The sequence below is a fragment of the Salvelinus fontinalis genome, chromosome 33 (genome assembly GCF_029448725.1).
Source record: "Salvelinus fontinalis isolate EN_2023a chromosome 33, ASM2944872v1, whole genome shotgun sequence".
Classification (NCBI taxonomy): domain Eukaryota; kingdom Metazoa; phylum Chordata; class Actinopteri; order Salmoniformes; family Salmonidae; genus Salvelinus; species Salvelinus fontinalis.
Genome location: NC_074697.1, coordinates 31220509 through 31273037, shown reverse-complemented (window position 1 = coordinate 31273037; position 52529 = coordinate 31220509). Strand labels below are relative to the sequence as shown.

At 43.0% G+C, this 52529-nt stretch overlaps 1 protein-coding gene and 2 pseudogenes across 1 annotated transcript; all 3 read left to right on the top strand.

Annotated features, from left to right (window-relative positions):
* Positions 1-13864: 13864 nt before the first annotated feature.
* On the top strand, positions 13865-21743 carry LOC129831575 (odorant receptor 131-2-like; annotated as a pseudogene).
* Positions 21744-24663: 2920 nt separating this feature from the next.
* LOC129831574 (odorant receptor 131-2-like) lies at positions 24664-25611 on the top strand (annotated as a pseudogene).
* A 2220-nt stretch (positions 25612-27831) lies between these two features.
* LOC129832015 (prolyl 4-hydroxylase subunit alpha-3-like) lies at positions 27832-43427 on the top strand. Its single transcript, XM_055895726.1, has 13 exons — positions 27832-28220; positions 28680-28834; positions 28983-29212; positions 30193-30342; positions 30497-30548; positions 31028-31191; positions 31487-31663; positions 36347-36411; positions 36884-37043; positions 37995-38057; positions 38361-38429; positions 39219-39315; positions 41349-43427. The coding sequence occupies exons 1-13, from the start codon at positions 28030-28032 to the stop codon at positions 41417-41419; spliced, it is 1644 nt and encodes a 547-aa protein (XP_055751701.1). The 5' UTR covers positions 27832-28029; the 3' UTR covers positions 41420-43427.
* The last annotated feature ends 9102 nt before the right edge of the window (positions 43428-52529 follow it).

Below are 52529 nucleotides of genomic sequence, written 5' to 3'. Positions count from 1 at the left end.
CAAAAAGGCTTCATGACGAAAGCAAACCAAACGATTATGTTAGGTGAGTGCCTATTCACAGAATAACACAGCCATTTCTCCAGCCAAAGAGAGGATTCACAAAAAGCAGAAATATAGATAACATTTATCACTAACCTTTGATGATCTTCATCAGATGACACTCATTGGACTTCATGTTACACAATACATGTATGTTTTGTTCGGTAAAGTTCATATTTATATCCAAAAATCAGAGTTTACATTGGCACCTTACGTTCAGAAGTTCCAAAACATCCTTTGATTTTGCAGAGAGCCACGTCAATTTACAGAAATACTCATAATAAATATTTCTAAAAGATACAACTGTCATGCATGGAATTTTAGATGCACTTCTCCTTAATGCAACCGCTGTGTCAGATTTCAAAAAAGCTTTATGAAAAAAGCAAACCATGCAATAATCTGAGTCGGTGCTCAGAGCCCAATCAAGACACAAATATATCCGCCATATTATGCATTCAACAGAAGTCAGAAGTAACATTATAAACATTCACTTACCTTTGATGATCTTCATCAGAATGCACTCCCAGGAATCCCAGTTCCACAATAAATGTTTGTTTTGTTCGATAACGTCCATCATTTATGTTCAAATTCCTTCTTGTTGTTCTAGCGTTCAGTACACTTTCCAAACTCAAGACGCGCGGGCAGGTACAGCGGAAAGTACGTACGAAAAATTAAAAAAGTTATATTACAGTCCGTAAAAACATGACAAACTATGTATTGAATCAATCTTTAGGATGTTTGTAACATAAATCTTCAATAATGTTCCAACCGGAGTATTCCTTTGTCTTCAGAAGTGCGATGGAACAGAGCTCGCTCTCACGTGAATGCGCATGGTCAGGGCATGTTCAGGTCATGATAGACCTGACTCATTCCTCTCTCCTTCGGTCCCACTTCACAGTAGAAGCATCAGACAAGGTTCTAATGACTGTTGACATCTAGTGGAAGCCTTAGGAAGTGCAACATTACTAATATCCCACTGTATCGTCAATAGGAGCTGAGTTGAAAATCAACCAACCTCAGATTTCGCACTTCCTGGTTGGATATTTTCTCAGGTTTTTGCCTGCCATATGAGTTCTGTTATACTCACAGACATCATTCAAACAGTTTTAGAAACTTCATAGTGTTTGCTATCCAAATCTACTAATCATTTTCATATTCTAGCTTTTATGGCTTTGTAGCAGGCCGTTTACTCTGGGCATGCTTTTCATCCGGACGTGAAAATACTGCCACCTACCCCAAAGAAGTTAATGTCGCTTACGGCTCTGTTAGATATGCCCTCACTTGACGCTCTTGTCCCCTTATCTTTTGGGGGCTCTGTCTTCCTATCCCTTGACCTTTCTTTAGTACGATCTTTGTACAGGCAGGATGGATGCCTCCTCTGACACGTGTCACAGGTGTTCCTGTTATCACAATCTTTCGAACGATGCCCAGGCCTTAAACAGCCAAAGCACAATTTATTATCTTGAACAAACTTCTGTCGCTCTGTGGTGGGCTTATCCAAGAACTTCCAACATTTTGTGAAGACTGTGACCTGACCTCTCACAGAAGACACAACTAGTAACAGTATCTTTATCATCAGAGTTAGTTGCAAATACCCTTGCTCCGGGGCATTGAATCATTGGGGTCTTAGGTTTTCCATCTTCGCTTGGTTTCAAAGCCTGAAGGGATGTTAGAGGATTGCAAGCGATCTTGGCATCTCTCGTGAGAAACTTCACAAACTGACTGAAGCTTGGAAAGGTCTCAGCTTCTTCTAGGATGTCTATGACCTTTCTATTCTATCTTGAAGTTAGCCAATCTGGAAGTTTAGCGAAGATCTTTTGGTTTTCATTACAGTCATTAAGCACCTCCAGGCCCTTATTCTGAGACATAGCAGCCTCACAGCTGCGAAGAAAGTCTACAAGGTCTCTAAGTTCAAGACTGTCCTTGGACCCTATCTTAGGCCATGCATTGAGCTTATCTCTGAAGGACTTGGCGGTGAGGAATTTGTTTCCGTACCTTTCTTCAAGAATGATCCACGCAGCATGGTAGGCTGACTCTGTTCCTAACATAAAATAACTTTCAATGGCTTTCTTGGCAGTCCCACTGACATATTTTCTTAAGTAATATATCTTCTCAGTTGCTGGTATGTTCTTCCTGTCTATCAGAGTCTGAAAAGAGACCTTCCAGTCAGTGAACGAGAGTGGTTCTCCATTGAATGTTACTGGTTCTGGTATGGGGAGGCGGCTTTCACTGATTGATTCTGCTAGTAACCTGAACATGGTCTTGGTGCCATCTTCTTGTTGTGTGCTTGTCACAACATGTTGTGGATGTTGTTCGATGTTCGAGCTGTCTCCACCTTTCGTCGCGCAGTTCCCTGCCCTTTTCAGTTAACCCTCTCACCTTTTCGTGGCTCTTGTTTTGATGTCTCATTATCAGCCTCTGTATCATCATTCGCTGGCAGCCGTGACTCCACACCAGTCTGGGTCTCTTCCTGCTGCTCTGTTTGTTCTGATGAAGGCTTTGAAGTTTGCGAGGTGTTGCTGTGGCTGCTCAACTTGACCCACCCCATCTCTATCACCTTTAGTGAAACGACCTCTTTCTGACATTCCAAATCAAATCAATTCTAGGTAAGGTTTCGATAAGTGAGTAGGTAATTTATACTCCAATTCACTGTAATGTAAACCTTAGTAAGTGGTATATATATATATTTTTTTTTGTAAGTATCAAATCATATTTTTCTAGTAATTCTCATACCAGCGATACATTAAGATAGAAAGAGCAAATGCATAATACCAGCGTCTTGATGAAATACACAACTATCTCCAGTCCTTACGAATTGTAATCTTAAAGTCTCTTATTAGCTGTTCACAAGGCTAGGACTACCTTCAAACACCTTGACTTGTACTTGCTTGTCTGACTTTCCTGTTAGTCTTGACCTTATGTTGCCTCACGATGCTTCCTTATGTGGAGATTTTCTTCTTAGGTTGCAGGTAGGTGCAAAACTCTTATCTGGCAGATGACAGGGCCTACCAGGACTTGGGAATCTTGTAGACATTTTACAGCTGGATGAGATTCTTCTTTCTCTCTTGCTCATGAAGAGCATTGAGTTCTCACTGTAGCTCCCTCCAGTAACTACGAGCACGACCATTCCTTGATTTTAACTGGCGGCTTTATTCTGTAGATTTAGTCAGAATTATCACCTTCCATGAGAACTCTAAAGTAAATGAAAATACAGTTAAGCACACCCGTACAACCTTCTTGTCTTACAAGTGACTTATTAGCTTGGTATAACTCTGAAGTGCTTCCATACATAAACAGTGTAGCCGGAGCTATAACAGTATCAGATTAAACATATGAATAAAGAAAAAATACATCATTGGCTGCTTATTACAGAAGGGAGGAAATCAAAAACTTCACACTTATTATTCCTGGCATAAATTCACACTTCATTGTTAATTATTATAATGTTACCATCCTACCATACACACTTCAACCTTTACGAACTACACCTGAAGACATGAAAACTTAGCAAACACAGCGCGGGATTGTCTTCACTCCAAAGGTGTGTTGCTACGATAATGATCCCCGTTACAACAGTTATTAGCCACACAGTCCGCTTGTCTTATCATTCCCCGCATAGCGAACAAGTAAACAATTCAAACAAAGAAACAACGACATAGCCTTACAGGTTAATTGTCAGTTACATTATTCTCAATGGCTTACAATTACTCCTTTGTTCAATCCAGTTCTGGTGTCCTATGATATAATTAGCTATAATGAAGATCAATTTGAATCTGTTTATTCAGCTTAGGTATATTGACTATGTTATTTTTTATTCTTGCCCCTTGATTAAGGGATAAGGATTGTGTGGTGGTTATGAAATATTATGCCCTGTTTGGATATTTAAAAAAAAGTATTTATATGTAATATTGATTCTATAAAGGTGTACTGTACATTATCAGTAATGTATTGTTTCAAACCCTATCTCTGTTGTTTCAGAAGTTGATGTCAGTGGCCATTTTTTCATGATAGAGACCCAGGGAGAACACACTGATTGGACCTGGTCCCAGCTTTCTTTATTACTGATGCATGACTTTTGTCAAGAGCAGACCAAGCCCTGGTGTGCTACTCTCAATAGAGTCATCTTGTTTGCCAAACAAAATAAAACATACGGTTGCACAATTAGGCTCTACTCAGAGGCGCTCTGTTAATAATCAACCAGTCTGTTAATTACTAATCAGGGAACAGGGGACCCGCTCTCTCCCTAACTGTACTCTGGAGATATCTGGCAACACAGTGAACACGCCTCCCTATTCATCAAATGCAATCCATGCAAGTTCCCTCACAAACAACCCCATCCCAATGTTTCCTTTACGGTTTCATCATTCTCTCTGAAAACAATACCAAACGCTGGTTGACGGACATGCCTTTTACTCTAGGCCCTGGTCTGCATGCATTTCACCCAAGGTTGATAGAACACCCTTTAACTTCTCTAGGATATGTGGGACGCTAACGTCCTACTTGGCCAAAATCCAGAAAAAATGTAGCACTCCAAATTCAAGTATATTACTATGTCGTGTCTTTGACTATGCCAGATTAATTGCTATGACATGCTATTCTATAAAATAATTTCTCCGTAATTAATATTACCTGATTGAACTAATCATGTAAATATTAATTAACTAGAGAGGGACACCACGAAATAATATTTATAGAGCTGTTATCTTTCGAATAAACTCTTAAAGATTTAGTAATATTTTACTAAATAGCAGTCACATTAATCGTCATTATATTCAGTCTCATCTGAAAGTTGTAAGTCCTTGATTATCTGCAAGAATCCTGGCTAACAAGTTGAATCAGCAATACAAAATTGGGTTTAATTATTTATTTACTAAATACCTAACTAATCACACAAACACACATATACAATTAAATCATAACTTGATCACAAATTACGTCATACAGAAAACGTCCCTAGCGGGCGGAGTAGATATGGCAGCTTGTTACACAAAGAAAAGGGGCTGAGTCTTAGTGAAAGAGCGGGAGACTCGGAACAGGGCAAAAGCTGTGCTCTCGTAAATATAGTATCTTATGCATTCTAAATTACCGCCCATTTGAAGAAGAAAATGCAATACATATTTACTCTGAGCTGCGCTTCAGTAGGTTGGTGGTAGATGGAAGGCCGTATCGCCAACCCGAGTCCTCTGTCCTTTGGAGATGGTCTCTGGTAGTCACGGGAACACGTGTGTATTAGACGGGATACTTGGACTGTCCTTCCGAACCTGCGTTTAGCTGTTGCTAACTCCAAGGCTAGGAGATATCACTTCTGTAGTGAATACGAGTTCAAAGTTCATACCATTCACAATCAAAGTCCATGCTGATGTTGGCTTCATCTTTAGTGATTATCTGAACCATTCTGACCCTGGATCGTCATCCTAGAGTACCCGGAACAGGAAGTTATTTTCTGGGAAAATGGCTTTTATAGTGGAGGGAGAGGGGTGTGTCTGAAAGGTTTATAACCCATTCCTCTTCACAGGGGCGGACCACTGTGAGCAGAGAAACTTATGAAAGCACAGATCTCTCATTTGGAAGCTAAAATTACATTTCATCTCTTCACAAATAATGTCATATTCAAACATTTGAATTAAACAACAATTCCATGTGAATCCGATACCTCTGACGTTTAGACTTTTCACAGTAGCGTTTATGTCATTCTATCATTGATGAGAATGTGTCAGAGGGCAACCGAACTGACATAATATACCTTAAGTACCACCGCATATGTACAGTTGGTTGGATTACCAGAATATAGTTCATTTCCCCCAACTTCTGATGTTACCCAGAATCTCTATGTTAACCCATGGGTTTCCTTTTGTCACATCAGTTATAGTGGGGAGAGAGAAAAAGGGGGAAAGGGGTATTTATGACTGTCGTAAACCCAACGTCATGACAACTATAAAAATCAATCTTTCATGAAATCACACATGAAAGACATCAAATTAAAGCTACACATGTTGTGAATCCAGCCAACATGTCTGATTTCAAAAAGGATTTACGGGGAAAGCACACCAAACTATTATGTTAGCTCAGTACATAGCCACAGAAAAACACAGCAATTTTCCTAGAAAAATATAGTAGTAACAAAAAGCAGAAATAGAGATAAAATTAATCACTAACCTTTGAACATCTTCATCAGATGACACTCATATGACATCATGTTACACAATACATTTATGTTTTGTTCGATAATGTGCATATTTATATCCACAAATCTCGGTTTACATTGGCGCCATGTTCAGAAATGCCTCCAAAATATCCGGAGTAATTACAGAGAGCCACGTCAAATAACAGAAATACTCATCATAAACTTTGATGAAAGATACATGTTTTACATATAATTAAAGATACACTTGTTCAACCGCTGTGTCAGATTGAAAAAAAAATGTACGTAAAAAGCACACCATGCAATAATCTGAGACGCGCTCAGATTTAACAACATTTCTCCGCCATGTTGGAGTCAACAGAAATACGAAATTACATCATAAATATTCCCTTACCTTTGATTACCTTCATCAGAATGCAGTGCCAGGAATCCTAGTTCCACAAATCGTTGTTTTGTTCGATAATGTCCATTACTTATGTCCAATTAGCTAATTTTGCTAGCATGTGTAGTACACATGTCCAAACGCTCGCGCAGATGCAGGCAAACGTCGAACGAAAACTTAAAAAAGTTATATTACAAGTCGAATAAACTGGTAAAACTTAGTAGAGAATCAATCTTCAGGATGTTGTTATCATATATATCCAATAACGTTCCAACCGGAGCATTCTTTTCAGTCTCTATAAGTAATGGAACGCATGGTGATATCATGAGGAAAGTGCGTGACCAAGAACTGGCACTCTGCCAGACCACTGACTCAAACACCTCCCATCCGGTCCCACAACACAGCATAAGCTTCATTCCACGTTCTACTGACTGGTGACATCTAGTGGAAGGCGTAGGAAGTGCTAACAGATCCATATATTACAGGGAATTGAATAGGCGATGACTTTAACATCAACCACTCTCAGAATTCTCACTTCCTGTTTGGATTTTTTCTCAGGTTTTTGCCTGCCATATGAGTTCTGTTATACTCAATAGACATCATTCAAACAGTTTTAGAAACTTCAGGGTATTTTCTATCCAATAGTAATAATAATATGCATATATTAGCATCTGGGACAGAGTAGGAGGCAGTTCACTATGGGCACGCAATTCATCCAAAAGTGAAAATGCTGCCCCCTATATCAAAGAAGTTAAACATAGAACAAGGTTTTAGACATATAGTTGATACTTTATTACATATACTGATATCACAGTACTGAGGACAATAAACACATTTGAAGAAATGTTGATGCAAATTCATAAATAGCAGGCCTTCTTTTCAGCCTTAAGCACCCACACCAGTGGAAATCCACTTTTTCATGCTGAAAGAAGATGGCCAGAGCTTTCCCAATGTTTTGCACAGTGATTTAAGTCGTTGTTTTAGACAAAGTATGATATATTTGGCCTTGAAGTGACAAATCGGAAGTGCCCACTTCATGCAAATCCATGTGAATGTGGTGTATTTTCCTATGATATGACATGGATTGTGTATGTGTGCCATTCAGAGGGTGAGTAGGCAAGACAAAAGATTGAAATGCTTTTGAATGGGGTATAGTATAGTGGAGGCTCCTCAGAGGAGGAAAGGGAGGACCATCCTCCAGCGTAAATTTCCTAAAAATATAAATAGTGAAACATTGAAAAAGTTATCCTTTAGATAAAACTAGAGTAAATACAGTTGAAGTCAGAAGTTTACATACACCCAAATACATTTAAACTCATTTTTTACAATTCAAATTCACAATTTAATCCTAGTAAAATTCCCTGTTTTAGGTCAGTTAGGAACACCACTTTATTTTAAGAATGTGAAATGGTATAGAATAATAGTAGAGAGAATTATTTATTTCAGATTCTATTTCTTTCATCACATTCCCAGTGGGTCAGAAGTTTACATACACTCAATTAGTATTTGGTAGCATTGCCTTAAATTGTTTAACTTGGATCAAACGTTTCGGGTAGCCTTCCACAAGCTTCCCACAATACGTTTGGGATCAGTTCTGCCCACAAATTTTCGATAAGATTGAGTTCAGGGCTTTGTGATGGCCACTCCAATACCTTGACTTTGTTGTCCTTAAGCCATTTTGCCACAATTTTGGTAGTATGCTTGGGGTCATTGTCCATTTGGAAGACCCATTTGCGACCGAGCTTTAACTTTCTGACGGATGTCTTGAGATGTTGCTTCAATACATCCACATAATTTTCCCTCTTCATGATGCCATCTATTTTGTGAAGTGCACCAGACCCTCCTGCAGCAAAGCACCCCCACAACATGATGCTGCCACCACCGTGCTTCACGGTTGGGATGGTGTTCTTCGGTTTGCAAGCCTCCCCCTTTTTCCTCCACACATAACGATGGTCATTATGGCCAAACAGTTCTATTTTTGTTTCATCAGACCAGAGGACATTTTTCCAAGAAGTACGATCTTTCTCCTCATGTGCAGTTGCAAACCGTAGTCTGGCTTTTTTATAACGGTTTTGGAGCACTGGCTTCTTCCTTGCTGAGCGGCCTTTCAGGTTATGTCGATATAGGACTTGTTTTACTGTGGATATAGATACTTTTGTATCTGTTTCCTCCAGCATCTTCACAAGGTCCTTTGCTGTTGTTCTGGGATTGATTTGCACTTTTCGCACCAAAGTACATTCATCTCTAGGACACAGAACGTGTCTCCTTCCTGAGCACTATGACGCCTGCGTGGTCTCATGGTGTTTATACTTGCGTACTATTGTTTGTACAGATGAACGTGGTACCTTCAGCCATTTGGAAATTGCTCCCAAGGATGAACCAGACTTGTGGAGGTCTGCAATTTTTTTTCTGAGGTCTTAGCTGATTTCTTTTGATTTTCCCATGATGTCAAGCAAAAGGGGCACTGAGTTTGAAGGTAGGCCTTGAAATACATCCACAGGTACACCTCCAATTGAATCAAATGATGTCAATTAGCCTATCAAAAGCTTCTAAAGCCATGACATAATTTTCTGGAATTTTCCAAGCTGTTTAAAGGCACAGTCAACTTAGTGTATGTAAACTTCTGACCCACTGGAATTGTGATACAGTGAATTATAAGTGAAATAATCTGTCTGTAAACAATTGTTGGAAAAATGACTTGTGTCACAAAGTAGATGCCCTAACCGACTTGCCAAAACTATAGTTTGTTAACAAGAAATTTGTGGAGTGGTTGAAAAAGGAGTTTTAATGACTCCAACCTAAGTGTATGTAAACTTCCGACTTCAACTGTATTTCACGTCACCAAATAATTGTTTAAAACACACCGTTGCAATGAATGTCTATAGTAGCCTCAACAGCACTCCGTGGTGCCCCATGGTGTCGCCAGAGGACAGCTAGCTTCCGTACTCCTCTGGGTACATTGACTTCAATACAAAATCTAGGAGGCTCATGGTTCTCATCCCCTTCCATAGACTTACACAGCCTTCCGTTCTGCTAACTAACGTTCAATCGCTGGAAAATAAATGGGACATGGGGCGGGGGCCTATGCATATTTGTAAACAATAGCTGGTGCACGATATCTAAGGAAGTCTCAAGGTTTTGCTCGCCTGAGGTAGAGTATCTCATGATAAGCTGTAGACTACACGATCTACCTAGAGAGTTTTCATCTGTTTGTTTCGTAGCTGTCTACATACCACCACAGACCGAGGCTGGCACTTAAACTGCACTCAATGAGCTGTATTCCGCCATAAGCAAACAGGAAAATGCTCATCCAGAGGCAGCGCTCCTAGTGGCCGGGGACTTTAATGCAGGGAAACTTAAATCAGTTTTACCTAATTTCTATCAGCACTAAAATTTGCAACCAGAGGGGAATACATTATAGACAACCTTTACTCCACACACAGAGATGCGTACAAAGCTCTCCCTCACCATCCATTTGGCAAATCTGACCACAACTCTATCCTCCTGATTCCTGCTTACAAGCAAAAATTAAAGCAGGAAGCACCAGTGACTCGGTCTATAAAAAAAGTGGTCAGATGAAGCAGATGCTAAACTACAGGACTGTTTTGCAAGCACAGACTGGAATATGTTCCGGGATTTTTCTGATGGCATTGAGAAGTACATCACATCAGTCACTGGCTTTATCAATAAGTGCATCGAGGACATTGTCCCCAAGGTGATTGTACGTACATACCCCAATCAAAAGCTATGGATTTCAGGCAACATTCGCACTGAGTTAAAGGGTAGAGCTGCCGCTTTCAAGGAGAGGAACTCTATCTTGGAAGCTTGTAAGAAATCCTGCTATGCCCTCCGACGAACCATCAAACAGGCAAAGCGTCAATGTGATCACGCTCTCCACAGCCGATGTGAGTAAGACCGTTAAACAGGTCAACATTCACAAGGCCACTGGGCCAGACGGATTAGGACGTGTACTCCGAGCATGCGCTCACCAACTGGCAAGTGTCTTCACGGACATTTTCAATCTCTCTCTGTCTGAGTCTGTAATACCAACATGTTTAAAACAGACCACCATAGTCCCTGTGCCCAAGAACACTAAGGTAACCTGCCTAAATGACGACAGTCCTGTAGCTCTCACGTCTGTAGCAATGAAATGCTTTGAAAGGCTGGTCATGGCCCACATCAACACCATTATAGCAGAAACCCTACACCCACTCCCCCAGGTGGTAAGGGTAGGTAACAACACATCCACCACGCTGATCCTCAACATGGAGGCCCCTCAGGGTTGGTGTTCAGTCAACTCCTGTACTCCCTGTTGACTCATGACTGCACAGCCAGGCGCGACTCCAACACCATCATTAAGTTTGCTGATGACACAACAGTGGTAGGCTTGATCACCCACAATGATGAGACAGCCTATAGGGAGGAGGTCAGAGACCTGACCCTGTGGGTCAAGGACAAAAACCTCTCCCTCAACGTGATCAAGACAAAGGAGATAATTGTGGACCACAGGAAAATGAGGACTGAGGCTCTGACACTCGTCGGATGTGGCAGGGCTTGCAAATTATTACAGACTACAGCCCCCCATTCTCATCGACGGGGCTGTAGTGGAGCAGGTTGAGATCTTCAAGTTCCTTGGTGTCCACATCTCCAACAAACTAACATTGTCCAAGCACACCAAGACAAAACCTATTCCCCCTCAGGAGACTGAAAAGATTTGTCATGGGTCCTCAGATCCTCAAAAGGTTTTACAGCTGCACCATCAAGTGCATCCTGACGGATTTCATCACCGCCTGGTATGGCAACTGCTCTGCCTCTGACCACAGGCACTATAGAGGGTAGTGCGTACTGCCCATCACTGGGGCCAAGCTTCCTGCCATCCAGGACCTCTATACAAGGCGGTGTCAGAGGAAGGCCCTAAAAATTGTCAAAGACTCCAGCCACCCTAGTCATAGACTGTTATCTCTGCTACCGCATGGCAAGTGGTACCGGAGCGCCAAGTCTAGGTCCAAAAGGCTTCTAAACAGCTTATACCCCCAAGCCATTAGACTCCTGAACAGCTAATCAAATGGCTACCCAGGCTATTTGCATTCCCCCCCCCCCCCACGCTGCTGCTACTCTCTGTTATTATCTATGCATAGCCACTTTAATAACTCTACCTACATGTACATAATTACCTCAATTGCCTCGACACTGGTGCCCCCGCACATTGACACATTCACTCTGTAATGGTACCCCCTGTATATAGCCCGCTATTGTTATTTACTGCTGCTCTTTAATTATTTGTTATTCTTATCTCTTACTTTTTGGTATTTTCTTAAAACTGCATTGTTGGTTAAGGGCTTGTAAGTAAGCATTACACTGTAAGGTCTACACCTGTTGTATTTGTCGCGTTTGACAAATACAATTTGATTTGATTTGAAGAACTTCCGGAGGATGTCCTTTAACCTATCAGCGCTCTTGCAGCATGAACTGACATGTTGTCCACCCAATCAAAGGATCAGAGAATTAATCTTGTACCATAAACTACAGCTAGCTAGCACTGCAGTGCATAACATGTGGTAAGCTGATTCAAAGGATGAGAAAGACTATGGTTGAACAGTTTTGAACAAATACAATTCTTCAAAAATGAAGGAGAAGCAAGAGAGATATTTTGTCATTTTTTTCAATTTCTCTTTAATTTACTTAGCTAGTAAATACTGCTAACTAGTTTAGCCTGGCTCAAACACCTGGCTCAAACAGAGGGATGCTACATTAGCTAGCTGGCTATGACTATCCAACACTGGAACTGTCACGTTCCTGACCTGTTTTCTGTTGTTTTGTATGTGTTTAGTTGGTCAGGACGTGAGCTGGGTGGGAATTCTATGTTGTGTGTCTAGTTTGTCTGTTTCTATGTCAGCCTAGTGTGGGTTCTCAATCAGAGACAGATGGTAGTCGTTGTCTCTGATTGAGACTCATATATAGGAGGCTTGTTTTGTGTTGGGATTTTGTGGGTGTTTGTTACCTGTCTCTGTGTTTGTGTTCTGCACCAGATAGGTCTGTATCGGTTTTGCACATTTGTTATTTTGTAGGTTGTTTGTAGTGTTTCACTTGTGTTTGTATTAAACATGTTTAACACTAGCCGCGCTGCACTTTGGTCCTCTCCTTCACCCCTGGAAGAAAACCTTTACACACAAGAGAACACCAAATGTTATGTCCCTTTTAAAAACACACCTTGTCATTAAAACTGATATCCCCACTTGGTGCCTGAGGGGGTACATGAAGGGAAATGTCCTGCACTGCTCACACAGACACAGGGTCAGGATCAGCCCCAGAGCCCCGGCCACCAAGCCCAGGGTCAAATGAACTGGTACACAAGCAGAGCCACTGGTCAAATCAATGACTTTATTTGTGTCACGATCGTTGTAAGAACATTCGGACCAAAGCGCAGCGTGATATGGGTTCCACATATTTATTGAAGTGAAAGTGGCCTGGGAACTGTCGCTGGAAGCTCTGGCCTGGGGACCGTCGCCGGAAGCTCTAGACTGTGAATGCGCACTGGAGGCCGAGTGCGTGGAGCCAGTACAGGTGGCACCGGACTGATGACACACACCTCAGGGCGAGTGCGGGAGCAGGCACAGGACGTACCGAACTGGGAAGGTGCACTGGAGGCCTAGTGCGTGGCGCCGGCACAGGTGGTACCGGACTGGTGACACACACTTCAGGGCGAGTGCGAGGAGCAGGCACAGGACGTACCGGACTGGGAAGGCGCACTAGAGGCCTAGTGTGTGGAGCCGGCACAGGTGGTACCGGACTGGTGACACACACTTCAGGGCGAGTGCGAGGAACAGGCACAGGACGTACCGGACTGGGAAGGCGCACTGGAGGCCTAGTGTGTGGATTCGGCACAGGTGATACCGGACTGGTGACACACACTTCAGGGCGAGTGCGAGGAGCTGAAACAGGACGTACAGGGCTGGGGAGGCGTACTGGAGACCTGGTGCGTGGAGCCGGCACAGATTTTACCAGACTGATAGCATGCTCCTCAGGACGAGTTTCATGTCCGTTGTCTATTAAATGTTCTCCCTGTACCTGCTTCCTGTCTCCAGTGTCGATCCTTACAGAATGCTGACACCAAAATTGGAAGCATCAGGGTGGGTTTGTTTTTTTGTTGGTGACGTCGGGTCCGGATGCCGTCACCGATGGAACCGGGGGTGCCTCAGCTAGCTCGTCGGGCTTCCACGCCGGCTCGAGAGGTTTTCTTGCCAAGGTGGGCTCGGCAGGCGCCTAACCCACGTCATGTTGCAGCCGGCCATCAGGCCCCCATGCCTCAGCCGGTTTGTCAGGCTCCCACGTCGCAGCGGAATCGTCAGGCTTTCACGCCTAAACTGGATCATCAGGCTCCCATGCCTCAGATGGTCCGCCAGGCTCCCACGCCTCAGCCGGTTCGCCAGGCTCCCACGCCTCTGCAGGTTCGTCAGGCTTCTAAGCCCCAGCCGGCTTGTCCAGCGCCCATGCCTCGGCCAGCCCGTCAGGCTCACCCAGGTGGGACTCCGGGTGGTCCCCCTAGAGGGGAGGGTACTTCCCTTTGTTGATTGCCCCATCTATAATTGTCTGCTCCTCCATTTGTTTCCTGTGTCAGCATTGATGTCGTTATTTTGTTCCCTGTCCAGATGCTGTTCCTGTCCTGTTTCATGTCCGTTGTCTATTAAATGTTCTCCCTCTACCTGCTTCCTGTCTTCAGCGTTGATCCTCACAATAATTAGGGCCACGTTCTACCCATGGAACATTATTCAAATAACCTCAATACATAAAAAGAAATGGTCACTCGAAATGAATGTATGAGAGAGACCGTGTTTTGATGCTGCCTTTTACATGCAGGCCAACTTTTGGGATTTACTATTATTAAGAGAACACTAGCTATAGTTTCCAATTTTCTCATAAAATATAAATCACATTTAGCCTACAATTCATACAGTACTTCATGAAAGGGACGAGAGCATGCATCTGTGTTTGAATGTGTACCTAATTAAGAGCCCGGGGTATCCACTACTGCGTTACACACTACTACACTCCACTGCTCACAGGTAGACAGATATCCATACTTCTTGGTCAGATTACCACAATATTTACACACAATACATAATGTTTACTGTAATCTGTGTTTTACTCCTAGTGAATGTCACACAGTCCCCTGTAAACATATGGAAAAAGTTATTTAATCCCAGAAGATTAGTGTTCGTGAATTACGTAGGTATATGGTTAGTTTAAATATAGGGACGAGGTGTATTGGAAGATTCACGACAACATTCCTTTGAGAAACCCTTCATAAATTAATTTCTCTATAAAGACTTCATGCATAGCACTCTGTCAGTAGATCTTTGCTTGAAGACGGAAGAGGAGAATTACCATTTAGCAGTGTGCTACTGCTATGCTATGAAAGTAATCTGCCATATTTAAACTTGTATCCTATAACCAACAAGACACAATGCATCAGATTCTGACAAAATTACATTTATTTTCCTGGAACAGAGGTTTTAGATTTTATCTAAGATTTGAAATGTATTTAAAGATGTCAATATTTGACACTTAAATGTAAATGTTTATATTGTTTCTATGAAACACTGCATACTGTATAATACGTTTTCATTGTTTCTTACAGATATGTCTGACAACGTTACAGCTACAGGTGGTAGCAGCTCCTCTCTGTGACGGGTTAATGAGAGGGTTGTAATAATCCAGGTCGTAATAGTCCAGGTCCTGAATGCCATCTTTATTTACATCATCTGCTTGATCATCTTCACCGTCTTCAAAAAGGACAAACACACGCTATGTCTTCTTCGCTCACACACTGCTGATTGACTGCCTGTACTTAATAGTGGCTAACATCTTGCTCCTACTTAGTTTATTTGCAGTCCCCATGCAAGTTGCAGTGTGTATTATCATCTGTGTGTTTATGAGTGTATTGACCTTTGCCACTTACACTGACAGCCATGAGCCTGGAGCGGTATGTGGCCATCTGCATGCCTCTGCGCCAAGGAGAACTCTCCACTGTGCGCAGAGCCATTCACTGCATCCTACTCATCCACAGCATCAGCGCCATACAGTCCATCATCAATCAATCAAGTTTATTTTATATAGCCCTTCGTACATCAGCTAATATCTCGAAGTGCTGTACAGAGACCCAGCCTAAAACCACAAACAGCTAGAATACAGGTGAAGAAGCACGGTGGCTAGGAAAAACTCCCTAGAAAGGCCAAAACCTAGGAAGAAACCTAGAGAGGAACCAGGCTATGAGGGGTGGCCAGTCCTCTTCTGGCTGTGCCGGGTGGAGATTATAACAGAACTATGCCAAGATGTTCAAAAATGTTCATAAGTGACAAGCATGGTCAAATAATAATCATGGATAATTTTCAGTTGGCTTTTCATAGCCGATCATTAAGAGTTGAAAAACAACAGGTCTGGGACAGGTGGCGGTTCCATAACCGCAGGCAGAACAGCTGAAACCGGAACAGCAGCAAGGCCAGGCGGACTGGGGACAGCAAGGAGCCACCACGCCCGGCAGTCCCGACGTATGGTCCCAGGGCTCAGGTCCTCCGAGAGAAAGAAAGAGAGAAGGAGAAAATTAGAGATAGCCAAGATTTTCAAAATGTTCATAAATGACAAGCATGGTCAAATAATAATCAGGAATAAATCTGTTGGCTTTTCATAGCCGATCATTAAGAGTTGAAAACAGCAGGTCTGGGACAGGTAGGGGTTCCATAACCGCAGGCAGAACAGTTGAAACTGGAATAGCAGCAAGGCCAGGTGGACTGGGGACAGCAGGGAGTCGTCATGCCCGGTAGTCCTGACGTATGGTCCTAGGGCTCAGGTTCTCAGAGAGAGAGAAAGAAAAAGAGAACGAGAGAATTAGAGAAAGCATACTTAAATTCACACAGGACACTGGATAAGACAGGAGAAGTACTCCAGGTATAACCAACTGACCCTAGCCCCCCGACACAAACTACTGCAGCATAAATACTGGAGGCTGAGACAGGAGCGGTCAGGAGACACTGTGGCCCCATCCGAAGATACCCCCGGACAGGGCCAAATAGGAAGGATATAACCCCACCCCCTTTGCCAAAGCACAGCCCCCGCACCACTAGAGGGATATCTTCAACCACCAACTTATAATCCTGAGACAAGGCCGAGTATAGCCAACAAAGATCTCCACCACAGCACAAACCAAGGGGGGGGCGCCAACCCAGACAGGAAGATCACGTCAGTAACTCAACCCACTCAAGTGACACACCCCTCCCAGGGACGGCATGAAAGAGCACCAGCAAGCCAGTGACTCCCCTGTAATAGGGTTAGAGGCAGAGAATCCCAGTGGAGAGAGGGGAACCGGCCAGGCAGAGACAGCAAGGGCGGTTCGTTGCTCCAGAGCCTTTCCGTTCACCTTCACACTCCTGGGCCAGACTACACTCAATCATATGACCTACTGAAGAGATAAGTCTTCAGTAAAGACTTAAAGGTTGAGACCGAGTCTGCGTCTCTCACATGGGTAGGCAGACTGTTCCATAAAAATGGAGATCTATAGGAGAAAGCCCTGCCTCCCGCTGTTTGCTTAGAAATTCTAGGGACAATTAGGAGGCCTGCGTCTTGTGACCGTAGCGTACGTATTGGTATGTACGGCAGGACCAACTCGGAAAGATAGGTAGGAGCAAGCCCATGTAACGCTTTATAGGTTAACAGTAAAACCTTGAAATCAGCCCTTGCCTTAACAGGAAGCCAGTGTAGGGAAGCTAGCACTGGAGTAATATGATCAAATTTCTTGGTTATAGTCAGGATTCTAGCAGCCGTATTTAGCACTAACTGAAGTTTATTTAGTGCTTTATCCGGCTAGCCGGAAAGTAGAGCATTGCAGTAGTCTAACCTAGAAGTAACAAATGCATGGATAAATTTTTCTGCATCATTTTTGGACAGAACATTTCTGATTTTTGCAATGTTACGTAGATGGAAAAAAAGCTGTCCTTGAAACAGTCTTGATATGTTCGTCAAAAGAGAGATCAGGGTCAAGAGTAACGCCGAGGTCCTTCACAGTTTTATTTGAGACAACTTTACAACCATCAAGATGAATTGTCAGATTTAACAGAAGATCTCTTTGTTTCTTGGGACCTAGAACAAGCATCTCTGTTTTGTCCGAGTTTAAAAGTAGAACGTTTTCAGCCATCCACTTCCTTATGTCTGAAACACAGGCTTCTAGCGAGGGCAATTTTGGGGCTTCACCATGTTTCATTGAAATGTACAGCTGTGTTTCATCCGCATAGCAGTGAAAGTTAACATTACGTTTTCGAATAACATCCCCAAAAGGTAAAACATATAGTGAAAACAATAGTGGTCCTAAAACGGAACCTTGAGGAACACCGAAATGCACAGTTGATTTGTCAGAGGACAAACCATTCACAGAGACAAACTGATATCTTTTCGACAGGTAAGATCTAAACCAGGCCAGAACTGGTCCGTGTAGACCAATTTGGGTTTCCAGTCTCTCCAAAAGAATGTGGTGATCGATGGTGTCAAAGGCAGCACTAAGGTCTAGTAGCACGAGGACAGATGCAGAGACTTGGTCTGACGCCATTAAAAGGTCATTTACCACCTTCACAAGTGCAGTCTCAGTGCTATGATGGGGTCTAAAACCAGACTGAAGCATTTCGTATGCATTGTTTGTCTTCAGAAAGGCAGTGAGTTGCTGCGCAACAGCTTTTTCTAAAGGAATGGAAGATTCGATATAGGCCGATAGTTTTTTATATTTTCCGGGTCAAGGTTTGGCTTTTTCAAGAGAGGCTTTATCACTGACACTTTTAGTGAGTTTGGTACACATCCGGTGGATAGAGAGCTGTTTATTATGTTCAACATAGGAGGGCCAAGCACAGGAAGCAGCTCTTTCAGCAGTTTAGTAGGAATAGGATCCAGTATGCAGCTTGAAGGTTTAGAGGCCATGATTATTTTCATCATTGTGTCAAGAGATATAGTACTAAAACACTTAAGTGTCTCTCCCGATCCCAGGCCCTGGCAGAGCTGTGCAGATCCAGGACAGCTAAGCCCTGGAGGAATACGCAGATTCAAAGAGGAGTCCGTAATTTGCTTTCTAATGGTCATGATCTTTTCCTCAAAGAAGTTCATGAATTTATTACTGCTGAAGTGAAAGCCATCCTCTCTTGGGGAATGCTGCTTTTTAGTTAGCTTTGCAACAGTATCAAAAATAAATTTTGGATTGTTCTTATTTTCCTCGATTAAGTTGGAAAAGTAGGATGATCGAGCAGCAGTGAGGGCTCTTCGGTACTGCACGGTACTGTCTTTCCAAGCTAGTCGTAAGACTTCCAGTTTGGTGTGGCGCCATTTCCGTTCCAATTTCCTGGAAGCTTGCTTCAAAGCTCGGGTATTTTCTGTATACCAGGGAGCTAGTTTTTTATGACAAATGTTTTTCATTTTTAGGGGTGCAACTGCATCTAGGGTATTGTGCAAGGTTAAATTGAGTTCCTCAGTTAAGTGGTTAACTGATTTTTGTCCTCCGACGTCCTTGGGTAGGCAGAAGGAGTCTGGAAGGACATCAAGGAATTTTTGTGTTGTCTGAGAATTTATAGCACGACTTTTGATGCTCCTTGGTTGGGGTCTGAGCAGATTATTTGTTGCGATTGCAAACGTAATAAAATGGTGGTCCGATAGTCCAGGATTATGTGGGAAAACATTAAGATCTACAACATTTATTCCATGGGACAAAACTAGGTCCAGAGTATGACTGTGGCAGTGAGTAGGTCCAGAGACATGTTGGACAAAACCCACTGAGTCGATGATGGCTCCGAAAGACTTTTGGAGTGGGTCTGTGGACTTCTCCATATGAATATTAAAATCACCAAAAATTAGAATATGATCTGCTATGACTACAAGGTCTGATAGGAATTCAGGGAACTCAGAGAGGAACGCTGTATATGGCCCAGGAGGCCTGTAAACAGTAGCTATAAAAAGTGATTGAGTAGGCTGCATAGATTTCATGACTAGAAGCTCAAAAGACAAAAACGTCATTATTTTTTTTTGTAAATTGAAATTTTCTATCATAAATGTTAGCAACACCTCCGCCTTTGCGGGATGCACGGGGGATATGGTCACTAGTGTAACCAGGAGGTGAGGCCTCATTTAACACAGTAAATTCATCAGGCTTAAGCCATGTTTCAGTCAGGCCAATCACATCAAGATTATGATCAGTGATTAGTTCATTGACTATGACTGCCTTTGAAGTGAGGGATCTAACATTAAGTAACCCTATTTTGAGATGTGAGGTATCATGATCTCTTTCAATAATGGCAGGAATGGAGGAGGTCTTTATCCTAATAAGATTGCTAAGGCGAACACCGCCATGTTTAGTTTTTCCCAACCTAGGTCGAGGCACAGACACAGTCTCAATGGGTATGGGTATGGCTGAGCTGACTACACTGACTGTGCTATTGGCAGACTCCACTGAGCTGGCAGGTTGGCTAACAGCCTGCTGCCTGGCCTGCACCCTATTTCATTGTGGGGCTAAAGGAGTTAGAGCCCTATCTATGTTGGTAGATAAGATGAGAGCACCCCTCCAGCTAGGATGGAGTCCGTCACTCCTCAGCAGGTCAGGCTTGGTCCTGTTTGTGGGTGAGTCCCAGAAAGAGGGCCAATTATCTACAAATTCTATCTTTTGGGAGGGGCAGAAAATAGTTTTCAACCAGAGATTGAGTGCTGAGACTCTGCTGTAGAGCTCGTCACTCCCCCTAACTGGGAGGGGGCCAGAGACAATTACTCGATGCCGACATCTTTCTAGCTGATTTACACGCTGAAGCTATGTTGCACTTGGTGACCTCTGACTGTTTCATCCTAACATCGTTGGTGCCGACGTGGATAACAATATCTCTATACTCTCTACACTCGCCAGATTTAGCTTTAGCCAGCACCATCTTTAGATTAGCCTTAACGTCGGTAGCCCTGCCCCCTGGTAAACAGTGTATGATCGCTGGAAGATTCGTTTTAAGTCTAATACTGCGGGTAATGGAGTCGCCAATGACTAGGGTTTTCAATTTGTCAGAGCTAATGGTTGGAGCCTTCGGCGTCTCAGACCCCGTAGCGGGAGGAGTAGAGACAAGAGAAGACTCAGCCTCAGACTCCGACTCGCTACATAATGGGGAAAACCGGTTGAAAGTTTCTGTCTGCTGAATGAGCGACACCAGTTGAGCATTCCTACAGCATTTCCCTCCAGAAGCCATGAGAAAGTTGTCCGGCTGCGGGGACTGTGCGGGGGGTTTATACTAACGTTACTATCTGTACTTACTGGTGGCACAGACGCTGTTTCTTCCTTTCCTACACTGAAATTACCCTTGCCTAACGATTGCGTCTGAAGCTGGGCTTGCAGCACAGCTATTCTCGCCGTAAGGCGATCGTTCTCCTGTATATTATGAGTACAGTGACTGCAATTAGAAGACATCATGTTAATGTTACTACTTAGCTTCGGCTGTTGAAGGTGCTGACGAACCATGTCCAGATAAAGCGTCCGGAGTGAAAAAGTTGAATGAGGGGGAAAAAAAGTTGCGATGGAAAAACTAAAAATATAAACGGTAATTAAAAACAAAAACAAAACGTAAAGTTGTCAGCAAGCAAAGTAAAGTTGGCAGCAAAACGCACAGCAACAAAACGCACAGCAGACACGTCTGCAAATTCAACAGGAAGTGACGTAGCACCACACTACAGTGCCTAGGATAGTTGTAGGAGAGGATCATAATGGTCTCCATCTTTCTTGCCTCAGTACCTCTGGGGTTTTACACTCCGGACAAGCAGTGCTCAGTGGAGATGCTTGTTGTACATAGGTGGCAAGGTCACATTAGATCAGCAGTAAGTCAGGTCTACTTTCTGGTCATGTCCATCACCATTGTGTTTGCCTATGCTAGAATAGTAGCAGTTGCTAAAGAGGCATCATCAGACAGTAAGAAATCTTCCTCTAAAAGTCGTAAAATGGTGATCCTCCACGCCATCCAGCTGTGATGCCCAATCATCTAGGCGGCTGTCTTGCAGATTCATTTCAGAATTTTTATTAATGTAAGGTACTTTGATTATATTGTTTTTATTCTGGACCCACGATGTCTGAGTCCGCTTGTCTATGGCCTAAGGGATGAAAAGTTTTTATGTATTTTGTGGATTGAATAAGAGAATATTTGATGATATTTAAATAGCTGATTATATGAAAAGAAATCACTTACTGGAACAGGCTAACAGAGATGTTTTGTTGTATTGCATGATGTACTCACTAATAATGGCTTTACTGTTTCAGATTTGGATATATAAAACATGATTGCTACAGCATGTAACAAGGTATTGGATTTATTTATCACATTATCTTGTGGTATTGAAATGCACTTTTCTTTGTCAAGTCCTCAGACAATGATGTACTGTGTTAATGTCTTGGTATATATGCACAGCTCTGTTAAATGCACTTATGTATGTTTTTAGGTCTACAGCATCAATAATTATATGCATTGCAGTGAAATGTGTTCTTCCCCACCAAAATGTCATAACATAAACCGTGTACAGTGCCTTCGGAAAGTATTCCGATCCCTTGACTTTATCCACGTTGTTACGCCTTATTCTAAAATTGATTCAATAGTTTTTTCCCTCATCAAGCTACACACAATACCTCCTAATGATAAAGCAAAAACAGGTTTTTAGACATTTTTGCAAATGTATTAAAAACAAAAAACTTAAACACGACATTAACATAAATATTCAGACCCTTTACTCAGTACTTTGTTGAAGCACCTTTGGCAGCGATTACAGCATTGAGTCTTCTTGGGTATGATGCTACAAGCTTGGCACACCTGTATTTGGGGAGTTTCATCCATTATTCTCCGCAGATCCTCTCAAGCTCTGTCAGCTTGGATGGGGAGCGTTGCAGCACAGCTATTTTCAGGTCTCTCCAGAGATGTTCGGTGGGGTCAAGTCCGGGCTCTGGCTGGGCCCCTCAAGGACATTCAGAGACTTGTCCCGAAGCCATTCCTGCATTATCTTGGTTGTGTGCTTAGGGTCGTTGTCCTGTTGGAAGGTGAACCTTCACCCCAGTCTGAGGTCCTGAGCGCTCTGGAGCAGGTTTTCATCAAGGATCTCCCTGTTCTTTGCTCCGTTCAACTTTCCCTCGATCCTGACTAGTCTCCAAGTCCCTGCCGCTGAAAAACATCCCACAGCATGATGCTGCCACCACCATGCTTCACCGTAGGGATGGTGCCAGGTTTCCTCTAGACGTGACAGTTGGCTTTTAGGCCAAAGAGTTCCATCTTGGTTTCATCAGACCAGAGAATCTTGTTTCTCATGGTCTGAGATTCTTTAGCTGCCTTTTGGCAAACTCCAAGCAGGTGTCATCTGCCTTTTACTGAGGAGTGACTTCCGTCTGGCCACTCTACAATAAAGACCTGATTGGTGGAGTGCTGCAGAGATGGTTGTCCTTCTGGAAGTTTCTCCCATCTCCATAGAGGAACTCTAGAGCTCTGTCAGTGTGACCATCGGGTTCTTGGTCACCTCCCTGACCAAGGCCCTTCTTCCCCGATTGCTCAGTTTGGCTGGGCAGCCAGCTCTAGGAAGAGTCTTGGTCGTTCCAAACTTCTTTCCTCTAAGAATGATGGAGGCCACTGTGTTCTTGGGGACCTTCAATGCTGCAGACATATTTTGGTACCCTTCCCCAGATCTGTGCCTCGACAAAATCCTGTCTTGGAGCTTCTATGGACAATTCCTTCAACCTCATGACTTGGTTTTTGCTGTGACATGCACTGTAATTGCAGGACTTTATATAGACATGTTTGTGCCTTTCCAAATCATGTCCAATCAATAGAATTTACCACAGGTTATGGCGACTCAGGATATGACCCAGATCCAGACACGGGAGGCCGATAGTACAGTTCTCAGATGATTTATTAGAAACACGAGGCAGGAAAGGGCAGGTCGAGGGCAGGCAGAGGTTTGTGATCAGGTTCAAGTCAGGCAGGTACAGGACAGCATGCAGGCTCGGGGTCAGGGCTGGCAGGATGGTCTAGGAAACAGAACTATAGAAACAGGAAGGCGGGAGAGAACGCTGGTAAGACCTGACAAGACAAGACAAACTGGCAACAGACAAACAGAGAACACAGGTATAAATACACAGGGGATAATGGGAAGATGGGCGACACCTGGAGGGGGGTGGAGACATGCACAAAGACAGGTGAAACAGATCAGGGTGTGACACAGGTGGGCTCCAATCAAGTTGTAGAAACATCTCAAGGATGATCAATGGAAACAAGTAGTGCCTGTGCTCAATATTGAGTCTCAAAGCAAAGGGTCTCTATACTTAAATAAATAAGGTATAGTATTTCTGTTTTTTATTTTTAATACATTTGCTAAAATAAAAAGAGTTTTCGCTTTGTCATTATGGGGTATTGTGTGTAGATTTCTCAGTTTTGATATTTTTAATACATTTTAGAATAAGGCTGTAACGTAACAAATTGTGGAAAAGGTCTAGGGGTCTGAATACTTTCCAAAGGCACTGCATGTTATGATGACTGATCAGGAGAATAATAAAATACCCCAGTTCCTCCCAAGAAAACCTGCAAGGAAATCAAATATTTACTGTACTAGCTTCTCATAAAGTGCACTTGATTTGATCTTTAGGCCAGTAACCCCACCAGGCCTCTACAGTGGTAGGGGAAACACTAACATGTCTCAATTAACCTGTTTCCCGGTTAGAGGCCCAATGCTGCACAATTGTGTAATAAGTGAAGAGTATCCTCCCCTGGCATAAAAAATAAGGAATTTTAACAGCTAAGTGCATGAATTTGATGCGCTTTGATATGAACATTGAGAGATTAGAACATTGAGAGATTACATATTTTTCAGGTAACTTGTCTCTTGTGTATCCTCCTCTCTCGTCCTGTCCTGTTTGTAAAAAGTTTAAAAAGCCAAAAATTATTTTAATAGTAATTTCACAGGCTTTTTCACCTCACCGAATGCACTGTATATTGTCATGAAATTTTCTGTGTGCATATCAAGGCGTTGTTTTCCTCAACATTTGAGATTTGCAGACATAGACCATTCCTCAAGCAGGCCACACTGAAAAATGCAGAATCTGACCGACCTTCCAGGCAATGCCATCAACTCACATAAGAGCCTGTCTGATAATCAAGGTGTGTGTGGTGATCCCTTTCTTCTGCATCTTTCTCTACTGCATCGTGGTCATGCTGCACACATTTGCCTCCCACAGACAGTTCCTGGACAACTCCCGATACATCCTGTTTGCCTACATGCTGATCAATGACACTCTGCAGCTCCTATCCTCTGTCCTCCTCTTCCTCTTCATTGTTGGCAACGTGAAGCTTGCTATCGTCTACTGTGCCCCTCTACACTTCTTCTCCACTGCCACCGTCCACAACACCCCTCTGATCCTGGCAGCTATGTCCCTGGAGCGCTACGTGGCCATCTTCTATCCTCTGCAGTGTCCAGCCGCCTGGCACTCTGACCGTATCTGGATCATCATCCTGAGCCTGTGGCTGGTCAGCTGCATCCTGCCCATTGTGGACTTCTTTCTGGGAGAGCCTCAGCCTGGCGTGATCGTCCTCTCCACCCTGGTGCTCTGCAGAACCATGGTCCTCAACTCGTCCCCAATGCAGACACTGTTTAAGATGTCCCTGAATGGGCTGTTCTTCGTGGTGTTATTGGCCATCATCATGTTCACCTACATGAGGGTCCTGCTGGAGACCAGGAAGATGCGTCAGGACCGGGCGTCGGTGGCCAAGGCCATACATCAGTGCTGCTCCACGGCTTTCACCTGCTGCTGTGCATGATCGCCATCACCAACTCGGTCTTAGAGAGCCTCATCAGTATGCACGCTGGTTGGCTGGTCGAGCACATCACCTTCAAGTACTTCTGCTTCATTTTGCTGCCCCGCTTCCTCAGCCCAATTATCTACAGCCTGAGAGATGGGAGCCTGTCCTGTGCTGCTCACACAAACACAGGATCAGTCTCAGAGGCCCGGCCACCAAGCCCAGGGTCAAAATAACTGGTCCCGAAGTGGAACCACTGCTTAAATCAATGTTTTTATTTGAATCTGTACAGACTAGTAGCCTGTTTTATGTTAAAAAGAGTAAAACGCTGGCTGGATGACAGCCATAATGTCATTATAAAGCGGTTGTCTTTTAACACTTATATTTGTTGGTTGCTATCTAACAAAACTGTACATTTTTCTTGAAACAGAGAGAGTTGCTTTGGAATAGAGAAGATTTCTTCACAATTTGAAAAGACTTTCAGAAACCGTAAACTCGTACGCTAGGTGTCACTGTAATTCCAAATTTATCAAGAGGTGCAGCTTGGGTCACCGCACTAGCAGTGGTGGAGAAAGTACTAAATTGTCATACTTGAGTAAAAGTAAAGATACCTTAATAGAAAATGACTGAAGTAAAAGTATAGTTACTGTAGATTCTATTCGATTAGATAGATTGAAAATGTACGTTAAACATCATAGCATAGTTGAAAGATATGTGTTGCGTAGAAACATGAAGTGGGTGGCCAGCAGAGATAGATGGGATGGGCTGAGGGAAGCTGAGGGTTGGTATGTGGAATTGAGACAAGTGGGAGTGGAGTTGCTGTGTGAGAGAGATAATGAGGGTCAAAAGATTAAGGAAAAAAAATTGTCAAAATAAAACATAATAAAAGTATATTTGAATGACACTAAGTGGCAGTGTTTTTACAACTAATGCCGGTTTGCCTGAGGCTGATGCCGTGCAGGTGTTTGTACACATGCATATACACACACTCTCATTCAAATAAACACATACAAGAACACACACATACATGTAATAGTGCCAGACATGCACACAAACATATACAGTTGGCATTGCTGTTATGATTTCAGTTGTCCTTGATGTCTTGTTTTAAATGTATTTTTTATTTATATATATTTTTTACATTGTTTGCTGTTTTCTTCTGTCTTTACCTTTTTTCTCTTTAGTTCTTCTCTTGGTTGTTGGTGCATTGGGGGGTTCTTGGGGGTGGGGAATGGAATTAATTGTATTTTTTACAATTACAATCCAGGGGGGACTGTGGGAGGGGTCTCGAATGGTTGAGGGACAGCTATTGTGGAACTGTGGGGGGATCTTGGAGGGTTCGGGTGTCACAAGATTGTGATCATGAAAAAGGAAACTATGACATTATTTTATATCACTATCATGCACACGCACCCTCACACATAAGGATGTCTCTGTTGCAGAAAGACTGATACATGTTTGATAGTGTCTTGATGCTGTATTGTTTGTCCTTCATGTTCTAATACTTTAATGTTACCCCTTCCTTGTGTTTTTTGTAGTAAATAATAAAAAATAAATAAAATAAAAAGTAAAGTTACCCAGTAAACTACCTTTTAAGTAAAAGTCTAAAAGTACATGGTTTTAAATATACTTAACTATCAAAAGTAAATGGAATTGCTTAAATGTACTGAAGTATCAAAAGTAAAAGTATAAATCATTTCAAATTCCTTAAATTAAGCAAACCAGAAGGCACAACTAAAACATTTGTTTTTATTGAGAGATGGCCAGGGGCACACTACAACACTCAGACATCATTTACAAACAAAGCATTTGTTTTTAGTGAGTCAGCCAGATCAGAGGCAGTAGGGATGACCAGGGATGTTCTCTTTATAAGTGTGTGAATTGGACCATTTTCCTGTCAAAATGTAACGAGTACTTTTGGGTGTCAGGAAAAATGTATGGAGTAAAAAGTACATTATTTTCTTTAGGAATGTAGAGAAGTAAAACTTGCCAAAAATCTAAATAGTAAAGTACAGATACACAAAAAAAATACTTAAATAGTACGTTATAGTACTTTTACATAAGTACTTTACACCACTGCGCACTGGATGAATGTGTGCCCATAGGAAGACGGTCAGTTTCTTTGGCGAAATAAGAACACTGATATCTAAAGCAGTAAGGGTTAGATTATTTGATATTCAAAGTTGTTATAAAATCATTTAATTAGACTAATATATGTTGAGTAGAATGCAGGGACTGGACACATTTACGCATGACAATTCCAAAGGAAAACTGTTGCAATACATTTTGAGCAAATCCAAATCCTAAAATACCTAATGTAATACGATTGTTCATTAATCATGCAACTTAATATATGAGATTGTTATTGTTGAACCATTCCTCTTGATGACAGATGATGTGAAGTGGTGAAAGCTGATCTCTCAGGTGTGAGCAGCACGCATTGTTGAGAAAGAACAGTGCGGGGAATCACACAGAACCGCAGGACCGAGCTAAGCTTTCCCGTAGGGCAGATTTGAGTGGTTTCAAACAAGAAACTGCGCTACATTTAATACATTTAAAGCAAGACCCATTGATAGAGATTAAAGTTGACAAAAAATCTATCGCAAGCCTAGGCAACTTTTTAAACGTCATCGAGGGCATCATATGCGAGCAAAATGCAAAATTATTTCAAATCCATTTACTCAGTCTGTGTTATAATCAATATGATTTTGATACCATTATCTTTTGGTGAGATGTATACGTCATTATTGAACGTCAAACAAGCCATCATTGTTGAAAGACAACTTATTGATCATTTAGAAACTTATATTGAACACGAATCGGAGAGACTTGAAGACATCAAAAGGTGAGTAACAGACAGGGAACGTTGTCATGATGCACGTGTGCTTGATAGCTTATCACTCATTTATGTCGTAGGCTTAATTATTAAGGTTTAGAGTGTGTGGTTTTAGAAAGAGAGAAAACAAATATTGCTAAATAATTGTGTCTAAAAATTAGTAAGCTATATGTTTGGGCTATGTGTTCTTTATTGTATGTTGTTGATGAATTGATGAATCACCTCCATCCTTTAGGTAACTTTAGAAGGAACTTAACATTATAATGACTAATTACTAATGTTAAGTTCCTTCTAAAACCTATCAAAACTCAAGATGCATTCTATACTGATTTAGGGGCAGTTTGATTTCAATGTAAAACCTCATGCATATATCATTGCATGGTTGTCTCCCCCCTGTCCATCTACCATGGTATCACCATAGGGTGATATTCTCTCTAAACCTTTAGCACTTATAGACTCTTTCTGCAGGTTTTATGCAAAGGTGTCAGAATTGCACAGTGAGGTGTACAATGGACCATCAGCTGCTATGGCAAACCCCTTGGTGGCGTTTACTCTTATCAAGCGCTTGCAGTCCGAGTGGATTAATCTGATCTACAGCGATGAAGCACAAGAGAACACCCAAGGTTGTTTCCCTTTATGACTCCCTTTAAAAACAAATCTGGTCCTTACAACTGACATAACCTGGGACATAAGTTTGACAAAGGTCCATCCCCACTTTTTGTGTTCTGTCGTCACCCCACCCCCACTCGCTCCCCCCGTGTTGTGTTTCAGCCTTCAGGTCCGGTTACGAGGAGGTGGAGGAGGAGGGAAGCTTGCCAAAACTGGAGGACCTTCAGGGGGCGGCCAATGGGTTGATGAGACTGCAGGATGTGTATGCCCTTCAAGTGGGGGGACTTGTGAGAGGTCACTTCCAGAGGATCACTAACGGCAACCCCATTGAAATCTACAGTCCCACAATATCTGTTCTTCTTTCTGGGGATGACTGCTTCCTGGTTGGGAAGGTAAGCCACCAATAACTCACCCATTTAATCATTGGCTGCACTTGATTCTCCACCCTTCTCCTCTTGCACACTGTCTCGTATAGATCTAACAATGATGAAAGCTCCCTCCAGCCAATGGTTACACAAATCCCACACGTAAGCTGAACAGGCATAAGCACTTCTTCATTCCCATGTCCATCATACCTGAACGTCAATAGTACGCCACTGACTATGTGGCTTTATGAGAAGTGTGTATGATAAGGGGAATGTACAATATGTATTACTTACAGTATGTGGCTTTATGAGAAGTGTGTATGATAAGGGTAATGTGCAATGTATGTGTTGTGTTGAGTGTGTAATGTACAGTGTCTTTTGGGTCCTGGTCAAAAGTAGTGCACAATAAAGGGAATAGGGTGACATTTGGAGACATTTGGAAGACGGACAAAGTCTTCCTCCTGATGAGTCACTCCTCAATGGATCCTACTGTTTATGTACAGTGGCACTGTGTGGGAGAGACAGTATGGAAAATACATCATATCTGTTTAGGGAAGTCTAAGAATGTGGAGTAAGGGCCTTTGCCTTCACTTGTGCTAACACCAGGATTATCTGACTGTGACCATGTGTAAACAGATGCTCCGTTTGGCATGTTGCATGCAGTAATAGTTCGTCAACTGCACTTTTGTGGTGGCTAAAACCTAGTTGTTAAAACCAGCAGGGTTATCTAAGGGTTAGCTATATTTGTCACGTTTCCAGGGCCCGTACAAAGCCTCAGCCACCATCAACAATCATAGTACTACATTTACTTTACATCGCTCTCTTTTCTCTACAGCTCTAGATGTGAGAGAATGATATTTACAATGCTGAAAAGGTGTTTACTCTTTCCTTCCAACATATATTTTGAGTATGGTGTATGACTGTTCAGGAAAAGAATGTGTCTCAATTTGTCATTATAAAAGCTTTCTGTTGTTTTCTAATGCTAACATCCTGTTGTTGTATTGTAGGTTGCCTATGAGTTGGAGGACTACTACCACTCAGTGCAGTGGCTGGAGGAGTCAGTGCGTCTTTTCCGAAGGGCAGGGGGGGAATGGAGCCCAGAGAATGAGGGAACTCTGGAAGATGCTCTGGATCACCTGGCCTTCTCTCACTTCAAGGTGTGTCTATTTTGCACATAGAAATACAAGTTATTTTGATTTTGAATGTGATTCTTTATAAAATAGACCTACTGGTTGAAAATAGTATTTGTGGACAGATGTGATTCTTTCAGCATTTTGTTGACCAAATTTTACTTTTTTTGTTTTGCTTCAGACAGGAAACATCTCCTATGCACTGAGTCTCTCTCAGGAATTGTTGAACCATGGTAAGCCTGTCTAGTTAAAGCATCCCACTATAGAGTGGCCTGGGGTGGTCCAGCGGTCTAAACTGCTGTCTCTGGATCGCACATAGTATGTTCCGTTGCGAGCATTGGGTTTTACTCCGACCCACTTCCTTTCTCTTTATCCTGTCCAATAAAAATCACATTCTGAAAAAGTGGGAGTGGGACTGCCCCATCCATAAAAAACATCCCACTACATATATCATGGTCACCATCTGCTTTGTATATCAGCCTATTTCCCCATACGGTAGCTGAACCCTGAAGTGCTATATACTTACTGTGCATAATGCAGACGTGGACCTGGAACTTACAATTCAGGCCTCCTTTTAATAATACTACATACATTGACCAGGAAAACATCTGTACTGCTCACTTGTTTCTATTTTACCAACTGGACGTTGTGATTTGTTTCTCCAAACTCATGGTATCATATTGATGGTATTAACATGATTCCCTTCCTGAAGATCCCATGAACAGGAGAGTTTTGAAGAATGTAGAGAAGTATGAGCGACTGCTTGTTGACAATCCACCATCACTGAGCGCTGACACTGGGTTGAAGAGGCCCAACACCACCTATCTACGGACAAGGAACACCTACGAGAGACTGTGTCGGACACAGGGCACTCCGGTATACTCATCTATGATATTGTAATCTCCTCCACCCAGCCAGCTATATGCGGTAGCAATTGAGCGATACATTTGCTTTTAGAAATGCTCCAAACAGCAACTGAAATCATACTGTCCTTTTACATGTACGACACCACATGAGCCACCATATGTGGAAAACTAAGACTTGGCTACATTCTGGAGCTCATAGAGAACGAAAATATTTTTTAAGTTCTGAGGATGAAAATAAAATACTGCTGCTTTCTTCCCATGTTTCAGATCCAGTAATGACTTCAGATGCCCTTCTCTCCTCACAGCCAATGCGTTATGAAAACCCCCGGCTGTTCTGTGACTATTTCAACAATGACAGTCCTGGGCTACTACTGCAGCCAATCAGACGGGAGGTGCTGAGCTTGCAGCCGTATGTGGTCCTCTACCACAGCTTCATCACTGACTCAGAGGCAGAGCGCATCAGGGACCTCGCCCAGACAGGGGTGAGTGTCTATCTACTGTCATGGTGTTGCCCCTTTTACTCAGAAAAGGCCTATCAGGGCAGTATGTATCAAGCATCTCGGATAAGAAGTGTTGATCTAGGATCCAGTCATCCCTGTCCAGTCTTATTCATTATGATCTTAAAGGCTAAATGGATCCTAACTCAGCCATCCAACTCTGTGACGCTTGATGCATATGGCCCCAGATTCCATTGTCATAACATTGATTCTGATTACCACATTCACTTTCCAAGTCCATTCAAAATGATGAGTGTCTTTTAAATAACATAACTGATAGAAGAGACCGTCCTGTGTCATGATTAGTTTTTGCGCATATGAAGCCTTATTAAATGCGTTTCCATGTCAACATCCTATTTTATGACTCCAGTAAAGATCATGTAGAAGAGTGACTCTACACACAGGACACTGTTCGTTTTGGCTCTGCTGGGATAACGGTTAATTTAGGAAATTTCCAATCTGCTTTTTTCCCCTGGGGTCTGGCTGCTTAGACTACCACTGAGGTGCTAGTTTTTCACCCAAGTAATAGTTACAGCTTAGATTACATTGGCAGGCTATGATAGGATTTTCATCATATAGTAATCTTTCTATTCTTGCATGTTTGTGATCTCAAATACTTAATCTATCAAGGGCTTTAGAAAGGCTCAGTCTCTGTTCTGTGACCTGGTTGCAATATTTACAAATATTAACAAATAAGTGATAATGCCTGAGAAGCCGGTGTTTGTTGGATATATTGGCACCGGTGTTAGGCCCGAGAACAAGACGGCAAACAGTGCCAATATATCCAACAAACACCGGCTTTGAGGACATAATCACTTTTATTCAACGGGTTACCAGCATATTCAAATAATGATTGACATATTTTCATAAAAAAATGTTATTTTGATGAATTTATTCATACGATTTCATCCTTCCACAAGATATAGTCCCGACACAAATCTAGGGTTGCTAGAGACGCAACCCTTTCGTTCGTTCTTTTTGTTCTGTATCTATGGACGCGACCCAGTCGTTCGTTCCAAGTGTTCAATTGCCATACAGAATAACAACAGTAGCTGCATTTGTTTAAGCTGTTTTCTAGTGACGTTTATTTGGATATATCCATAACAATGAGCTAATGAGCCACGATTTTGCCTGGCATAGAAAATGTGCTCTCTCGTCAGGACACTGTTGTTTAGAAGAGCTAGCCAACAACATAGCTAACACAATCACTTCAAACTGACGCTGGAAAGACTGCCAACTAGTTGCACTTCGTTTTGTTTGACCTTTTTCAATTGATACTTCTTTGTATACATCTATAAAAACGATGCCAGCTGATTCATGATTTCGACTGGCTGAGAAACGCTGCCTGCCTCTCTCTCTCTCTCGTCTCGACTCCCGACCCCTACACGTTCATTACATTACTGTGGGACAGTTGGAGATCGAATTTGAATATTGAAACAATGACAGTGAGGTTTATACAAATCTCCGCTGTTGAAAACTAAATATTGGTCTAAAAGAAATGTGAGATAATGTCTAGATTCTTTTTGTAGTGGAGATCAAGTTTATAACTTCCCTGCCTGGGCTGATGAGACAGTGGATTGCACAGTCAGATGGAACAGAGTAAATGGGCATTTAAACGTCATAGATTTAGCCGGTGGCAATTTATGGAATAGACACCAGCTGGAATGCGCTTTTAACTAATCAGTATTCAGGATTAGACCCACCCGTTGTATAAAATCTGATACTGCATGCCAAAAAGAGCTGAAATTTGTCCATCAAATTTGTTTGAAAGAATAACTTCTGTCACACCCTGACCTTAATTATCTCTGTTTTCTTTATTATTTTGGTTAGGTCAGTGTGTGACGAGGGTGGGTATGCTAGTTTTGTATTGTCTAGGTTTTTTTGTATGTCTAGGGGTTTTGGTAGTCTAGGTATATGTAGGTCTATGGTGGCCTGAATTGGTTCCCAATCAGAGGCAGCTGTTTATCGTTGTCTCTAATTGGGGATCATATTTAGGTAGCCATTTTCCCTTTTGGTTTTGTTGGTTCTTGATCAATGTTTAGTTGCCTGTCTGCACTATCCATATTAGCTTCACGGTTCGTTTTGTTATTTTGTTTGTTTGTTCAGTGTTCGTTCTTTTAATGAAGAAGAATGTACGCTTACCACGCTGCGCTTTGGTCTCCTCCTTACGACGGCCGTGACAGAAGAACCCACCATAAAAGGACCAAGCAGCGTGAAAAGGAGGAGCAGCGTTTTATGGAAAAATGGACCTGGGAGGAGATACTGGATGGAGCAGGACCCTGGACGCAGGCTGGGGAGTATCGCCTTCCGAAGGAGGAAATTTAGGCAGCAAAAGCGGAACGGCGATATTATGAGGAGAAATACAAACAAGGCAAGCACGAGAGGCAGCCCCAATAAAAAAAAATGGGGGGGAGGCACACGAGGAGATTGCCTGAGTCAGGTTGGAGACATGAGCCAACTCCTCGTGCTTACCGTGGGGAGCGTATGTCTGGTCAGGCACCGTATTTTGCAGAAATGCAGACGGTGTCTCCAGTTCCCATTCATAGCCCGGTGCGCTCTATTCCAGCTCTTCGTATTTGCCGGGCTAGAATGGGCATCCAGCCAGGACGCATTGAACCAGCTCTACATTCCAGATCTCCAATGCGCCTCCACGGCCCAGTGTATCCTGTGCCTCCTCCCCGCACTCGCCCTGAGGTACGTGTCCCCAGCCCGGTACCACCAGTGCCGGCACCACAAACCAGGCCTGCAGTGCGTCTCCAGAGTCCAGTACGTCCTGTTCCTGCTTCTCGCACTCGCCCTGAGGTGCGTGTCCTCAGCCCGGTACCACCAGTTCCGGCACCATGCATCAGGCCTCCAGTGCGCTTCCACAGTCCAGTACGGCCTGTGCCTCTTCCCCGCACTCGCCCTGAGGTGCGTGTCCTCAGCCCGGTACCACCAGTTCCGGCACCACGCATCAGGCCTCCAGTGCGCTTCCACAGTCCAGTACGGCCTGTGCCTCTTCCCCGCACTCGCCCTGAGGTGCGTGTCCTCAGCCCGGTACAACCAGTTCCGGCGCCACGCATCGGGCCTCCAGTGCGCTTCCACAGTCCAGTACGGCCTGTGCCTCTTCCCCGCACTCGCCCTGAGGTGCGTGGCCTCAGCCCGGTACCACCAGTTCCGGCACCACGCATCAGGCTTCCAGTGCATTTCCATAGTCCAGAGCTTCCGGCGACAGTACCCAGTCCAGAGCTTCCGGCGACAGTACCCAGTCCAGAGCTTCCGGCGACGTTTCATAGTCCGGAACCTCCAACGACGGGCCACAGTCCGGAACCTCCAACAACGGGCCACAGACCGGAACCTCCAACGACGGAACACAGTCCGGAACCTCCAACGACGGGCCACAGTTCGGAACCTCGATGATCCGCAGTCCAGAGCCTACGACGATGATCCACGGTTCGGATTTACAAAGGCGGAGGGATCAGTGTAAAGAGGGGGTGACGGCGTCCAGAACCAGAGCCGCCACCGAGGGTAGATGCCCACCCGGACCCTCCCCTATAAGTTCAGGTTTGCGGTCGGGAGTCCGCACCTTTGGGGTAGGGGGGGGTGTGGGGGTGGGTACTGTCACGCCCTGACCTTAGTTACCTCTGTTTTCTTTATTATGTTGGTTAGGTCAGGGTGTGATGAGGGTGGGTATGCTAGTTTTGTATTGTCTAGAGTTTTGTATGTCTAGGGGTTTTGGTAGTCTAGGTATATGTATGTCTATGGTGGCCTGAATTGGTTCCCAATCATAGGCAGCTGTTTATCGTTGTCTCTGATTGGGGATAATATTTAGGTTGCCATTTTCCCTTTTGGTTTTGTGGATTCTTGATCTATGTTTAGTTGCCTGTCTGCACTATCCATATTAGCTTCACGGTTCGTTTTGTTATTTTGTTCGTTTGTTCAGTGTTCGTTCTTTTAATAAAGAAGAATGTACGCTTACCACGTTGCGCCTTGGTCTCCTCCTTACGACAGCCGTGACAACTTCTGAGTCTGTGTTGTACTGATGGGCTCATTTTAATGACTGGAATGGAATTAATGGAACGGTATCAAACACAAACATATGGAAACAACGTTTGACTTCGCTCCGTTTATTCAATTTCAGCCATTACAATGAGACTGTCCTCCTACAACTCCTCCCACTAGCGTCCATTGGCTGACTCAGTTTTTCTGGCGACATTCTGTAACCCAAATTATCTCCTAGATTTTGGGATGTTTTGGCATTGTTCAACAGGTTTTCCACCCCTTCTTCAAATTAAAATCCCTCCACTCATTGTGTCAACATTTCATGGCGCTCTGGTGGGTTGATTAAAACCAGGCCTGACCTGTGTCTCAAATGGCACCCTATTCCCTATATAGTGCACTACAAAAGTAGCACACTATATAGGGAATAGGGTGCCATTTGGGACTTCCAGCTGGAGTATTAGTCATTTGGAGCCTGGAACACATGCAGTACTCCTTGCCCTGACCACATAGACACATACATCATTGCCTGAGCATTGGTATTCAGGTGTTCATGCGTCGCTCCAAGGGTTTACTATTAGCTGTCTAGTTCAAAGTATTTAGAGAGGGTGTAGATAGAAATGGCAGTCAAAGTTACTGCTGTATAAAATGATTGAGTATTGAAAGTTTTCTTTCTTTTTGTGCCATAAGTTAAGGAGATCTGTGGTGGCATCTGGAGAGGAACAGGCTACTGCAGAGTATCGCATCAGCAAGAGGTATTACTATCAGAAACATGTCACTATTAAATGTATAGTTAACAGTTCCTTTTCATAACACTGAAAGCAGTAATAAAAGCACCAGCAGAACAATGCACCCTCACAGCAACCAGTGAATATACTGTATAACACTATAAAATGCTTGGGCTAATTTTATGGTGCACATGTGATTTTCAGGATAATTAGTTATAACATGTAATGTATGATAGTTAACTGTGGGATAAACTTTAACCTTTGAATGGAAAGTAGCTGAACACCTCTGGAACCTACAGTATCAGTGGAAGGTGAAGTGTACATTATTGTTTTACATCAGGTAGCACGACGAGTCAATCTGCATTGATCGGTTGAGGACTGCACATCAAGTAGGAATGACGCCACCTGTCAGAAGACAGAGTGTACATAACATCAGGTCGAGCTCAAACCAAGACAGTAACATTATCTGTATTATGAGAGTTTGTGTTTTGTTTTTCAGTGCATGGCTAAAGGACACAGTCCACCCTATCATTGGGAGGCTGGACCAGAGAATCACCTTGCTCACAAGTCTCAATGTGCAGCCTCCGTATGCAGAGTACCTCCAAGTGGTGAACTATGGGATTGGAGGACACTATGAACCTCATTTTGACCATGCAACGGTGAGTGGGTTTCTCTATCTTTAGAACAGTACATCTTGAATAAACCCTACATTTACTAAATTAATTAACACTTCATGCAATAGTGAACCCTCATTTTGTGTGTTAGTGTTGAGTGATGGGCTGTGTCCCAAACATCACCCTATTTCCTAGTACAGGGGTTCCTAAACTTTTACACTCTTCACCCTTCCAGCATATTATTTTAATTTAACTAGTCAGTTAAGAACCAAATTCTTATTTACAATGACAGCCTAGGAACAATGGGTTAACTGCCTTGTTCAGGGGCAGAACGACAGACTTTTACCTTGTCAGCTTGGGGATTCGATCTAGCAACCTTTCGGTTACCCAACGCTCTAACCACTAGGCTACCTGTCACCCCCCCTGCATTGGGGAACGTCCCGCACCCCCCCTGTGCGCGCCACGTCTATTTCTATGGGCACAAGCCCTGTTCATTCCACAAACTGCTCACACCCCTCTTGCTGGCGGAGAGAACATTTTGCAGGTTTAAAGCTTATTTTCTGTAATTATACACATTTTGTCATGGCTGTAGAGAAAATTTTGCCGTTTTAAAGGAAATTTTCTGGCAATTCTATAGATTTTGCCATGTCTAATGTGTATTCGTGTGATATTTGAGTGACTCGAACATTAATCCAAAATCTATGGACTAAAAAACCTAGCTACAAAACGTCAGCTGACATGGGCTAGTTAATCTGAACATTTCTGACAAGATATAAATAGATCTCTAAGGTCTGCAATAACTGACATGACAACTTATTTTGGGGAGGGGGACCCTTGCTCCACTGTTTGGAAACCACTGCCCTAGTACACTACTTTTGACCAGGGCTCATAGTTCTCTGGTCGAAAGTAGTGCTCTGTACAGGGAAATAGGGTGCCATTTGTAGCCATGGTAAGGTCATGATATATTTATGTGTACTATTTTCTACATGTAACCAGTCAGCATCAAGCCCCCTTTTTAGGCTCAACACTGGGAATCGAGTGGCAACCTTCATGATATACGTACGTGTTTTATCTTGTTATCCTGTTATGTGCATGCTTGTCTCATTTGTGGATATACAGTAAAGGCATCTTTGGAGATACTGTACGCTATATCGCTTCAATCAGAATTAGAATTCAGTATTTTCTTATTGAAATTGCAATGAGATGTCAAACTTCAAGTTAAGGTGGTATGAAAAAGAATGTCTGCTTGTGAGATTTGGACAAACTCCACACTCCTTATTCCGGCATGGATGGCTTTTCTTTTACGTGCGCACAGTGGATAGACTAGACACAACTCAGTGAGAATGTTGTCATCCTCCACAGCTCAGTTCAGTGGACGCAGGTGGGTCCACAGCCTTCATCCACGCTAACTTTAGCATTCCTGTTGTGGAGGTAAATGCACTGCTCACATCAGCTGCTGGCTAAACTTGTGCTGTGTCCCAAATGGCACCCTATTCCCTACAGAGTGCACTACTTGTTACCAGTCTGTTTGTCAAAAGTAGTGCACTCTATAGGTAATAGAATTCTATTTTGGACATGGGCTTTACCTTCTTGTTTACCCATCAAAATTGCTTCAAGCCAGAACTCATACCCTCCTAAACCTTCACTCTGTGCATGTGTTAATATGGCATCAAGAATAATAAGAGATTCTTTCCTCAGAAAGGTCACATCATTTCTTAAGATGTTTGGAGTAGGACTGTTCTTATGACAGTAGGCCTGATGAGTAAAGAGGAGCCATAGGCAGTGTCCTAAATGGCACCCAATTATCTTTATAGTGTAGTACTTTTGACCAGGGCCCTGGTGTGGTGTTTGGTTTAATAAATGAGCTGCTGTTGAAAAGACACAGGACCTCACTAGGTTTTAACCTATCAATCTGGATTTTATTGAGGTTTCACTTCCTATCCTCAAGTGTTAGAAAAAATCTCTCTCACTGGGCACCTTTTCCCTCATATCAATGTCAAATATGTTGTACTTGGAGCACAGCTATGCACGTGGGATTTTAACATACATATATATACAACATTTAATTTTCATTGAGGTACAATGGCTTAGGATTGTCAAGTAGAGGAGGAGACCATACAAATTCCAGGCACGATAGTGACCCACAAGATCCAGACACGATTTGAAATGTTTTGTTCCAATGTTTTTAGGGACACATTTCCAATGTCTCTTGTGTTCCAGAATGCTGCCCTCTTCTGGTGGAACCTCCATAGGAACGGTCAAGGAGATGGGGACACTCTGCATGCTGGCTGCCCTGTCCTTGTTGGGGACAAATGGGGTAAGAGGCTTTAATGAGACAACCGGGAACTCCACATAGTTCCTATAGAAAAACACACAGGTACAGTGAGCAGTGTCAGATGTGGAAAGCTAAGGACCCTACGTCTATTCCAGTAGCCCCTGCCTGTCATACTGAAGTCACAGCAGGAGCCTGGGGCCACATCTGCACTGCATTATACAGATAGAGTTGGGGACAATATAGAGAAGAGGTCAGGCACTGAGCACAGCTCTGGGATGCTAAACATGTGGGTCTCCATTCCACATCATTTAACTCCATCCTGGATCCCACAGTCAGTGACAAGGCTAAAGGAAACGCAGAGGGTAATCAGTCATTATGTGAGTTGCTGCATCTGAGAGACACTTAAACGAGAAAGTATATACTTTTTATTTTTTATTTTACTGTGTGTTCATGTATTTGAAATAAGATTATAACAAGGCCCCATTTCTCATTATTGACTGCCTCGCCTGGTTCACTAACTACTTCTCAGATAGAGTTCAGTGTGTCAAATCGGAGGGCCTGTTGTCCGGACCTCTGGCAGTCTCTATGGGGGTGCCACAGGGTTCAATTCTCAGGCCGACTCTCTTCTCTGTATACATCAACGATGTCGCTCTTGCTGCGGGTGATTCTTTGATCCACCTCTACGCAGACGACACCATTCTGTATACATCTGGCCCTTCTTTGGACACTGTGTTAACAAACCTCCAAACGAGCTTCAACGCCATACAACACTCTTTCCGTGGCCTCCAAATGCTCTTAAATGCTAGTAAAACGAAATGCATGCTCTTCAACCGTCCGCTGCCCGCACCCGCCCGCCCGACTAGCATCACTACTCTGGACGGTTCTGACTTAGAATATGTGGACAACTATAAATACCTAGGTGTCTGGCTAGACTGTAAACTCTCCTTCCAGACTTACATTAAGCATCTCCAATCCAAAGTTAAATCTAGAATCGGCTTCCTATTTCGCGACAAAGCCTCCTTCACTCATGCTGCCAAACATATCCTCGTAAAACTGACTATCCTACCGATCCTTGACTTCGGCGATGTCATTTACAAAATAGCCTCCAACATTCTACTCAGCAAATTGGATGCAGTCCATCACAGTGGCATCCGTTTCGTCACCAAAGCCCCATATACTACCCACCACTGCGACCTGTATGCTCACGTTGGCTGGTCCTCGCTACATATTCGTCGCCAAACCCACTGGCTCCAGGTCATCTATGAGTCTTTGCTAGATAAAGCTCCGCCTTATCTCAGCTCACTGGTCACCATAGCAACACCCACCCGTAGCACATGCTCCAGCAGGTATATTTCACTGGTCATCCCCAAAGCCAACACCTACTTTGGCTGCCTTTCCTTCCAGTTCTCTGCTGCCAATGACTGGCACGAATTGCAAAAATCACTGAAGTTGGAGACTTGTATCTCCCTCTCTAACTTTAAGCGTCAGCTTACCGATCGCTGCAGCTGTACACAGCCCATCAGTAAATAGCCCATCCAACCAACTACCTACCTCATCCCCGTATTTGTTTTTGTTTTTCCTCTCTTTTGCACACCAGTATTTCTACTTGCACATCCTCATCTGCACATATATCACTCCAGTGTAAATTGCTAAATTCTATTGGCCTATTTATTGCCTTACCTCCTTACTTCATTTGTTCACACTGTATACAGATTTTTTTCTATTGTGTTAATGACCGTACGTTTGTTTATGTGTAACTCTGTGTTGTTTTTGTCGCAATGCTTTGCTTTATCTTAGCCAGGTCATAGTTGTAAATGAGAACTTGTTCTCAACTGGCTTACCTGGTTAAATAAAGGTGAATTTAAAAAAAGAAAGAAAATTAAAGTAAAAAAAATGATGGCTCTATACAAGGGATCTATATAAAAATGTGTGTCTACACTTTTTGGGGATTTTAATGTCAGTGAATATTTAACAACTCTTTTTTACACACCTATATATTATATTTTATGTTTATTTGACTACTCTGTGACATACACTACTAACACATACTCTCTGTTGTCCATGCCCTGTTCCAGTGGCTAACAAATGGATCCATGAGCACGGCCAGGAGTTCCAGAGACGCTGCAGCCCAAATCCTGAGGAGTGAGAAGAGAGAAAGCAGCTGCTGGGACCGCTTGGAGTACAAGAACCAGCCTCCACAATGGAGCCGTGTGCGCCACGCAGGCAGAGAGGGAGGGAACGAGAGAGAGTGCAAGAGAGGGCATGCGAGAGCGCTTGAGGCTGGGGGAGGGGAAGGCAGCCAAAGAGCAGCCTGCATCTGTGATTGGAGCTTCAGGCACAAGGGAACGAGGAGCACAGACACTGCTGGAGGGGGCTGGAATGGCAGGGGGCTGACTTGGTTTTGGGAAGGAGGAGGTGATGGTGGGGGAGAAGGGCATTTGGCAATCAGCCCCAAAGGCAGAGTGGCCTCTTGCTCCTACTCCCCAGTCAGTCCCTGCTGGAGCAGAGAGAGAGAGAGAGGCCTCTTGCTCCTACTCCCCAGTCAGTCCCTGCTGGAGCAGAGAGAGAGAGAGAGGCCTCTTGCTCCTACTCCCCAGTCAGTCCCTGCTGGAGCAGAGAGAGAGAGGCCTCTTGCTCCTACTCCCCAGTCAGTCCCTGCTGGAGCAGAGAGAGAGAGGCCTCTTGCTCCTACTCCCCAGTCAGTTCCTGCTGGAGCAGAGAGAGAGAGGCCTCTTGCTCCTAGTCCCCAGTCAGTCCCTGCTGGAGCAGAGAGAGCGAGAGAGGCCTCTTGCTCCTACTCCCCAGTCAGTCCCCGCTGGAGCAGAGAGAGAGAGGCCTCTTGCTCCTACTCCCCAGTCAGTCCCTGCTGGAGCAGAGAGAGAGAGAGGCCTCTTGCTCCTACTCCCCAGTCAGTCCCTGCTGGAGCAGAGAGAGAGAGGCCTCTTGCTCCTAGTCCCCAGTCAGTCCCTGCTGGAGCAGAGAGAGCGAGAGAGGCCTCTTGCTCCTACTCCCCAGTCAGTCCCCGCTGGAGCAGAGAGAGAGAGAGAGGCCTCTTGCTCCTACTCCCCAGTCAGTCCCTGCTGGAGCAGAGAGAGAGACAGAGGCCTCTACACTCACACACTGGGCTGGTTTCAGTTAACGCTGCTAGGCTGTTTGTCTGTTTGTTTGAAAATCAATGTAAAAATAAGTATAATGCAGCCTTTTGAAAACTAATGCACTGAATCTGTCAGGATACGCTTCACACGGACTGATCTCATTAGCACAGCGCTGATCTTTACCATCAGAATTGAGTTCGAATTATATTTCTCTAACCATCTCACACCTTAAGAATGTAGTTAAGAGCAGCGCTGTGATTGAGGAAAAAGGTTATTGGGACTTTTTCCCATTCATGCTGTCAGTTCAGGAAACCAAAGGAGATGAGGTAGTCGTCTCTCCCACTGAGCGGCTTGCTGACATTTGGTGTGCTCTCTATTGCTCATCTCCTTGTAGCTAATGGGGTGCATATGAGTCAAACCTGTTGTGTCTTCTAGCTCCCATTCAGAGGCATAATTAATTAGTCATGGTCTGTAAAACAGATGATTGGATGAATGCATCTGCTTTAGTACAGAGTCTCTGACCTCACTACAAATCCTGGGTATCTAGCTGCATACCAGCCAGCCAAAATATGTGTTTGTATGTAGGTCAAAACACCTCTGAAAAGAGTGCATACCAACTTTCACACCTAGTCTATGAGGAAGTGAGGAGTGAAATGTACTGTCGGCTCCCTCTCTTTGGGCTGGGTGCTGCCTTTTGAGTGACAGGGACTGTTGAAGGGAGAGGGGTTCAACAAGGATAATATCTCTGCCTGCTGGGATGTAAGGAAGTTTTCCCTCCGGTGCACAACCCCGTACCACCCCTAACCTTTAGACACACACACCACACACAGATACAAACACAGAGGTCGTATACTAAAGGAATGCTACATTCTCCCAGCTGCATTCCTTAACAGTAGACCTTGATTGTTCCCCCTGGAGTGGATTGACAGGAGGCCCATGTTTGATAAAATGCATGGAGGATGGAGGTTATGCCTTTGGCGTTTCTCCAACCAAGAACATTTCTATTCTATGGAATTCTCAAACTTTATATGATTTCAAAATAAATAACTTCAACAAAAATATGTGTCTGCCTCATTACTAAGCAGTTAAAACAAAACATACAAAAAATAATATTTACTATGCGTACATTCCGCAGACTATTTATAGTTGACCTGTCTAAAATGTGAGCACAGGACACGTACAGTTGAAGTCAGAAGTTTACATACACCTTAGCCAAATACATTTAAACTCAGTTTTTTCACATTTCCTGACATTCAATCCAAGTAAAAAATTCCCTGTCTTAGGTCAGTTAGGATCATCACTTTATTTTAAGAATGTGAAATGTCAGAATAATAGCAGAGAGGATGATTTATTTCAGCTTTTATTTCTTTCATCACATTCCCAGTGGGTCAGAAGTTTACATACACTCAATTAATATTTGATAGCATTGCCTATAAATTGTTTAACTTGGGTCAAACGTTTCAGGTAGCCTTCCACAATAAGTTGGGTGAATTTTGGCCCATTCCTCCTGACAGAGCTGGTGTAACTGAGTCAGGTTTGTAGGCCTCCTTGTTAGCACACACTTTTTCAGTTCTGCCCACAAATGTTCTATAGGATTGAGGTCAGGACTTTGTGATGGCCACTCCAATACCTTGACTTTGTTGTCCTTAAGCCATTTTGCCACAACTTTGGAAGTATGCTTGGGGTCATTGTCCATTTGGAAGACACATTTGCTACCAAGCGTTAACTTCCTGACTGATGTCTTGAGAGGTTTCTTCAATATATCCACATTATTTTCCTACCTCATGATGCCATCTCTTTTGTGAAATGCACTAGTCCCTCCTGCAGCATAGCACCCCCACAACATGATGCTGCCAGCCCCGTGCTTCACGGTTGGGATGGTGTTCTTCGGCTTGCAAGCATCCCCTTTTTTCCTCCAAACATAACGATGGTCATTGTGGCCAAACAGTTCTATTTTTGTTTCATCAGACCAGAGGACATTTCTCCAAAAAGTACGATCTTTGTCCCCATGTGCAGTTGCAAACCGTAGTCTGGCTTTAGGACTAGTTTTACTGTGGATATAGATACTTTTGTACCTGCTTCCGCCAGCATTTTCACAAGGTCCTTTGCTGTTGTTCTGGGATTGATTTGCACTTTTCGCACCAAAGTATGTTCATCTCTAGGAGACAGAACGCGTCTCCTTCCTGAGCGGCATGACAGCTGCATGGTCCCATGGTGTTTATACTTGCGTACTATTGTTTGTACAGATGAACGTGGTACCTTCAGGCGTTTGGAAATTGCTCCTAAGGATGAACCAGACTTGTGGAGGTCTACAATTTTTTTCTGAGGTCTTGGCTGTTTTTTGATTTTCCCATGATGTCAAGAAAAGGGGCACTGAGTTTGAAGGTAGGCCTTGAAATACATCCACAGGTACACCTCCAATTGACTCAAATTATGTCAATTAGCCTATCAGAAGCTTCTAAAGCATAATTTTCTGGAATTTTCCAAGCTGTTTAAAGGCACAGTCAACTTAGTGTACGTAAACTTCTGACCCACTAGAATTGTGATACAGTGAATTATAAGTGAAATATTCTGTCTGTAAATGGAAAAATGACTTGTGTCATGCACAAAGTAGATGTCCTAACCGACTTGCCAAATCTATATTTTGTTAACAAGAAATTTGTGAAGTGGTTGAAAAACGAGTTTTAATGACTCCAACCTAAGTGTATGTAGACTTCCGACTTCAACTGTATGGTGCTATTGTATTTCAACCAAGTTGCAAGCGTCCACTCGGGCTGTGGAGAATTGTTCTTATGCACACACATACAGTCGTTGCCAAAAGTTTTGAGAATGACACAAATATGAATTTTCACAAAGTCTGCTGCCTCAGTTTGTATGATGGCAATTTGCATATACTCCAGAATGTTATGAAGAGTGATCAGATGAATTGCAATTAATTGCAAAGTCCCTCTATGCCATGCAAATGAACTGAATCCCCCCCAAAACAATTCCACTTCAATTCAGCCCTGCCACAAAAGTACCAGCTGACATCATGTCAGTGATTCTGTCGTTAACACGGGTGTGAGTGTTGACGAGGACAAAGCTGGAGATCACTCTGTCATGCTGATTGAGTTCGAATAACAGACTGGAAGCTTCAAAAGGAGGGTGGTGCTTGGAATCATTGTTCTTCCTCTGTCAACCATGGTTTCCTGCAAGGAAACACGTGCCGTCATCATTGATTTGCACAAAAAAGGCTTCACAGGCAAGGATATTGCTGCCTGTAAGATTGTACCTAAATCAACCATTTATCGGATCACCAAGAACTTCAAGGAGAGCGGTTCAATTGTTGTGAAGAAGGCTTCAGGGTGCTCAAGAAAGTCCAGCAAGCGCCAGGACCGTCTCCTAAAGTTGATTCAGCTGCGGGATCGGGGCACCACCAGTACAGAGCTTGCTCAGGAATGGCAACAGGCAGGTGTGAGTGCATCTGCACGCACAGTGAGACAAAGACTTTTGGAGGATGGCCTGGTGTCAAGAATGGCAGCAAAAAAGCCCCTTCTCTCCAGGAAAAACATCAGGGAGAAACTGATATTCTGCAAAAGGTACAGGGATTGGACTGCTGAGGACTGGGGTAAAGTCATTTTCTCTGATTAATCCCCTTTCCGATTGTTTGGGGCATCTAGAAAAAAGCTTGTCCGGAGAAGACAAGGTGAGCGCTACCATCAGTCCTGTGTCATGCCAACAGTAAAGCATCCTGAGACCATTCATGTGTGGGGTTGCTTCTCAGCCAAGGGAGTGGGCTCACTCACAATTTTGCCTAAGAACACAGCCATAAATAAAGAGCGGTACCAACACATCCTCCGAGAGCAACTTCTCCCAACCATCCAGGAACAATTTGGTGATGAACAATGCCTTTTCCAGTGTGATGGAGCACCTTGTCATAAGGCAAAAGTGATAACTAAGTGGCTCGGGGAACAAAACATCGATATTTTGGATCCATGGCCAGGAAACTCACCAGACTATGACTGCAATCCCGTTAACGGGATTATATGACAACCGCCAGTGAAAGTGCAGGGCGCCAAATTCAAACAACAGAAATCTCATAATTAAAATTCCTCAAACAGACATGTATTTTATACCGTTTTAAAGGTAATCTTGTTGTTAATCCCACCAAAGTGTCCAATTTCAAATAGGCTTTACAGCGAAAGCACCACAAACGATTATGTTAGGTCATCGCAAAACCACAGAAAAACACAGCTATTTTTCCAGCCAAAGACGGGAGTCATAAAAAGCAGAAATAGAGATAAACTGAATCACTTACCTTTGATGATCTTCATCAGATGACACTCATAGGACTTCATGTTATACAATACATATGTTTTGTTCGATTAAGTTCATATTTATATACAAAAACCTCAGTTTACATTGGCGCCATGTTCAGAAATGCCTCCAAAATATCCGGTGAAATTGCAGAGAGCCACGTCAAATAACATAAATACTCATCATAAACTTTGATGAAAGATACATGTTTTACATATAATTAAAGATACACTTGTTCTTAATGCAACCGCTGTGTCAGATTTCAAAAATATTTTCGGCAAAAGCACAATATTCAATAATCTGAGAACAGCGTTCAGCCACAAAAGTAAGCCATACCCGCCAAATTGTGCAGTCAACAAAACTCATAAAAAGCATTATAAATCTTCACTTACCTTTGCTGATTTTCGTCGGAATGCACTCCCAGGACTCCCACTTCCACAAGAAATGTTTGTTTTGTTCGGTAATGTCCATCATTTATGTCCAAGTAGCTACTTTTGCTAGCTCGTTTAGTACACAAATCCAAATGCTCGTGCAGGTCCAGCCGAACGTCGGACGAAAACTTAAAAAAGTTATATTACAGGTCGAATAAACTTGTCAAACTAAGTATAGAATCAATCTTTAGGATGTTGTTATCATAAATATTCAATAACGTTCCTTTGTGTCTATAGAAGTAATGGAACGCAAGTCGATATCATGTGGAATGCGCGTGACCAGGACCTGGCTCTCTGCCAGACCAGTGATTCATTCCCCTCTAATTCAGCCCCACATCACAGTAGAAGCTTCATTCAAGGTTCTACAGACTGTTGACATCTAGTGGAAGCCGTAGGAAGTGCAAACAGACCCATATCCTACTGTGTTGTCAATAGGCGATGAGTTGAAAATCGACCAACCTCAGATTTCTCACTTCTTGGTTGGATTTCTTCTCAGGTTTTTGCTTGCCATATGAGTTCTGTTATACTCACAGACATAATTCAAACAGTTTTAGAAACTTCAGAGTGTTTTCTATCCAATACTACTAATATTATGCATATATTAGCAACTATGACTGAGGAGCAGGCCGTTTACTCTGGGCACCTCTATGCACCTTTCATCCAAGCTACTCAATACTGCCCCTGCAGCCATAAGAAGTTAATCCCATTGAGAACTTGTGGTCAATCCTCAAGACGAGGGTGGACAAACAAAAAACAACAAATTCTGACAAACTCCAAGCATTGATTATGCAAGAATGGGCTGCCATCAGTCAGGATGTGGCCCAGAAGTTAATTGACAGCATGCCAGGGCGTATTGTAGAGGTCTTGAAAAAGAATGGTCAACACTGCAAATATTGACTCTTTGCATCAACTTCATGTAATTGTCAATAAAAACCTTTGACACTTATGAAATGCTTGTAATTATACTTCAGTATTCCATAGTAACATCTGACAAAAATATCTAAAGACACTGAGGCAGCAGACTTTGTGGAAATTAATATTTGTACTTGCTGTATTGTATTTACTTCGCCACCATGCCCCCCCCCCCCCCCCCCCTTTACCTCCCTTATCTCACCTCATTTGCTCACATTGTATATAGACTTATTTTTCTACTGTATTATTAACTGTATGTTTGTTTTACTCCGTGTGTAACTCTGTGTTGTTGTACGTGTCGAACTGCTTTGCTTTATGTTGGCCAGGTCGCAATTGTAAATAAGAACTTGTTCTCAACTTGCCTACCTGGTTAAATAAAGGTGAAATATATATTTTTTTATAAAATGTGGTTCTATCATTTTAATTTAAGACCCTCACTTTTCTCATCACTTGTGGTAATGACAGATTGGTATTTCAATACATTATTAGTCTAAATTACTTTATTATGCAGTGTGCAGACCTCCAAAATCAACCTAATACCCCAAGTAAACAATTTTGGATAAGCTTAAATCAATTACGGGCATGGTTAACCACCCCCCTTCACGACACTCATTCTTCCTGACGTTTCTTCATGTTCTTCTTCAGATAATGTTTCAGTTCGTCCTTTTAATGGCACATGTTCAAAGTGGATGGCCCTTGATAATGTCTCTCACCTAAGCCGCCACTGTCCTTTACAGTCATTATGTCATGTTCTTTTTCATACCAGTACCAGTAAGTTAGGACTGTCGTTCTGAGCAAGGCAGTTAGCCCACTGTTGACCGAGCGCCGAAGATGTGGATGTCGATTATGGCAGCCCCCTGCACCGCTCTGATTCAAAGGGGTTGGGTTAAATGCAGAAGACACATTTCAATTGAATGCATTCAGTTGAACAACTGACTAGGTATCCCCCTTTAACTTATTTGAGTGTACTGTACTGTCCAATTGTTGAGCCCTACCAAACCGTGGCTAAAAGTTCCAGTACGTCACTGGGGCCAAGCTTCCTGCCACTCAGGACCTATATACTAGGCGGTGTCAGAGAAAGACTCCAGTCACCCAAGTCTGGACATTGACCCCCCCCCCCCCCCCCCCCCTTTGTTTTTACACTGCTGCTACTCACTGTTTATCATCTATGCATAGTCACTTTACGCCTACCTACATGTACAAATTACCTCGACTAACCTGTACCTCCGCACATTGACTTGGTACCGGTACCCCCTGTATATAGCCTCGTTATTGTTATTTTATTGTGTTACTTTTCCATTTTTATTTTACTTTAGTTTATTTAGTCAATCATTTCTTGACTCTATATCTTGAACTACATTTTTGGTTAAGGGCTTGTAAGTAAGCATTTCAAGGTGAGGTCTGTTTCAAGGTAAGGTCCGAATACCTGTTGTATTCAGTGCATGTGACAAATAACATTTTATTTTATTTTAAAAAGTTTATCTATTACTACATCTTTGACAACAAGGTAGTTCAACAAGTGCATGGTAACAGTGTTCCCTCCGAGACATCTGGTACTGGGAGAACTAAGACGACAGTTGGATTCCCAGACTGCAGGTGGAAAGGAGAAGTGGTCGTAATATTAGGTCAATGCAGAATTTCACAGTTGGGAGGAGTTGATTTGATGTGGTACATAGAAATTGCAAACAGTGTTCAAGTGGGCAGACTAAAGCTGGAGGTAATTTTACTTTTAATGTGACTAAATGCCATCATACTCCACCTGGCATAAAACTTTTAAAAATATGCACTGACCAACCCTACTGACGAAGGTGTGGAACAGGCTTACTTCACAGAAACACTAATGGTGCTTAAGTCAATTTTGGTGACCCAAATATAATAGAATATGAACACTGAATAGTGTCTTAAACTACCATGTAATTGACAAAAATGGGAAATGCTAAAGTACAGCACCAATCTGTTGCATAAATGTAAACTATTGCAACTGTAGTACTTAAAGTGGCAGACAGAATAAGTGAATACGTTTTCTTCTAAAACTGGTGGCTTTCTTCAACACTAGACTGCTGTGAAACAGTGAAACTTGCAATTTCCTCAAGAGAAGTAGAAGTCAAATTGTATGTTACAGAGTCTGGTAGATCACATTTTAAGTCATTTAGCAGAGGCTCTTATTCAGAGCAACTTAGTAATGATTGCATACATTTTCATACTTTCTTCTTACTGGTACCCCATGGGAATCAAACCCACAACCCTCACTTTGCAAGCACCATTCTCTACCAATTGAGCTACACGGGACTATATCAAGTAAATATAAACTTGAATAAATGTGATATTCAAATGTGGATCGTTGATGTCATGTGGTACCAGAATTTTATATCAGTAGGCTACTGTGTACAACAGGGGTGACTACTGGGTGCATGTGTGCAGGGTTTTGTTCCAGCCCAGCTCTAGCCTCTAGCACAGGGGTATCCAAATCTTACCCTACAAAGTTCGTACTACTGTGGGGTTTTTATAAGGTTTTTGACATGCTTAACTAACTATTCTTATGCATTAAAGTTTGAATTGCTGACTCTTGCTACTCTTACCAGTGCTCAGGGCCTAACCATGAACAATCAGCCTGAAATGTGTGTGTGTTAGAGAGAGCGCTGTACTGTATGAAATATGTGTGTGTATGCAACAAATGTATCAGTAGTGTGGGCGCTGTACTATGTGACCGAGACTGTGCTAATCTTAGAGAGACACAGGAGGGGGGTGAATCAGGAGACTGCTGAATAGACAATAACAGATAAACTATACACACGAAAAACATATGTGAGGTTCTGAGTTATGCACTATAACCCAATACTATAACAAACGTGATTAGCAACTGTATTGTATGTGATATTATACTATAACAAACGTGATTAGCAACTATATCATATGTGATTGAATATTGTATTGTATGTGATTGAATACTATAACAAATGTGATTTGATATTGACAAACTGTTTGAGCGCCTGGATGTCTGTGTGTGTGTGCTGGAAGTAACAGTTAGCTCAGATAAGAAGCTGGGAAGCTGTAGTTAGCCTTGAGCGAGAACAGAGGCCATTGTATACAGGTGCAGATATCTCAGATAATGTTATAAAATTGTCTGACCCAAGTCTTTGGGGTGAAGGAGGGTAATCTACACAGCAACAGCGTTGGGACATCATATGCGCTAAGGGGCCAGGACTGGCTTAAGGCGCCAACATCAACGATAGGCTGGGTGAGTCTAAACCACGCCCAGTCTCTACTCTGACAGGCCGGCTCGGAAGCGGGAACAATCTCTGTCACGAGTATAAAATATTATCTTTGTCAGAAACAAATCAGTTCTCTGTCTTATCCTGCGTGATGAAACATTGAACCCGTATATACGGAAATTGTATTTGCCATTTATTAACTTTTGAATTAAACAATTATTTTAACCAAGTTCAGGTGTTCCTATCTCAGTTGAACTTTCGCAACCCTAACACTACTGCTGGTTTTCTATTCTACTACCTGATAATGAATTGCATCCACCTGGTGTCCAAGGTCTAAGTCAGTCCTGATTAGAGTGGAAGCATGAAACAAAGCAATAGAACTGACTTTGAGGTCCAGATTTTAATTTGAGGGCTCAAGCAAATCTGGATTTATGTATAAACTGCTCATCAGGACCTTGATTTGCTGAAGTAGGTGTGTTAGAGCAGGGTTTGGAACAAAAGCCTGCAAACCCAGTAGTTCTCCAGAAGGCGATTCCACAAATAAATGAATACTAGGATTTGTGAACGTTGATTTTAGTTTCACACTCTATGACGATGGTGGATCTAAAAATTACTATATTGTACAGAACTGCACTGCTGCTCTCTGGTGGTGACTGGTGCTGGTAATGAGTTGGGGTGGAGCAGGGTTGCCATGTTGCAGTTTTCTGACAAAATTGTGTACTTTGAAAATGAAGTCACGGGTGAAAATGTGTTGGTCGCGGGTTACAGGTTTTTGAGCTACTTCTAAATTGCACCGCGGCCGCCATGGAATTATTTTCACTTTGACTTGCTGCTGTTAACTATCAGTAACAGGCAGTGAGGCAGCCTGTTACTGAGTGAGTGGTGGGGAAGGGGAGGGCCAGAGGGGTGTGTGTGCATTGAGACTGAGCGCTTCAGCAGGCAGCCGAGTCACGTGAGTGAAAGGAGTCAGAGCAGCGCGCACACACGCTCATCATGACAACTTTTTACCAGACGTAGGTCAAAACAAATCAAATCGTATTTGTCACATGCTCTAATACAACACGTGTAGACATTACCGTGAAATGGTTACACACAAGCCCTTAACCAACAATGCGGTTTTAAGAAAAATAAGAGTTAAGAAAATATTTACTAAATAACCTAAAGTAACAATTAGGGATGCAGATATATCGGTAAGCATATCGGAATCAGACCATATTAGCAAAAAATGTCAACATCGGCATTGGCCCGATGTCTAGTTTAACGCCGTTGTGCAAAACCGATGTCAAAGCTGACGTGCATACCTATATAAC

Bases quoted from the DNA above. Each gene is read 5' to 3' on its own strand.
- LOC129832015 (XM_055895726.1), top strand. From the start codon at position 28,030: ATGCAAAATTATTTCAAATCCATTTACTCAGTCTGTGTTATAATCAAT. The intron at 30,343-30,496 runs GTGTGTCTATTT...GTTTTGCTTCAG, and splicing joins TGGCCTTCTCTCACTTCAAG to ACAGGAAACATCTCCTATGC. The intron at 30,549-31,027 runs GTAAGCCTGTCT...CCCTTCCTGAAG, and splicing joins TCAGGAATTGTTGAACCATG to ATCCCATGAACAGGAGAGTT.